This window comes from Malania oleifera, chromosome 3 (assembly GCF_029873635.1).
Source record: "Malania oleifera isolate guangnan ecotype guangnan chromosome 3, ASM2987363v1, whole genome shotgun sequence".
Taxonomy (NCBI): domain Eukaryota; kingdom Viridiplantae; phylum Streptophyta; class Magnoliopsida; order Santalales; family Ximeniaceae; genus Malania; species Malania oleifera.
In genome coordinates, this window is record NC_080419.1 from 86,512,698 (window position 1) to 86,584,786 (window position 72,089).

General features: G+C 35.0%; 1 protein-coding gene across 1 annotated transcript; it reads right to left on the reverse strand.

Annotated features, from left to right (window-relative positions):
* Positions 1–39,623: 39,623 nt before the first annotated feature.
* LOC131150456 (hydroxyproline O-arabinosyltransferase 1) lies at positions 39,624–44,378 on the reverse strand. Its single transcript, XM_058101180.1, has 8 exons — positions 43,443–44,378; positions 42,787–42,854; positions 42,496–42,697; positions 42,300–42,397; positions 42,141–42,210; positions 41,325–41,396; positions 40,823–40,936; positions 39,624–40,076 (listed from the first exon to the last, which is right to left on the reverse strand). Exons 1-8 carry the CDS (start codon positions 43,863–43,865, stop codon positions 40,017–40,019), a joined length of 1,107 nt encoding a protein of 368 aa, XP_057957163.1. The 5' UTR covers positions 43,866–44,378; the 3' UTR covers positions 39,624–40,016.
* Between the last annotated feature and the right edge of the window lie 27,711 nt (positions 44,379–72,089).

Here is a 72,089-nt window from a genome sequence, read left to right on the forward strand (position 1 = left end):
CCTTCCACTTCTAGGGTACCTTACTTTGATGGTAGTAATTATGCATATTGGAAGACAAGAATGAAAATATGGTTAATCGCACTTGACTTTGATGTATGAAATGTATTGAAAATGGTCCACATGTTCCAATGAGAGATGTAGGCACTACTAGAGTTAGAAAAGACCCTAGTGAATATGATGACAATGACAAGAAACTAATTTCTTTAAATGCAAAGACTATGAATTGTTTGTATTTTGCTTATGATAGAAATGAGTTCAATCGAATTTCTTCATGGTCAAATTCTAGAGAAATATGGAGGTTACTTGAGGTGACTCATAAGGGCACCTCACAATTGAAGGAGTCTAAAATAGCTATCCTTACGAGGGAATATGACCTATTTGAAATGACGGCTCACGAGTCAATCAAGGAGATATTTACAAGATTTATGGACCTCACAAATTGTCTCAATGCTCTTGGGAATCAAATCTTAAATGTTGAGATTATTCAGAAGATCCTTGTGGCATTGCCTAAGGAGTGGGAACCAAAGTTGCGACTATTTAAGAAGCTAAAGAACTCAAATTAATTAGCTTGGAGGAAATCATGGGTTCTATAATGACCCATAAGTTGACACATAAAGCTTGAAAGCCACATAAAGCTTGAGAGGCAAGGGAGGTAGAAGAAAAGAAGAACAAAAAACCTAGCCTTCAAATCCATATTGAAGGAACTTGGTGAAAGTGCAAGTGAAGATGAAGAGGAAGATGAAGATGATGAAATTGAAAACTTGGCTAGAAGATTCAAAAAGTATACAAGAAATAAAGGAAAGAAAATCTTCAAGGATACTAAGAAAACATCCAACAAAAAAGAAAGAAGAGGAGGATGATGACGTCACATGCTATGGATGCAAGAAGAAGGGGCATTGCCAAAATGAATGCCCAAAGCTCCAAAAGAAGAAAGGAAAGAAGAAAGCTTACAAGTCCACTTGGGATGAATCGCCTAATGAGGAAGAAGAATCCGAAGGAATGGCAAGTTTATGTCTTATTGCCCATGAGGATGAGGTAAATTCTCAATTTCCCAAAGATGAATTACATGATACATATGATGAATTATATGAAAAATTCTTACATGTTTGTAGTTTAAGTAAGGATTTGAAAAGGAAAGTATGTAGCTTAGAATCTAGAAATGCATGCTTAATTAAGGAGAATGATGATTTATCCGACAAATTGAAATTTTATGATTCATTGAAAGAGGAACATGTTGCTCTGGAAAATAGGATGGAACTAAATGCCACTTTTTAAAATTTTCAAAAGGAAAGGAAAGTTTATAAAAGATCATAAATGATCAAAGAGTTGCAAGTGATAAAAGTGGCATAGGATTTACACATGGTAGTACACAAGTAGGTAAACCTTTTCCATGCACACTTTGTTAAGGTTACTACCACACAAACACAATCACAAGCATCCACTTCGAAAATACCACCACATAACACTAAAGTATCACATGATGGTGCATCTACTTCCCTTGCTCTTTACCAAAGAAGAAAAAAACTACAAAATCATTATGGTATAAAGAAATAAGTATGCTCAAATTTATGGTAACTTTGGTAGGAGAACATATAAAAAAACCAATAGGCCAAGGATTAATTGTCAAAATGTGCGTCATCATTATTTTGTTGGCCTGGAAATTATATTTACCAATTTAGATTAAGAAATGGCGAATATAATGGACCTCCAAAGGTTTGGGTCAAGAAGAGGTATGCTAACAAGAAAGGACCCAAATTCACTTGGGTACCTGAAGATTGATCTTTTTTTGGTAGGGACCACAAAGGTAATATGACACATGGATAGTGGTTGCTCAAGACACATGTCAGGGAATCAATAATTGTTTACAAGCTTGAAGGAAAGGGATGGAGTACGTGTCACATTTGGAGATAATGTTCGTAGTGACTTTAGAAGAAGAGGGATGGCTTTGGCATGAGAGACTTGGGCATGCCAACATGGAGTTGATCAACATATCCAACAAGAAGCTTGCAAGAGATATCCTCAAGGCATTAACTTTGGAAAGATGAAGATTCAAGAGGATCAAAAAGAGGAAGATGCAAGAAGTTCCAAGGAAGAGGAACAAGGCCCTAGAACATCCCAAGTGGAGGAGGACTTGGAAGAAGCTGAAGAGGTCAAGAAAGTTGAATCAAAGTAACAATGGAAAAAATCTCACCCAACTAATCAAATCAATGGTGATCCAATAGAAGGAGTAAGAACTAGAGCTACTTGTAAGTTTTGTAGTATTTTTCATGAACATGAGCATGATCAACCTTGCATGACTATGGATTAAAATTTTCAAAAATTTCTATCTATTGTGATAACACTAGTGTCATTATTATCATGAAAAACCCGGTGGATCACTTTAGGACAAAACATATAGATGTAAGACACCATTTCATTAGAAATCATGTGGAGAGGGGGGATATTTACTTGGACTATGTCAATATTGAAGAACAACTAGCGGACATTTTCATGAAGGCACTAATTGAAGATAGATTTTGTAAACTTAGGCTTAGCCTAAAAATTTTTGATTGAGATCATGAGCTTGCATGCTTATCTTTTGATTGATTATTCATGTGATATAAAGACTTTTAAATAGGGGGATAAAATTGTTTTATGCACTCTCGAGGTTTCAAAAACTCATTTTGTAAGGGGAAGAATGCTTTTACAAACTCTACCTTTTTGTCATTGACAAAATTTTGGGTGGGGGGGGGGGGGGGAGTGATTTTGAAGCATAAAAAGCTTTAAGTGAGGGGGAGACTCTTGAAAAACACAATCTTGTATATTCCATAATTTTGGTAATGTATCATTATTTTGTCATCACCAAAACGTGGGAGATTGTTAGCCTTAAGGTTTCAACCGTAGTCTTGATGATAACAAAAGAAATGAGAAGTTCCAACTATTTGGGCAAGTGTTTTAGGATGCATAGATAGGGGTTTTCAAGAGAAAGATGAAATTACCAAAGATGTATAGAGTTCAAGGTCTAAATTCAAACATTGAAGTGCATGGACCAAGGAAGAGAAAGTTTTTGCTTCTCTTAGGACAAAGTGAGTTTAAGGAGTGTCTTAGTCCCTAAAAAAGTTTTAAAGTCATGCTCTCACAATTTTGATATTTTACATTAGACTTTGCTTGATTTTTTCTTCAAAAAGAACCTCTAGGGGCATTTTTGTCACTTGATTTTAATTCCTAACAAAATGCTCCAGATTTTAATTTTTCATATAAATGACTTGGGTGCAAAATTTCACGTCAATCTGAAGTCACTTGATTGGTTTTTCAAACAAAGAAAGCTAAACAACAAAAGTTGCATTTGTGTCACTTATAATTCATTTTCTCTTAGTATGAGACTTTTAAAAATACAAAAATATTTTTACCATAAACTAGACTCCTAGAGCTTTAAGTTGACATATTACATGTATGTTTTGGACTAGTATATTGGGCGCATTAATTTATTAGAGATAGGCTATTTATACTATCAAAATTTTCTTTTTGAACTGTGACATGTTCTAGTATTTTGTCTTTTTCTCCCTATAAATATATCCAATTGACTTAATTATTATTTTTAAATAAAATGAGACTCAAAAAGGAATTTTTGGACATATAAACCACCATGTTTGGAGACATGTATTAGTTGTTGGAAAATTTTTAAGTTGACTAAACCAATTTGGCATCAGTCCTTTTCATTGTCTAAGTTATGTGTAGTAAATGAATTGTATTTCATGTTGCTCATATCCAAATGATTTGAAACTTGATTTGTTTTAAACTAGGTTCATTTTGAGACATTAAATATATTTCATATAGTTTTTTAAGCAATTGTAACAGTCGTTTTAGACTTTCCAAGTTAAGTTATGTGAACTATCAAAATTTCTCCTAGCATATGCATGTTGTTGGAGTGACTTGAAGTTGTCATTATGGAGCTCCAATGGCTAGTAGAAGTTTTTGGCTATAAAAGAAGGTCTCAAAGGTGCTCCAAACAGATAAGAAGCATCACATACTTTGAGCTCTCATTATTTTACAAGTTTTCAAGTTTTATTTGAATTTTAAACTCAATTTTCTCTCCAAGCCTTGTTCTTGATCATTTTCATTTTAGAGCTTAGGAGAGTTCTTATGCTTGTATTTTCATATCTAGTATATCAAGAGACTTTTATTTCTTGTACTCATCTACATGATAAGAAGATTATAGAGTTGAGCTTTCTCACTCAGTTGGAATCAAGTGAGGGTTTCGGGTTGTTGAGCTTTCAAGCTTCGGGTGAACCAAGTCCAGTTCAGTTGTACGGAAAGTGTGGGGCTCACCCTTTGTGAAGGAGCCTCCGATTAAGAGTTTGTACTCTGGTTCATTAGTGAAAGATGTTAAGTAGAAGGATCTTAACGCAAGTAGACATAGGCAAGTTGCCAAAGCACTAAAAAAATCTTGGTGCTCTCCTCTCTATTCTTCTTCTCTCTAATTTATTAACATTGCTTGTATTGCGCTTGATTGCTATCTTCAATACTTTGAATACTTGAGATTGTTCACTTTTGCGACATCAATTAACTCATTTAATATTCATAGTTTGAAACTTTGCATTTTTCTTGCACAGTAGCACCAAATTATAGCAATTTTTGAAAATACATACATTTAGCCAAAAAGCACTATTCACCCCCCTTCTAGTGCAAGACCATCATCACATTTTTATAAGGCAGGGCACATGAACCAAGATGCATGGAGCAGGAGGGCCAAGTTGGCAACCTTAAAAATGCTAACACACTTGATGCTGAGCACAGTTACCATGATGATGCGGGAGCACATTAAAGAGAACTTAACTAAAGATTCAGTTGCACAAAACCTCATGAAGCTAATAGAAGAGGGCAAAGCGCATTGGTTCTGGATGAAAGATAGATTATTGATGACCCATGATAGTTGGCTTTTTGTGCCACGAGCTGGGGATCTAAGGAAGATCCAGTTTTATCATGACACTTTTAAGAGAGTGTCATGATACCATGTAGGCTAGACATCTAGGATAACAGTGCACTTTGACATTACTGAAGTGGAGGTATTATTGGCGGCACATGCGTGATGATGTGGTTGATTATACTCAAACTTGTCTCACTTTCTAACAAGACAAGGTGGAGCAAAAGAAGTTTGTAGAGCTTGTAGAGCCTCTACTCATACCATCTAGATTGTGGGAAAGTGTCTTACTGGACTTCATCACCAACTTGCCCAAAGTGGGAGATCCAGTTTCTGTACTTATGGTTATAGATAGGTTTTCAAAGTACGGTATGTTTATACCTGCACCGAAGTATTGTTCGGTAGTGGAGATGACACAATTGTTCTTCAAGAATATCATGAAGTATTGGATTGTTCCCCAAGATATCAATAGTAACCGAGACTCAAGATTCATAGGTAATTTCTAAACAGAACTTTTTAGAATCCTTTGCTCATAGCTTGACATCTCTTCTATCTATTCTCCATAGACAAATGGATAGATAGAGATATTTAATGGGCTAATAGAAGAGTACTTGCACCATTTCGTCAATGCCAATCAAAAATTGGGTGCAACTACTTGATGTGGCTAAGTTTTGTTTCAATGCCCAAAAGAGCTCAACAACCTATAAGAGTCTTTTTGAGCTTGTTACATGCTAGCAACCATTGTTACATCACATAATAGACGAGCCATATAGAGGAAAGAGTCCTAGAGCATATATCTTCATCAAAAAATGGAGATAGAATGCAGAAATTTCCCAAGTCTATCCGGAGAAAGCTTCCAAGTAGATGAATAAGTTGGCAGATTAGGGGAAAAGAATGCAACACTTCAACATAGGTGACTTGGTGCTTGTTAAACTCAATCATAAACAGATCAAGTCATTACGAGAATGAGATAGGATACTACTTCATAAATATGAAGGACCAGTCCCCATCTTGCCCAAAGTTGGGAAGGAATCTTAAAAAAATTGATCCTTTAGCTTGGGTGCAAGTGCGTCCTATGTTTCACGTCAACTACCTCAAGCCTTTCAACGCTAACACGAAAGACCCAAATAGAAGTCAGCCAACTAGGGCAAAAGTGAAGACAATGCAACTCAACATTTGAGAATTTGAAGATATCCTTGCAGCTAGATAATTTAAATCCTCAAGGAAGAAGCAACAGAAGTTCTTAGTGAAGTGGAAAGGCCTTAGCGATGAATAAATAAGCTAGATTTCTATGAAAGATATGCAATAGTTCATGGACAAAGCTGAATAGTAACTAGCGACAAAGTCTACGAGGACGTCAACTGCATAAGTGGGGGAGTGTTGCGAGCTAAGCTTGTTCAGGGGATTATGCTTGTATATGATTGCTTGTCTCGCGCATTTGGGATGGGTTTCCATCATATAAATACTAATGAAAAGTTTTTTTTTTTTTAGAGATAGTTTTTTCATAGTCTTAAAAAGGGAGCATGACTCCTTAGTCTTATTGATGTTTCCTAGTGCTAGAGCGAGAATAACATAAAAAGCTCTTTAAGGGAGGGTGAGTGTTGATCAACTTGTAAAACTCACTAGCTATTGTAAACATGTTTAACCTACTTGCCTCCCTTGCTAGACACACATTGTTAATAGACGTGTCGATTAATGAGTTACCATTGCTTCAATGTTTATTACTTGCGTGCCATTTCTTTCATAAGTTGCTTAAGCTTTTGCTTATATTTCTTCCCATGACAATGAAAGTGTTGTAGTGGCGAATTGTGGCAAACATTAAGTTGGCTAGTTAAGCAAGAGTCTTTAGCAAGCACCGCACAAACCTTCACAATAGTGTGAAATATTCTGCTTGTGACACGTAGGCACACAAATCCCTTTTTTTGCTTCTTCAAAAACCCTATTTGACTCTTCATAGAGTAATCATGATAATTTGGAAACCTTTCTACATGGTGCTCCCTTAAGGCTAAGTAATGTAGGGAAGAACCAAGTCCTAATAGGGATCTTTGAAACTGTTAAGAGCCCTTTCCCTTGCTCTTTTTCTTGACACTAAGCACAGGGAAGCAACCATAGTGAACACCATGGAGCTTAAAAGTGTAAAGGTGGTGGCCCCTTTGGTTGCTCTCTATGTCCTCATATGCCAAGGAATTCTAAAGGAGAAATTTTGCTTAATCATCTACGACTTTCTAGGCCCAATAAAAGGATTGTCATTTCCAAATTGGGGAGCTATATGTTTATGAGGTGATCTTGAAAACATTATTTAGGATTCCTTTTTTTGATTTTTATATCCATGTCCTTAAACACAATAAGATCTCCTTGGTTGTAGCTTGCTCCCAAATCTTGGAAAATTGTTGTAGGGCTTGTCATGTTGATAAAGGAGAATGGTGGGTTGCCCCTATACTTAAGGTACTTGTGATTTCCTTTTGCTCTCAAATAGCGCATTGACATCCATAAATGGCAGCACCTTGGTGTCAAGCCCAAAAAGAAATTCATATCTAAAGTTATCTCTTTCATCTATGACTACTACAACAACGACAAAACCAAGCCTTAAATCGCACTAGGTGAGTCCCACTAGGCGGCACTGGTTGCATAAATCCTTTTTTCCGCCAATTTATGCAATCATGGACAATTTCCTTCTACAAATTTAGGGTCATTAAATCCTTATTCATTACTCATTTCAAGTTATATTAGGTCTATATATCTCTACTCCTTTTACTACCCCTCACAATAATTAATTCATTATTTCTCATCGGAATCCTTTTCCACCAATTTATGCGATAATGGAAAATTTCCTTTGACAAATTCAGAGTTATTAAATCCTTATTCACTATCTCATTCCAAGTTATATTAGGTCTACCACTACTCCTACTGCCCCTCACAGTAATTAATTCAATCTTTTTCACTAGCACAGTATGTGGCCTATGTTGCAAATGTCCAGACCATTTGAGTTGTTCCTCCCTTATCTATCTTCTATAGGAGTTACACCTAACTTATCACGGTTATGTTCATTTCTTAATTTATCTTTTAACATTATATCACTAATCCATGTAAGCATTCTCATCACGACGAATTTTACTTTTTTGATATATTGTTTCTTAGTCACCTAACATTTTAATGCATATAGCATAGCTGGTCTTACAATCATTCTATAAACTTTTCTTTTAATTTTAAAGGCATTCTACAATCGCAAAAATCACTCGAAAAACTTCTCTATTTTACCCTACATGCTTTAACCCTATGTATTACATCTTCTTCAACTTCTCCTTCAACTTGCATAATAGATCTAAGGTATCGAAATATACTATTGCTATTGATTTATGTGTCATCAAGTTTAAATTTGTCTCCCATATTCCTCCTACTATTACTGAAATTAAATTTCATATACTCTATCTTATTTCTACCTATCCTTAAGCCTCTAAATTCTAAAGCTTCTTCCCATAATTCTAACTTAGACTCTACTCTACTCCTAGTTGCATCAATCAAGACAATATCATCTGCAAACAACATACACCATGGATCCTAATTTTGGATACTCTAAGTGAGTTCACCATCACTAAAGTAAAAAGATAAGGGCTCAAAGCAGATTTTTGAAGTATGTCTATTGTGGTAGGAAATTTTTTATTCTCTCCACCTATAGTCCTAACATTAGCCATTACTCCATCATACATATTCTTAATAAGATCAATATTCCTACTACATATACCCTCTTTCATCTATGACTAGAAGAACAAATAAGTATTTGCCCTTTCTGATGGGGAATGGCCCATAAAGAATAAATGTTGTGAACTGTCTAAGGATAGTTTCAAGCCTAGATGTAGTAAAAAGTAGAAAGATCCTTGAGGGAGTTCAACACATTAGGCTCTATTTATCTTTCTATAATTTAGTTTGTTCAGTTGAAAATCTATTTTAGAACAAGATATATTTACACATAGATATTAAGTGATATTTATATGTTGTCTTTTCTTAGCCATTTAGGTGTTTTTCTATTGAATAGGTGCATATATTAATATTTAGTTAATATGCATTTGTATATCAATATTGATATCTACTTGAAATATTTTCAAAATGATAAAAAGGGACTTTCTCAAAGGACCTATTGAGATGGTGTCATTCATTCCTTCCTATTATTTTGTAGGGCTTAATACAAAAAGTTTGTGATGAGGCTTCATTTGACAAGTTATATTTGAAATCCTTTGTGATGGTTTTTGTAGTGTGCATATGAGAGATGTGTATTACCCAAATTTGTAATGTATGGGATGGGATACTTGTAAATGTGAAAATGTCAAGGTGATTTGAATAAAAAGTATTTTCTTGCAAATTGAAATTGTAATTTTTGTTCAGAGATTGTTTTTTTTTTTTTTATCTTGAATCAAATTTGGTTAAAAAAACAGCCATGTTAAAAATAATAAAAATTTCAATACTTCACCTATTTCTAAAGGAATTTATTTTCAAAGGACCTTGTACCTTTGTCAGGTACACTCTTTTGATTGTGGGACACATTCACCATTCTTATATTGAGTCCCTATACTTTGAATTTGCTTTGTTTGTAGACTTACCAAGGAAAAAACACATTAAGTAATGGAGGTGGGTGAAAGAATGATGTATGATTTATCACTTTCAGTAAGAAAGAGAATTCCCTTTGTCACTAGTAATGGACTGGGTACGACCTTACTACTAATGGAGTCCCTTAAGAGAATCCTTGACCAAGGTGAAATTGGGGATTACAAAGGAGGATTATAGAGGAGGTTCTAGTCTTATTTATGGAGTCATACAACTTGGTAAATATATATATATAAGCTACATATTTTTTCAATGATTTAATATCCTAATAATTTATTAAATGGCATATGAAATTGTAAATGAATAGGTTCTCTTTAATATAGTCAAGTTAGTATAGCCATAGCATACTATTGGGTGTCACTCATGAATAGTGGATATCATAATATTATTATAAAGAGAATTAGAGTGTGTTATAGTTCAAATTAATTATAAATGGTTCTACCTAAGATATTGATAAAGATTAATGTCATTGTTCTCATTATCATGTTAAAATGGATCTAAAGGGCACTCACAATAAGTTTAGAGTGCAATTAAAAGGAAAAAGAGAATTAGTGCATGAGATGCACATAAGAGTACATCATGCCGTAACCTCTGCCCCCAAACCCATTTAGGTATGGCATGATAAACGACATGCAATATAGTACATCGTCTATCAATACATACGTGTTTCTTTCTTTCTTTACTTCAATGTTTCTTTACAAATTTTTTGGGATTTGTCCTTCCTTCAAGAAGTTGACAATGGGTTTTAGCCAACTAGGTTCCTCTTCTATATATGAGATTCACTTCTTTAGAGTTGAAAGTTGGTTGGTTCAAGTGCTCCACAGAATTTTGATTTCTTCACCTCAAGTTGTGCCATTGCATCCTTGATAATGCATCTATTTGTTGGTTATCTCCATGGTTTATCTAACATAACTCAAACTTCAAAAATGCAGTCACGAGGTCGTTCTTTCTTCTTTAGTCTCAATAGTCTTCATTTACCTATGTGACTACCAGAGCTTCATACTTAGAATTATTATTGGTTGACTCTATAGACACCTCAATTTTAATCAGACCTTTCTGAGAAAACCCGGCGTAATAAGAAGTCGACTTTGTATCCTGAGAATGGGAGGTTCGATCGAGTCCCAGTATTTTTTTTTTAATTATTATTGAGTCTTGCATGTTTTGAGTCTCATTTATTTTTAAATTGAGTCCAATTTATTTTTGAGTGTCGGTTATTCAAAGTTGAGTCCTGGTATTTTAAATTGAGTCAGAATTTATTTTAAAATGAGTCTCGACATTTTAAATTGAGTCCCGATATTTTCAAATTTGAGTTACAGTTATTTTTAATTGAGTCCTTTTCAAAACAGGGTTATTTTTAAAGAGTCCTGACTATTTCAAAATGAAGTCCTTTTTCAAAATTAAGTCCTTGAGTCTCGGGCATGTTTAAATTGAATCCTAGTTATTTTCAAATTGAGTTTCGGTTATTTTGGGTGTCAGATATTTTTAAATTAAGTCACGGTATTTTTAAATTAAGTGCCATATAATTTTAAATTGGAGTCTCGTTTTATTTGGAGTCCCAATTATTTTATTTTTCAAGCCTCGGTTATTTATTTTTAGGTTGCGGTTATTTTAAAAATTTGAGTCTATTTTGTTTTTGAGTTTGGGTTCTCCTATTCTCGAGAATTTAATTTCACATTTTTATTGGGCTTTTCCTTTATTTTTGGAGAAATAAAAATGATAAAAATGCTGTCGCTACCACGTTATTAGGATTTCTCTTAGGATTTTTGGGTATTTGTGGCATATAAAAACAAAAAGAGGGGTTTGGAAGGGGGGGCGGGGGGAATGAAGGAGCACACACAGCACGGCTGATTTGGTGGTGGAGACCCAACCCAAAAAATAAAAACCTAAGCTCCCTCTCGTTCTCTCTTTTCCACGCACAGCCGCACACGCATCATCTCTCTAACCATCTCCATGTCTCCCTCCTCTCTCTTGCTCCCTCTCCCTCTCGCTCTCTGCCTCTCTCCAACTCCTCACGGCCACTCAGAAAACTCAGCAACCCGCCCGGCCACCACCGCAGTAGCCTGTCACTCCACCATCTCTCTACCCAACACGCTGTGACAGCAGCGCCTCCGGCAAACGAGAGAGGCAGCAGCCATACAAATTCATAGCCGCAGAGGAGCCTTCATTGCCATACACACTCTCTTCTCACCCTCATCTCTCCATTCTCTTACTCTTTCCTTCGTATGCAGGGCAGTAGCAGAACACAAACAACAGCCCCGACATTCACGTTGCTACCAGACAGCCGTGAACTCTATTCACGGCCAACTCCATCAGATCGTCACCGACAGACTCTCCTCCGTCATCAAACCACCATTCGTCGCCGTCGCTCACAACATCGTTCATGCTCTTCACCACGACCCAGGCCCCATCTCCGATCTCTCATGCAGCCGTCGCCGTCGCCCTCCGAAACACGACGGACAGCCGCAGCCCTCCGTCATGTTAGGGAATAAAAATAGACCTGGAGTAATAATCACGCACAAAGAAAAAATCATACACATCCACAAGGAACACTGGATTTACGTGGTTCGGTCTAAACTGACCTACGTCCACGGGAGCACACCACTGCACTATAATCTGGGAGAAATAATACACGGAGGAGCCACTGCTCAACTCTCTCTCACTATCACACCTCTCTGCTTTTCTGCTCTCTACAATCTCAGTACACTGCACACCTCTCTTCACGCAGCTCACAAAATTCACACATCTCACAACTCATAGCACATATATATATATATATATACATGAGAGGGAGTAAAAATCAAATATGGTGGCTAGCAAATTCAACAAAGCCTGCAGAGCAGGTGGCCATCCATCTCCAGTGTCAAAGATGGTGGCTGGTTGTTGCGGCTGTCTGCGGCTCCATACCTGCAGAATTCAACACGTCATTCCCCTACCTGCTGTAAGTTCCCTGCACATGAACACACACCAGCACACACCAAAACACACACTTTTACACACAGCAGAACACACACCAGCACACACCAAAACACACACTTTTACACACAGCAGAACACACACCAGCACGCACCAAAACACACACTTTTACACATAGCAGAACACACACCATCACACGCTTAAACACACCACTTAACACACACTCAGACACACTTTTACACACACTAAAACGCACTTGTACACACAGCAATACACACTGAAACACGCACTTGCACACACGGCAACTCACATTGAAACACACATTTATACACACACGTGCGGCTGCCGCTCCAAAGGTAGGATTTTTTTTAGTTGGAAGATTTTTTTTTTTAATTATTATGTGATTTTATTGGATTTTGTTCATATTATCATATTGTGATTTTATTTATTTTTTATTTATTTATTCTCATGTAGAGAAACATTATTATGATTTTTTTTTTCATTATCACGTACATATTTATATTATGATTTATTATATGTTATTATGTAGGTAATAAGCGATTTATTATTTTTTATTGTTTTTATAATCATATGTGTTTTATCATGGTTTATTATTTCGTATTGTTATCATATATTTATTATTGTATCTATATTTATGAGATATTATTATTAGTACTATATTGTTTGTATAATATTTTTAGTAATATTATTATTATTTATATATTATTATTAATATTATATTATTTGTAATATTATTATATTGTTTGGATATTATTATTAGTATTATCATACTAATAGTATTATTAGTATACTGATTGCATTAGTATTATTATATTGATTTTACTAGTATTAGTATTATATTACTTGTGTATTATTATTATTATTATTATTAGTATTATTATTATATTGATTGTATTAGTATTAGTATTATATTGTTTGTCTGTTATTATTAGTAATATTATTATATTGCTTGGATATTATTATTAGTATTATCATTATATTGATTTGTATTAGTATTATATTGTTTGTATATTATTATTAGTAATATTATTATGTTGTTGGCTTATTATTATTAGTATTATTATTATATTGATTGTATTAGCATTAGTATTATATGGTCTGTATAGTATTATTAGTAATATTATTATATTGTTGGTATATTATTATTAGTATTATTATTATATTATTGGAGTATTATTGTTATTATCATTATTATTATAGTTTGCATATTATATTATCATTATAGTATTGGTATGTTACTATTATTCTCATTATGATTACTCCAGCATTTGTACATTATTGTCTAGTATGATTATTATTAATATTATTTGTATATTATTATTATTATTATTATTATTATTATTGTTGTTGTTGTTGTTGTTATTATTATTATTGTCATTTATTAGTTATTGTATAGTTTGCATATATATTGTTGTTATTACCTTAATCATTTGTTTGAGTATTTATCATTTTATTATATAGTTTGCATACATATTTTTGTTATTGCCTTATGTGTTTATTTGCATATTTACCATTTTATTTTATTGTTAGCGTATTTATCATTTTATTGTATTGTTTGCCTTAGTATTATATTGTTTTGATATGCTTCCTAATTATCACGTGTTTCCATATTGTCCTTGTATATATTTGCATTAATAGATTTGTAGTTTGAATTGTTTTCGTAATCTTGTTTCCATGTTGATATATTGTATACTCTTCATTAGGGTTAATTATTTCCATATTTGTATTTACATAATATTCGGTGTACGTACCATCCTTACCATTATTATTATTATTATTATTATTATTATTATTATTATTATTGTATTTGTTATCATTATTATTATTATTACTATCATTATTCTATTTTGAATTATATGTATATTCAATTGTATTATTTTTAGTATTTCATATTTGTATTAACTTGTTATTATTTTATTATTATGAAATTTTTTATTTAATATTTTTGATTTTATTTCCTATGATTGTAACAAAAGGGTGGGCTTTTCAAACTTCTTGTACTCCAATTATGAGGGAATATATATATTATGTATATTTTTGTGTGATTAATTTCTTTGCATGTATATTTCACAAATTCACAAAAGAAAGTAATTTTAAAGATTTATTAAATTTAATTGGTGAGATAATTTTTTATTAATTAGGTACCGTTCATAAGAACAGGTGCGTAGGGGTGCTCATACATTCCCCTCGCGTAACCGAACTCTCGATCCCTACTTTGGTAATGCAGATCGATTCTACCCTTAATTGGGTAATAATCAAGTATTCTAACCACACTAAAAAGTTAGTAGCGGCTCCATTCCTATTTTTCCCGAAAATTAAACATGCAATTTTTATTTCGCCACCTCGGGGGCACCCTCGCTCCAAGGGACGTCGCGACAAATTAGTGACCCTGTTGGAGAAATCCACTTGGGTGCAGGGTCCTGATTTCAATGAGTGGATCCACCCGTTCATGGGATCCGCTGTCCTATTTTCAAAGTATGTCAATCTGCACCTGGGGTCAGCTGCCCCAATTTCCAGGTAAATCAATGTGTGCCTAGGGTCGGCTACCCCAGTTTGATATATTAGCACAACATGCATTGTTCAGTCAAGGATGTCAAATGATCATTCAATTCAAAAGCTTATTCAACAAGACAAGTGTGATGGGTGCCCTATTGCTGTATGTATGCATGTTGCTAACTTATGATGCCAAAATGTAGGGATATGTTGTTATATGTATGCATATTGCTAACTTGTGATGCCAGAATGCGGGGATATGTTACTATATGTATGCATGTTGCTAACTTGTGATGCCATAACACTTGATTATAATTTTTATTTTCACCACTAACCTTTTAGTGTGATTAGAACACTTGATTACTACCCAATTAAGGGTAGAATCAGTCTGTGTTACCAAAGTAAGGATCGGGAGTTCGGTTATGTGAGGGGAAGGTATGAGCACCTCCTACGCGCCCATTCTTACGAATTGTACCTAATTAATCAAAAATTATCCCACTAATTAAATTTAATAAATCTTTAAAATTACTCCCTTTCGTGAATTTGAGAAATACACATGCAAAGAAATTAATCACATAAAAATATACATAATATATATATATATATATATATATATATATATTCCCTCAAAACTATGGTACGGGGAGCTTGAAAAACTCATACCCTTTTGTTACAATCATAGGGAATAAAATTGAAAATATTTAATAAAAAATATCATAATAATAAAATAATAGCAAGTTAATACAAATATGAATTACTAAAAATAACACAATTGAATATAGGCATAATTCAAAATAGAATAATAATAATAATAATAATAATAATAATAATAATAACAAATACAATAATAATAATAATAATAAATAATGAATAATAACAACAAGAACAACAACAACAACAACAACAATAATAATAATAATAATAATAATAATAATGAAAGTTGAGGTGTAATCCCAAGAGGGGGGTGAATTGGGTTATTAAAATTTTCTTTTAATTATTTTCAAGAATTCTTAACCACTTGTTGATTTATTAAACACACAACAAAACTTAGTTACTTAAGCAATCCACAATCCAGTACTTAAACAAACATCCAATCAATCAACAACTTTAAAATAAACAATCAAAGATGCCAAACCAAGAAAAAATATGCAGTCTTTTGGCAATTTCAACTTTTTATTGTAGCATTGTATTGAATGAAATTATTTGCACTCTCTTAACAGAGATTTTCGCAAACGATTAAACAATGTATTCCCTTTTTAGGTTTCCACAAACGTTTAATCAGAACGTACTTTCTTTTATTAAGAGTCTTCTTTTTAATCTCAGTTCTTTACTTCAGTTACCTGCACTTTGCATTCACACACAACACAACATATAGATGCTGAAAATTAAAGAGAATAAGGAAAGAGAGTGACACCAAGTTTTTTGCGAGGTTTGGCTTATCCCCAGCCTATGTCCTCGCTTTTGGCCAATACCACCAAAGGATTCCACTATACCGTTCCTTTCTGGGCGGAACAAACCGTTACAAGCGATACCCATGCTTAGACACTCCTTTAGTAGGCTAGAGCAACGCCTCTCCAAGTGATACCCCGCACTTGGTCACTCCTTTCACTAGGCTAGAGCAACGCCTCTCCAAGTGATACCCCACACTCGGTTAACAAACCAACAACCTAGAATCGTCAAGAAATAAGAAATAATATTTGCGTACAATAGTACTCTCACAAAGAGTAGATTAGTACAGTTTCAAATACTATGTACTTCAATATTAAATATCAAAGTGAAATACAATGAAGCTCAAGTAAGAATTCACCAAGTTTTTTCTAGATGAGAATTAGCAACTCAAAACTTAATAGTAGAATGTTCAGCACTTCAGAAATTCAGAAATTCGGTTGTGCAAAGAGTTTAGCATGAGAGAGCAGCAAGATAGCAAGATGGGTTTTCAGCTTTTGAAACAGATTTCTCAATTCTTTCATTCTATTTCTTATTTGATTTGAAAAACTATGTATTTATAGGCTTAGAAAAGTTATTTCGTGTTGCTCAAGATTACTTAGAGTATCTTCCAAGTTTTTAGAAAATTTGGGACACAAGAAACCTTTATTTGAAATTTAAAACATTTAAGATTTCTAACCATTAACAATGTTCAGACGACTGAAGTATCGGGTTCAGTCTTCTGATATTCCTTAACACACTGAAAACTTTGAACTAGACATAGGGTCAGACGACTGAATTGAGTGTTCAGTCTTTTGAGGGTGTATTGCCTCTTTTGTATTCCTTCAGGAAAATCTTCAGTAGACTGAACCAATTCTTCAGTCTTCTGAAGAAATTCTTTAGTAGACTGAACGAAATTTTTAGACTTCTAAAGTACATCTTCAGGCTTCTGAGGGTGCACCTCAGTCGTTTGGGGTGACCAAATTCAGATTTTTCATTTTAGTTTTCAAAAATCCTTCTTGCTCTCTTACTTTGATGAAACATTTTCCAGGATTTTAAATAAGGTTTCTAAGTTCATAATTACCCCTAAAGAGATTTCAACATATTTCCATAAGATATTTAAAACATGAAGTACTTACATCGTATCTCTTAAAGCCTACAACTCTAAGCTTTGGAGTTTTCCATGATATATTTTTGCCTTGACTCCATCTTGTCTTCAAGCTTCAATTGATTATCTTTCTTTGAAGTATAAGCTTTCATTGATCTTTGTGAGCACTTGACCTTTATTTTCTTTCTTGAGTCCCATCACATCATCACTTAACCAAATATGTTAAGTTCCTCTAATTTGTTATCATCAAAACAAGATTTTAAGTCTTATAAGGCCAACAGATAATAATAATAATAATAATAATAATAATAATAATAATAATAATAATAATAATAATGGTAAGGATGATACATACACCGAATATTATGTAAATACAAATATGGAAATAATTAACCCTAATGAAGAGTATACAATATATCAACATGGAAACAAGATTACGGAAACAACTGAAACTACAAATCTATTATACAAATATATACACGGATAATATGGAAACACGTGATAATTAGGAAGCATATCAAAACAATATAATACTAAGGCAAACAATACAATAAAATGATAAATATGGTAACAATAAAATAAAATGGTAAATATGCAAATAAACATTTAAGGCAATAACAACAATATGTATGCAAACTATATAATAAAATGATAAATACGTGAATAGATGATTAAGGTAATAACTACAATATATATGCAAACTATACAATAACTAATAAATGACAATAATAATAATAATAATAACAATAATAAAAAATAAATAATAGAAATAATAATAATAATAATATTCAAATAATATTAATAATAATCATAATAGACAATAATGTACAAATGTTGGAGTAATCACAATGACAATAATAGTAATATACCAATACGATAATGATAATAATATGCAAACTATAATAATAATGATAATAACAATAATACTCCAATAATATAATAATAATACTAATAATAATATACCAACAAACCATATAATAATATTACTAATAATACTATACAAACCATATAATACTAATGCTAATACAATCAATATAATAATAATACTAATAATACTAAGCCAACAACATAATAATATTACTAATAATAATATACAAACAATATAATACTAATACTAGTAAAATCAATATAATAATACTAATACAATCAATATAATGATAATACTAATAATAATATCCAAGCAATATAATAATATTACTAATAATACCATACAAACAATATAATACTAATACTAATACAATCAATATAATGATAATACTATTAGTATGATAATACTAATAATAATATCCAAACAATATAATAATATTATAAATAATAATATACAAACAATATAATATTAATAATAATATATAAATAATAATAATAATATTACTAAAAATAATATACAAACAATATAGTGCTAATAATAATATCTCATAAATATAGACACAACAATAAATATATGTTAATAATAAAAAACAATAAGCCATGATAAAATACATATAATGATAAAAACAATAAGAAATAATAAATCACTATATTACCTACATAATAACATATAATAAATCATAAAATAAATATGTATGTGATAATGAAAAAAAAAAAAGAACCATAATAATGTTTCTATACATGAGGATAAACAAAATAAAAAATAAAATAAAATCACAATACGATAATATGATCAAAATCTAATAAAATCACATGATAAACCAAAAAAAAGAAAAATCTTCCAACAAAAAAAAAAAAAAATCCTACCATTGCCTTGATTCAGACTCAGGGGGCACAACAACTCTACTATACAGTTCAATCGACTGTCACACCACACGCTCCACGAGTCCGTGTGGTTGCACTAATACCACTAGCAATGGTATCGTACTCAATATCACAATCTATCATTAGGGTTTTCATATCCGTCCATCAGGGTTAATTATTGTCACATACCCACAACCATTATGCGGTACTGACATTTCATCAATCACATTTTAATGATCCTATTGCAGCTTTCGCACTTTACAATGTTCACATTTCCCTAGTATTCACAATCAATATTCTCATTTCAATTATTACGTTTTAATTTTCGTATTACATTATTTACATTGCAATATTCTCATTTTCTCATTCTCAACTTAGCATTTATTTTGCCATATTCACATTGCAATATACTTGCAACATTAACATTGTAATGTATTTTCATTTCAGCAATCACAACTCATTTCATCATTTCAATAACATTACACCAATTCAATATTCATTTCATCTCATAATAACATATACATATTTCATTTCACGTTATGTTGACCCTATGGGTCATACCCTGTTTTGATTATGACAAATACTCTAGTATTTAATGGTTTGATGAGTTTGTGTGCAGGACCAATCGAACGTATCATATGGTGCACGCACATGGATTTGTAGAAGACGAAGACTCAAAATGTGTATTCATTGTAATTTATATTTATCATACTGAGTTTGTAATAGTGAATAGGAAATGGTCTGTAATAATTAATGTCTTACCTGCATGGTAAGATCGATAAGCTCAAGATCATAGATGAACCTTAGGGAACACCCTTCGGTCGACCGACACCGGATTTTTTCAGTGCCCTCAAACTAAAAAAGACCTAGAAATGACCTTAGGACACTCACTCATGCATATATATGAATGGTCATTTGAATAGGGTGTTTCCATGCTTAAACAGGACTAAAATGCTCTTAATAGGTGCATTTGGTCGACCGAATTTCCATGTACAAATACACTCGATCGACTGAACCCGGACTAAGTCAATAGTTTGACCACAGTCCGATCGACCGAACTTGTTAGTTCAAAAGTTGCCGGTTGACCGAAGCTGAACCAGGTCAACAGTTTGACCACAGACCGGTCAACTGAACTGTTATAGTTCATTTATGCCCGGTCGACCGAACTCCCTTTTAGCTAACTTGTTGACCACCTGGTCAACCGAGCCCAAAATGAACTCCAACTGTTTGGTCGACCGAGGGTCCTCGGGAGATGTCCCAACTACCTAGTTGACCGAACTTTGCAGTTCAAATACTCTCGGTCGACCAAACCGCGCTAACTGAGAAAATCGCCCCTAAACCTTGATGCTCGGTCGACCAACCATATAGTTCATTTCTTGCCTGATTGACCGAACCTTAAAAATTTCAGTCGACCGAACTTGTTCTAGTCAACTGGACCTCTCGGGTTGCCCTAATATTTTTACCGTGGTTAAATTTTCTATATGGGGTTAAAATAATTAAATTGTATTAAAACTTTCCTAATAATTCCATGTGTCCTTAACGGTTATATTTTAGGGGTTGTCTATTTATACCATATCATTTGGAATAATTAGTATGAGATTAGAAAATATAATGAAAATATAATTAGCTAATATCCTCTTAATCTCAAAAAGCTTATATTTCATAGTCAAGCCTTAAACTCCTACTCTTACTCATTCATATTACAAATACCTCTTTGTAAGAGTATTCTTGTGCTTATCTCACGAAACTTAAACTCTCTCTTGGTTGTTCTATTTGAGATTTATATTTCATAGAGAGTAAGTTTCTAGTTTTTCTAGGGGGTTTCGTAAATAAACCTTCCATAGAAAAACTTCTTAGAGGTTCTGAGTTTTGCATTTTCATTGCAAATACTCAAAAATTCATATTGCGTTTTGGTTGCAAAAATATTTTTCAAATCGTTTTTCAAATATCTCTTGTGTTTATCCTTGAGAAATATTTTGAGATATTTGCTTGTATGCTGAAGATCTTTGTTGCTATACCTTTTCATTGAGATGATCATTTTATCACAAAGATCAAATAAATATTTTTTCAAACCATTATTTGAATATCTCTTGTAGTTTATATTGACAAAAATATTGGTTGAGATATTTGAAGTGTGCTTGTGATATTTGTTTGTGCATTGTGATTGAAATATTAATTTGACACAAAGATCCTATCATTTGCACTCACACACTAATTATATCGCTCACATAATTATTTGAGAGTAGACACTTAAAACTAAATTGAACTTATCAAATCTTATCTTTTGGTAGTGTATTGATTATATTGTGCGTATTGGGTACATATCTACTTTACACGAAAGTACAATCACTGTACCATTTGATTTCATTTCAAATCTATTGTATTTCCAGGCACGAGCCTGAAGAGGGAGACTAGCCCTTTGAAATAGTCCTCGATTGACTTAGACCCGATTAGGAAAGTTAGGTACGTCATCCTATTAAGGCGTGTAGGTTGAGGTCAGCCCCGCTAATTGACCTGGTCATAAAGGTTGAGGTCAGCCCTGTGCTAATTGACCTAATTGTAATCGGTGCCGCTCCACACTTAAGTAATCCTTTAGTGGAATCCTTGGGGACGTAGACACAATTGGTCGAACCCCGATAACATATCGTGTGTTTATTTATATTTCCACACTTTATATTTATCGCACATATATGTTTTGGTGTGAATGATGCGCTTAATTTAAATTTCAGTATACTATATTTATTGGCGCATTTGGAATTGCATAGAAAGACCCTAGGTTGTTTTATACGAGCATTTCGTTTAACCTAGGAGATAAATTTTAAACTTCCAATTCACCCCCCCCTCTTGGGATTGCACCAAAGCTAGCACGTTATTCAATCTTTCTTAATAAATATTTTCATAATTCATGTTTCATCATTTCTCAGAAGAAATATTTTCCAATACTTATCACTTCCATCATTTACCACATTCAAAAACATATATTTCTATACGCATTTCATAATCTCATAATTCTCAGGATAAATCATTTAATATAGTTTTAAACATATTTCAGTAAAAATCATATGCCACACAAATTTCATATGATACTCACATCATAATAAATTTTAGGTAAAATATTATAATATCATTTTCGCATAACAACTCAATCATTATTTCTCAAATCGACTGTAATAATTTATTTCCTTTACCTAACTTACCGAGAGTCTCATTAAAACCCAAATCCTACGCCCTCGGCGCTCGAAACTCAAATCTTACAATTCGCATTTTTTTCCAAATTAATTAACTCATTTCCCAAAATAATACTCATATAACCTTCCCTAGGCTCCATATATTCCAAATTAACATTTAAACTAATATTTAACACCCTTGTCTGGTTTCCTGAACTATGGTTACAGGGTCCCGAAATTACACCTGCGGCGCTCACCCGAGCCTTGAATTCAATAACCCAAATTCAACCTCAGAATGACCAATATTCTAGCATTTCTAAATATACATTAATTAAATAATAATTAGTCTCTTAATAACTTACTTATCCTACTTGTGGAGTTATGCCTATGACGACCCCACGAGAAATTCGCTCCGCTAAACTTGTAAAGAATTATCCCTCGATTCTCGTGATGGTATCTGATCGTCAATTAGACTTAAGATTTATGAAATATTGAGGTAAAAGTGAGAATTTAGCTTACCCCAAGAGATATACCTACGCCGCTCTTACAACAAATCTGCTTTAGTAGAAATGACGGTGGCGAAAAATGGAGTCCAGCGGTATTTCCTGATTTTTGATTGGCTCCTGCTTGGCTGGAAAACGAAGAGAGAGAGAGACAGAACAAAGAGAGAGAGAAAACGCTAGGGCTTTTGTGTGTAGAGATGGAAAAAAAGGAAAAGAAAGGGAATGGGGCTTTTGTGGCTTCTGTTACATTCCTAAAGAATTTTGATCCTTCAGGATAACTTAAATACATATACATATATATATATATATATATATATATATATGTATATATGTTATAGTTTATATTATATTATATTGTATTAATATATTATATTATATTATTTAATTAATAATAATTATTTAATTAATTAATTAATTTAATTTTAATGAATTTAATTTTTTTATTTAATTAGTTTTTTTTTTTAAGATCACTACACCTAAATATTTTTGGGTTCCTTATAAGGACCCCTTCATCCACTTGACATTGCCAAATGGAAATTGAAGTATATTTCGATGGATTTTGTATCAGGGTTACCTACGACGGTGCATGGGCAAAATGCTATTTGGGTTGTAGTTGATCGGCTGACGAAGATTGCACATTTCATTCCAATCAGAGTCGGCTATTCTCTGAATAAGCTGACAGAGCTATATGTGCAGGAGATTGTATGACTCCATGGTATCCTAGTTTCTATTGTTTCAGATCGAGATCCACGCTTTACTTCTCGATTTTGGAAGAGTCTACAGGATGCCTTGGGATCGCAGCTTACCTTCTATACGTCATTTCACCTGCAAATGGATGATCAGTCTGAGAGGACTATTCAGACGCTAGAAAATATGCTGTGGACATGTGTGCTAGATTTTGGGGACAGTTGGATACGGTATCTACCTCTTGTGGAATTTGCATATAATAATAGCTACCGGGCCAATATAGAGATGACACCATATGAGGCATTGTATGGTCATTAGTGTCGATCTCCATTGTACTGGGATCAAGTAGGCAGGCAGCAGATACTTGGACCGAAATTGATTCAACAGACCTCTGCAAAGGTCGGGCTGATTAGAGAGAGAATCAGGACAACTCAGAATCGGCAAAAGAGTTATGCTGATACTCGCCGACGAGAGCTGGAGTTTGAGGTAGGAGATATGGTATTCCTGAAGATTGCTCCGATGAAAGGAGTAATGAGGTTTGAGAAGAAGGGGAAACTGAGTCCTTGGTACATTGGACCATTCGAGATCCTAAAAAGGATAGGTCCGGTTGCTTATCGAGTGGCATTACCCCCAGCACTATCTAGAGTTCAGGATGTGTTTCACGTATCAGTGCTGAGGAAGTACGTGTCCGATCCTTTGCACGTGCTGAGTTATGAGCCTCTAGAGATCAGTGATGCATTAGCATACGAAGAGGTTCCGGTACAGATATTAGATTAGAAGGTGTAGCAGTTACGGACTAAGGAGATACCGTTAGTGAAGGTACTATGGCGTAACCATGCAGTGGAGGAAGTTTCATAAGAATTAGAGTAAGAGATACGCCAGAAGTACCCTCATTTATTTTGAGATAGTTAGAGTTAGATAGGTAAGTGGAATAAGTGGTTCAAATTATTTTAGATATGGTTTTAGGAGAGTTGTGTATGTGTATTGTAAACTCCCGAAGCATCACATTGTAACCACGGTATTCCTCTGCCATATGTGAGGGTATGTAATAAACTTGGGCCGGAGCCGCTATGTGGGTAACTGACGACTTTTCTATAGAATTGAGTTATAAGGTAAGTTTATGCTTAGAAACAGTTAGTAAATTTCGAGGATGAAATTTTTATAAGGAGTGGAGATTGCAGAGACTCGAACCCTTAAAATAAGGAAAAGGGTAAAAAGGTAATTTTAGTAGGCTTTGTCGAAGAAGCCAAGGTTTTCATTGACGAAGGCTCTTCTACAGTTTGTCGCCAAAATTCAGAGCCTGGGCGACGAAGAGATCCCGACTGACAGGAAAAATATTGGACAAGTGTTCATCGACGAAGGAAAGAGGTTCGTCAATGAAGAGCCTTTTGTGGCTCGTTGACGAAGGCACCATTCGTCGACAAGTTTGACCAGGTCAAGGGGTCTATAAATATCATTTTTGGTTGCTTAAGGGTTAAGAAACTCAAAACTCTCTCTCTCTCTTTCTCTCTCTCTCTCTCTCTCTCTCTCTCTTCGATCTTTCGTTGTTCGTCACCCGAATCCACGATCCGATGTTACTACGTGGATTAAGGGGAAAACCTCTACAATTATAGCAGATTGGATCTTCGTTTTGGGGATTCCGGGTTTCATCCCGAAATCGAGGTAAGGGTCTAAGTTTATTTTTGGTTCGGTAGATCTGTAGTAAATAGGATTGTGTTGAAGTATTGTTCTTCGGTTTATAGGTTTTGAGAACTCGATTTGCTGTTTTGGGAGCCGTATAGCTTGTGTTTTAGAATTTGGAAAAAAGGTAAGGGGATTTGTTTACATCAGTATTTTTAGAAAACTAAACCGCTAAAAAGTTAGCTTATGTTTATATGCATGTATTGACTGCTTATTTGAGAAGTTTCACCAGATAAAAATGTTGGTTTTATGATTTTACAGTTTTGGATAAAATGAGGGTTTTGGCGTATGATCTCCAAACTTTTCAAAACTTCATTATTTGTATTAATCTTAACGTGGGAGATGCTTGAACCCCTTATCTTCCATTTAAATGATATTTTTCGAGTTATATGCTATATAGCAAATTTTTAACCAAATAAGTGTGACATATGATATGAAATGGAATATGTGAATCTGTTTAAATACAAATATGAACTATGGGAACTGGAGTTCCATTTTTCTATCTGAAAATGTGGAAAAAAAGGTGTCAGTTATATACCGAGCTTTATATGTGAAAAGGGTTAATCCGAGAGTGTGTGTGATGGTTTATATCACAGTATGAATGAATGGGTTTGTGAAAATACTGGAACTGTACAGGTGATTTATGAATTGGAAACAAGTTAATTTGATTTTATTATAAATTGTATATATGATATTTGAAGCCGCAGTTTGTTACTATTAGAGCCTTAAAAAGCTTTTTTTTATATGAGAGCCCTAAAAGGCTCATTGTTATAAGAGAGCCTTAAAAAGCTTAACGTTATATGAAGCCTTAAAAAGTTTAAGCATGGTTCCGTTGCTTTATACTGGATACAATGCAACCACACATCTGATTTTCAGTGTGGGTATCGAGATAGTTGGTTGGATTTGGAGTGTGCCACTAGTGGATTAATGGACCAAGTGGTACCAGTCAGACTATAGTAAAATGTACAACCCGAGCAAAGGGGTAGTGTTGGCATTTGTTATTATTGTTTCTAAGTTGAACAATGTTCTAAATATGCATACTTATGATTTGAAAATTAAAATGGGCAAAGTCACAGGTTTGAGTACCGGGTGAAGGGATCATACAGTGTATAGGTCTGTACCTAGCCCTAACCTTAGGAACTCTCGCTTGTTATGATGCTAAACCATTTATTGTAGGAATTATGTCTGTATATCTCCTATATTATAGTATTGAGAATATAATATATATATATATATATATATATATATATATATGTATCTGCTTTCTACTGGTTTGAATATGTATGGTCACACACTGATGTAATATCTTACACCTTACTAAGCAGTGTCTTACCCTAATATACAACCTTTGTTTCAAGTCCTACAGGATGTCGGTCCTAGTTGCTAGAGGGACTTGGAGTGTCATTTTGTTTTTAGTTTACGTAAATGTTTTGTATATGTAATAGACTCAGTTCAGAATATCTTTCGGAGATTGTAAGAACATATTATGTTTTAAGTACAATTGTATGTATTTGAGGATACAGTTAGAAACTCTGGTTTTGTATATTAGATTTCATATGAATGTTTATGTTTTCTGTTGTGCATGAGATTAGATATCAGTATGAAACACTTGTGTGTCCCTATTAAGGGCGGGTGGTATATGTATGTTTATTAGAGATAGGTGTATTATACAGTTGTAGTAGCACTCAGAGGCCCTATAACGAGCCGAGGTGTTACAGATAAGGCAACAAGCGACTGCACCATAGAAGTCCAAAAAATAGGTCCTCTCACAAGGGTTAATATGTACTATGTGGTAGAGCTCTTATCATCCAAGTCTCCTCAGTAGTTAGCATCCACATACCCTACCCTTGATGGATCACTCAGTCGTCTGCTAAATAGAATGCCATATCCGATTGTACCCCTCAAGTACTTGAGAATCCACTTGACTGTATTCTAATGTTGTCGAACCAGAATACACACCATGACATACATCAGACACACCATTGCACTGGCATAGGGGACCTTCGACGTGTCATGAACCTCATCGTGTGTCTTTGGGCATTGGGTGGTAGACAACCTGAAATGACTCTTTAATGGTGTGCTCACCGGTTGAGCATTAGCCATGTTAAACCTTTCCAAAAACTTCTCCATATAGCCACCCTGAGATAACCACAATCTTCCTACAGCTTTGTCCCTGTGAATCTCCATGCTAAAAATCCTCTTGGCTACACCCAAGTCTTTCATGTTGAACTCTTTACCCAATAGAGTCTTCAATTGATTCACCTTAGTCATGTATTTTTTAGCAATCAGCATGTTGTCAATATAAAACAACATAAATATGAGAGAACCATGCTCAAGACTCCTCACATAGATGCAACAATCGTACTCACACCTCCTATAGCAACTACGAATCATATAGGCATCAAACCATTTGTATCAATATATCGGAAACTACTTCAACTCCTAAAGTGACTTCTTTAGTTTACAAACCAAGTGCTCTTGTCTTGGTTGGCAAAACCCTTCTGGTTGTGTCATGTAAATCAGCTCCTCCAAATCACCATGAAGAAACACCATAGTTACGTCTTTCTGCTCCATATGCATGTTGTATTGCGCCTCCAATCCCAACACTACCCTGATGGAAGTGTGTCTGACCATAGGAGAGAAGATATCATCATAATAACTCTTTTCCTCTATGAGTATCCCTTTGCTACCAATCGAGTCTTGAACTTCTCTCTTTCTATTTCTGAAACTGCTTCTTTCTTCCTATACATGCATTTGCATCCAATCGCCCTCTTTCCAGCTAGAAGCTCCACCAAGTCCCACGTCTAGTTCTTATGCAACGACTCCATCTTCTCCATCATAGAACCCATCCAAGTACCTTTATTCTATCCGTGCATTGCCTTCTGAAAGGTAGTAGGATCCCCGCTACTAGTGATAAGTGCATAAGACACCAGATCATCAAATCCGTACCTAGGGGTGGCCTGATGATGCATTTGGGTCTATCTACAGCTATACTGTGATGTGACTACTAGTCATTCGAGTGAGAACTCCCTGTGTTTTGAACATCATCATCTCTACCTTGGGTTTCTGACTCCACCTGCACTGCCTGTTGATTCTGAAGCTAGAACTCCTTGCAATTATGCCTTGAGTCCCCAACTCTACCTGAATCCCATGCTCATTGCTGCTATAGCTTTCTGACACCCATTTCTCTTATTTTTCCTAAGTATGTTGCAACATGGCTTTCTCTTCTAAAACCACGTCCCTACTAATCACCAGCTTGTTTTCCACTGGATCCCATGGCTTGAACCCTTTCACACCTTTCTGATATCCAAAAAAGATGCACCATCTAGACTTTGCCCCAAGCTTTGATATCTCCTCACCAGGAATATGCACTTAGGCTGGACATCCAAATACTCTCAATTCGGAGTAGTTTACCTCGTTACCTATCCACACATCCTCAGCATGCAACCTGAGACACCAAGCCTTTTTAGCTAGAGTTTGGTTCATCCTTTTCGCCACACCACTTTGTTGTGGTGTCCGACGTACTGTAACATGTTTCTTTATGCCATGTTGCTCACAAAACTCTCTAAATCTTGAATTTGTGTACTCAATTCCATTGTCTGTCATGAGGAACTTAATCTTTCTCCTGAGCTGGTTTTTCACCTCAACTTTCCACAATTTAAACTTTACAAACGTCTTTGACTTGTGTTGTATGAAGTACACCCAGACATTTAGTGAGTAATCTTCAATGAAACTCACAAAGTATACATGTTCCCCTCATGACACTACTTTCACTAGCCCCCAAACATTCGAATGACTATAGTCCAGTATTCCCTCCGTCTTGTGCATGACTGTTATGAACTGAACCCTATTCTGCTTCCCAAGCACACAGTCCTTGCATAAATCCAACTTATATGATTTGACCCCTTTAAAAAAATTTCTCTTGTGACGTTCCTTCATTCCACATTTACTCATATACCCTAACCGTATGTGCCACAAAACGGTAGTGTTAGAATCAGACTCTACGATTGCAGCTTCACCTACAATCATAGTACCCAGTAATGTATAAATATTCTTCGGTACTCTCTTCCCTTTCATCACGGTCAGAACACCTTTGCTCACCTTCATTACCCAACGTTCAAAATTGTAACCAAAGCCATTACAATCTAAGGTGCCTATCAAAATTAGATTTTTCCTCAACTCTGGTATATGCTGAACATCACATAACATCCTCACCACACCATCATACATCTTGATTCTAACATCCCGAAAACTTTGCAGATAACATTGTTTCCCAACAGAATATAACTAGAACTCACCAATCTATGTGTAGTAAACCAATCTTTGTTGGGCGTCATATGATAAGAACACACTGAGTCTAAGATCCAAGAATTCACGAACTTGTTTGAACCGAATGAAACCGAGAGCATGTCACTATCACTGCTCCTAGAGTCTCCTTCTTCCGCTATATTCATCGTTTTTTATGAACCTTCTTTGTTTACAACATTCTCCTTCTTCCTATCCGGACAATCGGGTTTTATGTGCCCCTTTTTTTCACACTTTTAACACTGCACGTGCTTCCTCTTCTTGGAATTGGACCGAGCTTTTTGATTACTTGATTCACCTCAAAACTTACTTCTCCACGATCCTTGTTCCCTTTCACCATAAGCCCTTCACCTTGAATATTTTCGTCGCTGACTTTCTTCCTTTGATGGAAACTCAACAGGGCACTCGTGATATCCTCCAACTCTAGAGTATCTTTCCCCCATGTAAGAGTCGTAACCAAATTCTCATACGTAGGAGATGTAGGTAGGGAATTTAGTAGCATCAACGCTTTGTCTTCATCCTTAAACTTCACATCAACCCACTTCAGATCGCTAATGATCTAAATGAATAAGTTGATGGGTTGATTCAGGTCCGAGCCCTTTGCCATCTTAAGCCCATAGAGTCTTTGCTTAAGATACAACTTGTTCGATAAAGACTTGGACATGTATCGGCTCCCTAGTTTCATCCAAACTTCCGTTGGCAATTCCTTATCCATGACGTGATACATCACATCATCAGCTTGACATAATATGATAGTAGCCACAACTTTGGCTTCCAACTCCTTCCAACTCGTGTCGTCTATGTTCTCCGGCTGTTTTTTGTATAGTGCCTTCACCATAGCTTGCTGCACCAACACGTCCTTAACCCTCATCTACCAAAGTCCAAAATTTCTTGTTCCATCAAGCTGACCAATATCGAACTTCACCGAAGAAATCTCAGTTATTACAACCAATAGCTCATATACCAATTGTTGATACGAATGCGTAGCGGAAACTAGGACAAACTTGAATCAATCTGAAACAAGTAATGCAAGAAAACTATAGTGAATAAAAGAAACAAGTAATCATAATAACAATAATAGAAAGCAATAAAATCAATGACACAAGAAATTTACGTGGTTCTGCAATGTGCCTACATCCACGGGAACAAATGACTGATTTTCACTATCAGATTGTAAAGCTTACATAAAAGGTTACAAAATATTGTATATATTCAAACCTTACGCGTACATGAGGCTTAGATACTATCTAAAATACTCCTATATCAAATCTTGGAGGAAAATACTCCAAATTCCCTCAATCTATTGATCTCTCGATTCAAAATTTGTGACCTGCGCCGATCAAAACCATTGACGGTTTCAGGCAAGCCGTCGACGGTTTGATATTGAGACTGAAGTTGTTGAAGGTTTATAGAGAAATTGTCAATGGTTAAATACTGAGAGCAAACCGTCGACGATCTTCTTCCTACAGCCTCCTTCTTTGTTCTTTGCATCACCATGCTTTTTCGGGGTATGTTTTCTACTCAATATGAGTCACTTCTCCAACAAACCCCAATATATTACAAAGGTGGTTTTTTTGAAATTGTCTAGATGTGTAACACCTCGACCTGGGTTTGCCAGGGAGCACTGCATCTCTCCTCCTCCACCTGAACCAGACAACAGGAGGCGGACCTTATTAGACTAGTGACTGGCCCCATAGACCAACACGTGTCCTTTTCACTATGTTTTGTTTTCACTCACACATTTTCTGAGAAAACTTCCCACAAGGTCACCCATCCTAAGATTACTCCAAGCCAAACACGCTTAACCATGGAGTTCTTATGGGAAGGCTCCCGAAAAGAAAGGCGGACCTTGTTGATATGGGTAGTAACATCTAATCCTTTTAAGCCTTTCTTCCATGGGATATCAAATTCTCCCCCACTTACAGATTGCAACGTTCTCGTTGCGAATCCACATTTCCAAACTCAGGCGATGTGAATCTCATCACACTTCTGGTTGGATAATTACTGTAATACCATTTTGAAATGCCCCAACCTGGGTCTTCTAGGGAGCACTACGTCTCTCCTCCTCCACCTAGACCAGACAATATGGGGCGGGCCTAAGTGGACTAATGACTGGCCCCATAGACCAACACGTGTCATTTTCAATGTGTTTTGTCTTCATTCACACACTTCTTAAGAAAACTTCCCAAAAGGTCACCCATCCCAAAATTACTCTAAGCCAAGCACGCTTAACCATGGAGTTCTTATAGGAAGGCTATCGAAAAGAAAAGTGCACCTTGTTGATATGGGTAGTAACATCTAATCCTTTTAAACCTTTCTTCCATGGAGTATCACAAGATGCATTATGATCTGGTCGTAACCTGAAAAAACATCTATGAAACTAAGTAGATAATGTGCTACTATTGAGTTTACCAATTGATCTTTTTAGGGCAATGCAAAGTTATTTTTTAGGCATGCTTTGTTTAGATCAATGTAGTTTACATAGGTCCTCCATTTTCCATTAGAATTCTTCGCTAACCACATTAGCTATCCGTTCAGGGTATTTGACCATAGTCATATGCTTGGGATCTTTCTTACCTTTTCATTTATGGCCTTAGCTCAATCTAGAGCAAAGCTCATATTCTTTTGTTGAACTAGTTTGTAAATAGGTTCCACATTGAGTCAATGAAAAACATTGGGATTGATTCCCAAAAAATCATCTATTGTCTATGCAAACACATCATAGTGATCTTTTAGTAACTGAATATGTGAACTTTTTTTGTTTTGGATGTAACTCCTTCCACACCTTTACTTCCTTTTCCAATTCTTCTTCCTATGTGAAAATTGATTCTAGCTTTTCTATAGGAGATCCATTTTTAAAGTTTGCATTGTCTCGAATGTCTAGATCTTCCACTACTAAGGCCTTCTTTGCTTGAGCTTTTCCTTGCAAAACTGTCACGTAACATCATCGTGCAATAACCTAATCTCTCACACCTAACCTACATTTTATTCTGTTTGAAATTTGACAAGGAGGCGGTAAGTAAAGATTATTTCTTGGATTGCATTTAAGATCGGACTTCTCAAAATCACATTATATATTGATGGTTCAACCATTATTAGGAAGTCCACCATTTTAGTCACTTACTGAGGGACATATCCTATGGTTATTGAAAGTCGAATAGTTCCAATAAGTAGGATAGCTCCTCCTTTAAAACCAACTAAAGGTTCTTTTGTCGATTTTAACTATTCTCTTGAAATTTTCATCCTTTCTAAAGCTTAGGTGAACAAAATATTTTTTGAGCTTCCACTGCCCACTAGAACTCTCTGCACATGATAATTCACTAGTATTAAGTTAATTACTAGTGCATCATTGTGTGGGGTTTGAATATCTTGTAGGTCTGCTTTTGTGATGGTAATTTCTTGTTCTCTTCGCTTTTATAAAGGTGGTTCTTCATGAAATTGGAGAACTTGACATGCATACCTATTTCTAGTTGAGCTACTTTTCTTCTATGTTGGCTGCTCTACCAAATACAGTAGAGATCTCTTCTACTAAGGTCTCCTGTGTCATTTGCACCACCCTTCTTTCTTCTCAATCCCAAGTTCCTCCAACATCTTTCATACAACTTTCTAAATTTCCCCTCCGCACCAAAATTTTCAAGAATCATTTGAGGTGTGTGTAGTCCTCAATATCACATCTATAATCTCTATTGTAGTTGCAAAACTTTGAACGACCTTTTTGTTTAGGAGGATCTTTCATTGGCGTTGGCCTTTAAAAAAAACCCTTATCTTGGATTTGCATTAAAACTTAAGCTTGAGACATGTTAAGAGAAGTAAAATTTTAGTTGATGTTTGTCATTGATTTCTCCTTTTGATTTTTCTTTTCACAAGTATCTATTTGTCTCTTTTGGTTACCCTACTATACATTTCAAAATCTGACTTCTTCTTCATTCTACCTCTTTCTTTTTCACGTAGACATCATCTCCTTTACATTTATGTATTTTTGCCCTTCTATTATTATTTCCTTTATATCCATTGGTGTTTGCTTTCCCTAGGACTGAAGGAACCACCTTCGTTTTAGGGTGTTAATGAGGGCTACTAGAGCTACTCCAAAATGCAAGTTTCTCACCTCTAATGTTGTTTTGTGAAATGCCTTATAAAATCCTTTAAAGACTCAACCTCTCCTTAAACCAGACTCATCAGATTAGTAGGAGTTTTGTCATATTTTTGTTGCTACCAAAATGGGTTGTAAATTTTTTGTTGAACTTTCCAAAGTTACTATTTGTATAAGGTTTGAGGCTCTAGTACCAAGATTGAGTAGATTCTTCAATGTTGTCACAAAAGCTCAACACATGATGGGATTTGGGGCTTCTTGGAGGTGTATAAGTGATCTAAAAGTATCAAAGTGATCAATAGGGCATCCCATTCCATAAGACTCAACTTAAGGCATTTTGAAGTTGACTAGTATTGAAGCCTCTAACATTGTAGAAGTATATAGTGGATTTATCTATTCTGTGCTCAGCAACTCCAATTTTTCCTTTTCTTCATGCATCTCCTTTGACATAAGCCTAAATCAATCATTCATTTCTTAAAAATGTTCTAATAGTGGAGGAATATCCTACATCCACACTTGTTCCATCAAACTACCATTTTTGTTGGGATAATGATTGTAGGATACTTTTCTATCACGCCCCGAACCCGGTAATGGGATCCAGGGGTGAATTAGTAATCTAACTTGTCTCTATATCATAAAAAAATACCAATGATACATCATAATGAATAAGGGTCCGACCCCATGGGGTTCCCGTACACCCTATACACATTCACATATATGACAAATAGGCAACGAAAACTGTTCTTTCTATACCATACCAAAGTCTATACAAAAGAGTCTAAGATCCATAATACAAAACATAAACTCGGGTGCCAGCCCAAAACCCAAAACGACAACCCGACATAGTCCTAATACTTACACAAGTGTTTCACGCAGTATACCAACCACTACGCTCCCAACACAAGGACGCTAGTTTTGGTACCTGAAAAACATGTACGTATGATAGGGGTGAGACACTTCTCAGTAAGGCATATCTAGGTTATATCGATGTGTAGCATATAAGTGTTATCATGACATAAAACATACACAATTCAATACAATTCCAGTATTTTTCACAAAACAGTTCCAGTATAGCGCTCATCACCCACACACTCACACATGATCAAGTAACCTAGTGTCATCACACTCTTCGGCTTGAAGCCGGCTCGCATTACACGGCGTCCCCGGCACATGGCGTAGCCCCAGGCTCCAAGATCCCATGGCATCGTGCCGATACAACTGGTGGATCCACGCCCTTCGGTGATTAGCTAGAAAGGCGGTATTGCATGCCCTCGGATATAGAGTCGGACACTCTTGTCAGTCACTGGCAGGTGATATTTTTCACCATCGGATATAGAGCTGGACACTCTTTCACAACCTAGAACAATTCGGAACCCCGTTCATATTTCTCATTTTAGAAAACCACAACATATGCATATTCATATAACAAATCAATCCACACTCATTTGGTAATCTCAACAATCATGATTTTCAAAATACAGTTTAAAACAAGTTAAGGCACGACCATCTCCATAACACAATATATATTATATTCACGGTTTTCCAACGAAACCAGAGATGCAACCCATTGCCCCCTTTTTCCAAAACTGTAATACGCAAAACCCATAATTTTACCCGTTAGATTTCCCCAAATGAGTAGCCAAAACACACACAAGACCGTGAACCACATTTCTACCAAGTCTGATTTCGAAAATAACCGACATAAACAGAATCCCCTTACCTTTCCCCAAAAACCCAAACCCGAACTCTACGGCTCCTAAACAATGAACTGAGTTCCCAAAACCTATAAACCATAGTACAAAATATACTTACAATTCCATTCTCTACAAAACTACCATAACGGAATTGAAAACCGAGTCTTACCTCGATTTTGAGTCAAAACACGAAAACGCTCGAAAAAAAGATCCATTCCACAAATCTCAAAGAGAATCCTTCCTTGATCCTCGTAGTAACGTCGGATTGATGATTCTAGCAACGTACAACAAAGAAATCTAGAGAGAGAGAGTGGAGTTCGAGTTCTTAGAGAGAGAGAGAGAGAATTTTTGATTTCTTAGCTAAAAAGCAACCTAAATGGATATTTATAGCCCTTTGACTAGGCCAGACTCATCGACGAGGCGGCGTCTTCGTTGATGAGTCAACGAAGGGAGTTCATCGACGACGCGATGGCCTCATCGACGAGCCTGATATTTTTGAATTTCCTAAAACCCCTCGGTTTCTCCTCGTCGACGAACACCTGCATTTCGTCACCAAACAACAGAAGGGCCATCGTCGATGAATTCCAACTTCATCGATGAAGCCTACTCAATTACCGTTTTACCCTTCTCTTATTTATTTATTCCATATATCACAGTTCGGGTTCTTACATTTTCCATAGGAACAAAGGGGGGAGGGGTGGGATATAGTTTTTCCGACGATGGTGCTTGCTGATTTTGGAAGATTTCTTTATTAATTCCTTTAATTCTTAGTTGAAAAGCAGTGAATTTATTATATGTGATTGGTTCTAATGGTGGATGTTGTAGAAGACCAGCTATCCTTTGATTTCAAGTGACATGGCTAGGAGGTTGGCTTGCCCCTTTAGAAACAACCTTTTTGAACTTGTACAGTGGGTTGGCTACGTCGTCCCTATTGGTGTTATCAATTTTGTTGATGTTAAATTATGGGTCGGTGCTTCCGAGGTTAATGAAATGGAACGTTGATGAAGATAGGTTTGTCTCTTTGAAGATATGAAAAATGAAAATTAGCACTTGGGGGGTCTCGATGACCTCTGAGGGGTCTCTTCGATGCCTAAGTTAGTGAATGAGTGTTAAAAAAAAGGTATTAGAGATGAAGAGAGAGACTCTTAGGAGTGATTGTGTGTGCTTAGCCTTTATGGAGAGGTTTCCCTTATTCTTATAGCCTGACCTCTCCACATGACATCTTCTTTATTGAGCATGGATCTTCCATTAATGGCATAGATGGTTGCTAGTTGGTTAGTAATTTCCCATGCATGATAATGTGGGTGTGTGTGGGCATAACTATCGTGGTCATTAGTTAGTAGGTGGTTTCCACTTGCTTGTCCTACATTTAATTGTCTTGCCCAGAGCAAGTATTCTCTTCCATGTGACATGATATTCATTACATGCCTACCTCCCACATAACTCACACATGGCCGACCTACTTAAGGCAAGTCAACTTTTCCACGTGTTGTGCATATTGTTGAATTGCCAAGAGTAGATATGCTCTTCCTCGTAACTATGCACGTGGTCGACCTACATAGAGCAAGTTTGCTCTTCCATGTGACTTGCATTTAGCAAACCTACCTAGGGTAGGTCTTCTTCTTTATGTAATTTACATATGGCTAACTTCCTTTGGTAGGTATGTACACCATGTGTTTTGCACATGGCTAACCTGCCTTTGGCAAGTCTACCTTCTTATTCTTATGACTAACTTTATTCCTAACAATGTTTAGCAATGTAACCATGTGCACTTGAAAGTATGGCCATGGCTTATAGGTTAATATAGTAAAGGGCGGCTTTTATTACCAATGATACCTAAACTCTTGTTTTTAAACACGTAGCCTTTATAGTAAACCAACTTAAGGACACCTTTTTTTTTTTCCTTTATTAAAATTCAACTAAGTGTTGGGTTAGAGAGGAGCCATGGATACCCCAAAAACTCCTCCAACTCTTTAAATTTTGTTTAACACTGCTCTGTCTATTTCAACCCAAGACATTTCCAATACATCAAAAGAAGGCTAGTATGTCACAACTCATGAGATGAATTTACTAAAGATTGTCACTCTTTCAATCAACTTCTACACTTCATTGTTGTTCAAGGTACATGTCTAGGACAACCTTTATTTTATCAGGTCACCACAAAATCAAAGATGATCTTAAAATAAAAGGCACATTTAGAGGGCTTCAATTTTATTCATATGCCCTTTGAGACCATTCATGTGCCCTTCAACTCTTGGCCAATATGTCATCCAAATATGCATTTATGTTGTTTCTTGCTAATATATATAATAGCCCTTTTCAATAGTTGGGTCTTGCAATTTTAATCCGCAAAAGCATTACCAAATAGTATATACCCTAGTTCTCTAATGAAAGAGGCCTTCTCTTCATCTTTTGGGTGAGTAGGGCTAACCAACGAGTTAAGCTAAGTTAATTTTTATCATCTTAGCTTGTTCATTAAATTTTAAAGTGGCGCAAGTTCTAGTCAAGCATAAACCAAGTTTGAACACATATGTTCAAGTATGTTTATTAAAGTAACTAAACTCAATACCAAGATTTAGTTAGTTTTAATAAAATAAGCTAATTTGATAAATTCACCAAATGAATATATATAAACATTTTTATAAAAAAATTACATTAGCATATTATGATCTTATGAGGAAAATACTAAAACACAAAGTATTAATTATTTTTAACTTTTTTTAAAAGAATTAAATTATTTGAAATATTATGTTCAAGCTTGCTTTTTAGTCAAAACCGTAAAATTTTATATAAAGCAAGCCAATAATGGCCTATTACCCAAGAACCATAACTATAAGCCTATTCACTCAAATGAGCTTATTCATGAACACCAAAATAAGCCTATTCAAGAACATACATGGGTTGTTCCTGCCTATGTACAAGCTTAACTCATTTATTAAATGAGCGTCAAAACAAGCTTAACTCATTTATTAAATGAGCTTCAAAATAACATTTAAGTTCAACTTATTTATTAAATAATCACAAACAAATTTTACTCAAGATGAATACATGTTGCTGATGAACGACTTAACTCATTTACATCCATAATTAAATGGGATATAAATTATCTTCAACCCCACTCCTATCTTGACCCCTAAATGATTCCTTTAACAACCTTCTAAATGTGCCTAAATCGAGCCTATAAGCATACTAGTAGTGTATGAAATGATGGCACTATATGCAAAATCGTTTTACCACCAAGAAGTTCACCATTACATCATTTTGAGCGTGTAGTTTCCATTGTCACTGGTAGGGTAATCATCTTTTGTAGTAAAATGTCTCGTATATTATGTTGAGAACTCTCTCGGCTTCTGTCTCCACAAGGTTGGTAAAAAGTTCTTGTGAGACCTTCAACAACCGATAAAATAATTAAAACAAAAAATGAACTAAAATGTTGAAAACTAACCGGTGTGTTTTAAGACTTGAATACTAGGTACATGCCAACATCTTCAATGTAACAAATGTTCTGCACATAATAGCTTCTAAGACTTGTGTGGAAAATCATCAATGCCTTAGCTATCTCCAGGTATGATTGATCTAAGGCAACTTGATGTGGAATAGCAAAGATTCTTGAACAACCTCTTAAAAGTGATATGCCTTGAAAATGATTTAATCCATTTTTTACAAAGGGCTAATTCTTCGACTCTCCAACCATGGGGATCTTGTCTAGCTACAACTTCACCATAAAGCTCTTTCTAGGTCAAAATATTGAAGTTAAGAAGAAGAAGACCGAGTGACAACCTTCATCATCACATGGCTTCATACAGTCATTATGGGTATTCTAATGACATGTACATGATGCACCGTGACTTTTTGTGTCATTCCCACAAATGATGTTAGTCTGCTAATGCTGGATTTGATTCAAGGATGCGACCATGTCCATAGAGAAGGTAAGTTGAGCCTCAAAAATAGAGGAGACTTACCAAAGACAAGCTCTTGAAACTTGAGCATAGGAGAGTTTCTAAAGCTTTGACTTCAATTGTCCTCCAGATTGCAAGCCCAACCTTCTGTGTGGACCTATTCATATCCATAAGTTAGATCCAACATCAATGGATTGCAACCTGCTTTTCCCATTTCGTGGGCCTTGGAAACATTTGTTGATTGTAAGGTTTTCGAGCCAACCAAATTTTGCACTAAACACTCAAGTGACAGCTAGTTCACAGAGCATTAGAAAACCATGATCTTTAACAAGCATTTTTCGCACTATCAACTGCTATGGTAAACAATATGCTAAAGGAAAAAAAGAAAAAGAAAAAAGCAGGACTTAATTTATGAAATCAACCATGATCATTATTTAAATTAGTTATAAGATAACAGAGAATCACAAACATCACTAAATAACTGCAATGCATACAAGAATCTGTCAAGTGTTACATCCAAGTGCTGATGGTATATTGTCTCTCTCTTGAAATATCTATCCTCAATACGGTATAACCTAATACCCAGGAAAATTATGTCTATGATCATGCTACAGTACAAAATATGCAACAATGCAAATAGGACAAGCTAACCTTACATTTGCAAATTTAAGCTTTCCCCACCACATTTGGGCGTGTATGTGTGGGGAGATCATTTTGTTCAAGATACATGGCATTTTCTGACATATGGATTGCTTCCATCCTCACCATCGACCATGCCAGCTTCTTGTCTTGATCTCCTCTTCAAGCTCCCCAGTTTGGTAGGTTTGCTGTGGCTTCATTCACCATTTTCACTAGAGTGACCTGCATATTAGAATTTTCTCATAAGGCTGGGGGACTGGGACTGGATAAACATGACACAAGATATTAACCACTAAAATAAAATTACTCATTTAGTGATTCTGGAAATTATTCAATTTCGTGTGACAAAAAGATTTTCACATTTAAATGTGAAACAATGTCATTTCCAAGGGACCACACATTTTGGAAATCTATGGCACTAGTTAAAAAACCAATGACAAAAATTTTGGAAAAGAAAAGAACCTCATGACTAACAATGTGTTGGAGAAACAAAATTAACTGCGAAGGGTAAAACCCAAAGCAAAAAGTTCAGCCATTTAAACAACAATAATGATCCCCTCCCATAGTGCATTTTCTTCTGAAATTATTGCAACTTTTTCTACAACAGTTAACAAATAAAGATTAAAAACACCCCCACCCAAAACTGAAAAAACAAGAGGCAAAATTACACCCTGCTCTCCAATATTTTTACACAATAGTCAATTTGCCCCCTAATGCTTCAATTGCGGTGCATTGTTGCCATATAATTTCACCAACGAAATTACAAAGATTTTCTTGGTTCATGCAGTCTGCAGCTCAAATTCCTAGGTTGCATCAACTTAAGCTATCATAGAGTATCTATGGTCCACATTATAAACAATTTATAATTTCTTGAATTAAAAACTTGAGATGTTTTCCTGTAAATATTAAATCATTATGTGGGATAACATGGCAGCGAAAATCCAAGAGCATAAGGTGAGCAAACTTACCACACTTTGCGGGACACCAGGTGGAGGCAGTGTAAGGTTTCTTGGAGGCACAGCATTATCATAAGATCTTTTGTCAAACCTCCATTCTCCTATTTTTCCATAAGTTAACTTTCCCTGAAAATAGAGAATTAAATAAGTGCTAATGCACCAACTGATAAATTAGGAAAATGAATTTTTATTTATTTATTTTAAAGAGGGGTCCAATTCCCAATAAATCCAAAAAAAAGTCAATAGCAGTATTATGCACTCTCTCTCTCATATTTTTCCATAAGTTAACTTTCCCTGAAAATAGAGAATTAAATAAGTGTTAATGCACCCACTGATAAATTAGGAAAATGAATTTTTATTTATTTATTTTGAAGAGGGTCCATTTCCCAATAAATCCAAAAAAAATTCAGTAGCAGTATTGTGCAGAGACTCTCTCTCTCTCTCTCTCTCTCTTCAGCTCAAAGAAACAAGGAACATAAAAATATAGTAAGAAATTCAGTTTCAAACAGGGTACCTTCATATCATAGTCACAACCGTAAGTATAGTGAATTATGAACTTCTTGCCGACAGTAACATCCCATGGAGGCTGATATTTGTCACAAATAAAAAAGGAAAGCAAGCAATACCAAATTAGATGAATGTAAACTATTATCATAGCAATGCTATTTAATTATAAGTACAGGCAGGCAATCTTAAGATGGGAAGTCTCTACATATTTGACAACTGACACTGTACAACCTAAAGTTACTTAATATGCTTATGCTACACCAACTGATAATTGATATTTCCCCATTCGTCCTTGCAAGAACTTTATAGCATGTTTCAATGGCTGATAACATCAAAAGATCACAGAACATGCCAAGACAATTGCCACCATAGGGTTCAGAAAATTATTAAGGTCCTTGGCGGTGAAATAAAGATTTGTCAATTTTTGGAGAACTATGGTATAGATAAATTTAGATTAGAGAAGAGTGATAGCATGTAAAAGAGGAGGTGGATGAAGCATAAGTTGCCATTTGGAAAGTAATAACGCAATCAATACAGGAATTATTTTTCAAGTGCATAATTAGTGCAACAGTAAATTGGAAGAGAGAGATCTAACATGCTCATCCTGGTCTGTCAATGGGCAGTTTTTGAGACATATCTTCCTAAAATTTTAAGGCATGTTTTCTATTTAGGCAGGTGCTTTAGACCACATATGGTCATAATGCAACACAGACTCATCAACTTCTCAGTCTTCTCATGACTTGTGGGGGTATTCTATTGGGTGGCTTTACTGGTCAGGAGAAACAGATTCAAGCCAGAAGATATGAAAAGATAGAAATCAAACCTGAATCATGAAATCCTTGAACAATATGTTACCAACACCATGCAAAGCAGATGCAACAGCATAAGCATACCTGCATATTCATGGTAAAATGAACAAAAGGCACAAGTAAAGAACCTGCTGGAACATCATGTGTTATTGCTTCAATTAGGGAGAGCTCACATTTCAAGCACCCAACCAAAATTTTTGTCTGTTTCGGGATCCTTCTTCATTGCCAAGGAAACATTCATCCAAGTTGGAGCAATCTTTTTCAGATATTCCTAACATCATTTCTCAAAATATCAAGAACGTCCAATCAAAATAAAATGCCATGATTATTATTGATCCATGTTATCATCCATAAAGGTAAAGCATTAACCTTCCCAACAATGACAGGAGAGTTCCCTATAGGGTCAATATTGGTTATTGGACCATTTTCCTCGGGGAAGAACTTCCGAAGGGTGGACTCATACTTTCTAGGTTCAATATAAAAGAAAGGGAATGCGGCTGCAAGCCCATCCCTTGATAAGTTTGGTATGGGCTTGACAATTATATGATCTGGTTCAGCCATCAAAATGTAACTGCATACAGTGAAACAACTTTGATAAGCTATATTAAAAAATTAAACAAAAGAAATTATAACTCAACCAAAGTAGAAATTGTTTCATACTCTTCTTTAATGTCTGCTTGTTGAAGCCACTGAACAAATGCCCAAGGTCTATTGAGGACTATATAACCCTGTAATTGTGAAATAAGATTAAATGTACAAGAATGTAATTAATTATAATCAACAATAACATTGGAAAAGTAAAGGAAAGATAAAATCCTCCACCCCAGGATCACCCAATGCAGGTCTGCTTGGGGTGGTGCTCCTGCATCCGGGGTTTCTTCCAACTGCCGGAACCGAAAAGTGACAACAACTATGAACAGAGGAATATTTTTACAAAAGATGCAAAAAGATAAGTTGCTATGGAAGCAAAAGTCACTGTTTTCAACAGGAAAAAGCGCATAATCCATGAAAATGGATCATCCAATCTCCCAAAAGATGCAAAAATTAGAAATGGTTGCACTTCATCCTACTAACAACGAAGACCAAAAACCCCAAAAGATATCAAATTGGGAACATTGGCGTACGTGTTTGAGACAATACCAACAAAAATGTAATTACAAAAACTAAAGCAAAAATTAAAATAAAAGAAAAAAGGGGGCAGGGGAAGAGCACCATTATTCCTATTCCTTCAAAATTGAGAACCCATATATGCGCAAGCCCAACTAATTTCAGTGAAATGAGAAAGGAATTGAAAAATTAGACAAACCCATGAACACCTGATCGGTTCCAGCGGGAAGGGGCTGAGCAACGAAAGTGGGGATCTCATCCATGAACTTGTCTGGCTTCCCAGAGTGCAAGATCCTAGTGAACCCACCCATCTCGGAATTGGGTCCATCCTTGAACTTCTTGAACCAGTAGTACATGATCCTACACTGCCATGTATTGTACACAGAATCAGAGGCTGTGACTGCGGTGTGGAACAGCCTCTTGGTGGAACTGGATTTCGCCCTATCAACCGGCATCTTGATGACGGGGTCCACTGAGAAAACACGATGGGAGGATGATGATGATGCAGATGAATCTGTTGGGTTTGGGAATTCTTGCTTCAAAGGAGCATTTGCAGAGATTATAATGTTGTAAGTTATCAGAGCTACCGAGAAGCTTATGATTAGCGAGTAGAAGAAATTCCCACAACCCATTTCTCTCTCTCTCTCGAGCTCTCTCTCTCTCTCCGTGAGGAAGAAGAAGAAGAAGTTGGGGCTTTAGAAAGTCTTCTGCCAGAGTGATAGAAAAGAACAGGTGACCATTTTGATATTCTGGGTGAGTGGTTGAGAATCAACTCAGATCAAGTTCCTTGTGTGCGGTTCATTCGGTTCACCAATCTTGATATGCCACGTGGCATGTAAATTGATTACTTCAGTTGATTTGCTGCCGCGTCATTCCAGCCCTAGGTGTCCTCCGGCCCTCCCTTTGCGGCCGCAGCGTCCTAGTATTCTCAGTATTCTTAATTTCAGCCGCTAGCCAGCGAATTTCTCCGTTAGCCGCAGAAATGTACACTTTCGCCGTTGCTCGGTGTCGTCGATGGAGATTGAAAAATCAGTGCGGTTGGCGCTCACACCACCTGCGAAAAATTGATCCGCTGGCCGGCAAGCATCCTTCCTCCGCTCGTCTGCCATTATTGAACTTCTGCGCTCCAATTCGGGTTTCATTTTTCAAAAAGACTTCCTTCTGACCAATGGATGACGCAGAGCAAGACAGAATGTTATGCATAACTGCATAAAATTTTTATTTACCGAATACATTTTAGTCATTCCTTAGACATTCTCTTTTCCAAATTAAATAATTATAGCTTATCAAGCTAAGGGTTTTTTTTCTTTTGCAAAATCTAAAATAAATTTTTTTTGTGTCATTAATCACTAATATTTTGATGTTGTTAAGCCTTTAGGTTGGGTGACTCAATAAACAGTATTCTTTCTTTTGAATATACGAATTTAGATTATAAATTATAATGTCAATGTTGACTTTTTAAATCTGATATCTGTTTTGATGCTGAAAAAGTATCAATATCTTATGTGTGTATTTAGTATGTGAACAAGTTTAAAATTCAGCACACATAAAATTAAAGAGACTTGGAAACCATGAAGCGCAGAAAGCTCATATCACACACTTGACGCATTCCATGGATAAGAAGAACAAAAAAGAAGACATTTATTTGATCTTGTAAAAATATTTAATCTTATATTTTGGTATATAATAATATGCATGATATGCATGATGTGAATTGTTAAGCTTAGATGACCGCAGATAGACCATAGGGAACTGAACAAAGGCCATAGACCAACCTTAGAGACCAACAAATTTTCAGGAAAAACCTTTCTCTTAAAAGCTATACTAATACAAAAGTTTTCAAAATAACTTAAGGTGAAAAACTGAGCCAAAATGAATTTTATGGTCGACCGACATTGGGTTTTTTGGACTTAATTAAAAGTCTCGGTCAATCGACCATTTTTTGAACTGGACTTCAATGGTCGACCAAATTGAGGAGTTGAACAAAGTCAAAAGTCTAGTCGACCGAACCCTTCCAGTATTAATTAACTCAGTCGACCGAACAGACCATAGGCCAAAAAGTCAAAAGTTTGACTAAGCCTTGATCGACTGGCCAATTTGCGTTATAAACGCTTCGGCCGACCGAATAGGTCAGAAGTCAACATATTGACTTCACTCGGTCGACCATGCTGAATTGAACGAACCGTCCTCGGTCGACTAAATCATTAACCACTAACACCCCAACTACTTGGTCGACCAAACCATGTAGTTTAAACTTGAGATGGTCGACCGAAACTATATAAATAGTCGACCACATCTTTGCCTTGGTCGACCGAACCCATGAAAGGTTCAGCATCGCCCTGATATGGTTGACCAAATCTATAGTTCAAATTTGTCCTAGTCGACCGAACTTATAAAAGTGGTCGACCGAACTTTGTCCTTGGTCTACTGAGCCTCTTAGGTTGGCACGTTATTACCATGGTAATTAGGGTCAATTTTTCACTTAACAAATTCTAAAATCCCTAATATGTCCTCAATGACTATATTTTTCCCAAGGTCTATATATACCCTATAACACTCCAACCTGGGTCTATCAGGGAGCAATACGTCTCTCCTCCTCCACCTCGACTAGACAACAGAGGGCAGACCTTATCAGACTAATGACTGGCCCCACATACCAACACGTGTCCTTTTCAGTGTGTTTTGTTCTCACTCACATACTTCCTGAGAAAACTTCCTAGAAGGTCACCATCCTAAGATTACTCAAAATCAAGCACGCTTAATCATGGAGTTCTTATGGGAAGGTTCTCGAAAAGAAAGGTGCACCGTATTGTTATGAGTAGTAACATCTAATCCTTTTAAGTCTTTCTTCCATAGGGTATCACATTCTTCCTCACTTACAGAACGCAACGTCCTCGTTGTGAACCCATATTTCCAAACCCAAGCGATGTGAATCTCATCACACTTCCGACTAGGTAATTGCTCTGATACCATTTTGTAACGCCCTAACTTGGGTCTACCATAGAGCACTACGTCTCTCCTCCTCCACCTGGACCAGATAATAGGAGGCGGGCCTTATCGAACTAATGACTGGCCCCATAAACCAATACATGTAATTTTCAGTGTGTTTTGTTCTCACTCACACAAGTCCTGAAAAAACTTCTCAGAATGTCACCCATCCCAAGATTACTCCAAGTTAAGCACGCTTAACCATTGAGTTCTTATGGGAAGACTTTCAAAAAAAAGGTGCACCTTATTGTTATGGGTATTAACATCTAATCCTTTTAAATATTTCTTCCACAGGGTATCACATACCCCCTCATTACTTAGATTTCAACAAGAGATTAGATTAGAAAATCCTCTCAAATAATTTTTTATTTTAATTCCATACTCTTTTATTCTTTTTGTATTGGAAATCTTTTCAAGAGAGAAATTATTTTAGGCATTGATTTTTTCATATCTAAATCTCTATATCCTTTTTCCCACGCTCATTTGAAAAAAATTCTTTTGAAGGATAGCAAAACTTTTGTGGACATTCATTCTTCATCCAAGGCATAATACTCTCTCTTGTTTTACTTGTTAAAAATCAATTTTAAGAGTATAGCTAGAAGTTTCCCCATATATTTCACTTGATAAATATTTTTGGGGAGAACTAATTACAGCTTGTGGATCTTAGCATACTTATTGCAAGATTCCAAAGCTTATCTTGTGTTTATTGATAATATTTTTGGATAAGCTAATTTGAAATATCTCTAGTGCTTCATATTTGAAAAATATATTTAAGATATCATATAAGGCATTTGGATCTTTGAAAAACTTGCTTTGTGTTTTTGACAATATATTTGTGAGCAATCTAAAATCCTATTATCTATTATGCCTAATATTTGAAAATTTTTATTGAGATATTTGCTTAGGGTTGTAGACAATCTTTGAGTATTCATATTGTGATTATTCATCTTGAATCAAAGATCTCACTCACTTACACATACATAGTGATACACATACTATTGTGAGTTGATATATTGTATTTACAATATCTCACTTTAGCTTTATATTGATATCATATGTGAGTGCATATTGTGCTTTATTGTTGTACATCATCTTCTTGTATTAGAAGCGTTACTGTAACACCCTGAACCCAGTTTTCTAGGGTCCATAGTGTTATTTGAAATAAAACACTAATACCGCTTCGTGACACCCCGAACCCAGCAAGCGAGGCCCGGGTGCCACGTGTTCTATTACTTGTACCTGACATCCTAATCTCAATCACGCAGCGAAAATAACGACAATTCCTCAAAATATACAAGAGTTTCTACATCTATATACATTTCAGAAACATAACCCAGCAACCAGTATTCACAAATATTTACAATTCTGAAAACATAAATATATTACAACCCCAAAATTTATAACTAAAGTTTATACCCTCACTCTCTTTCAAAAATGTTACACTAGCCCTGAGCCCACTAGACTCAATCACGTGAAGGCCTTGAAAAATATAAAATTCCATATCGGGTGAGACACATCTCAATAAGTCAAAATAGATTAACGCTAGTGTGTGGCTATCATGAGGTTTGTGTGCAAATATATATAATCATCATTTATAAACATATCACAGTTATGAAAACATTCTCTATCCTTACTCACATACATGCAGTGTATTTTAATAAAATGAGAGTTCCTAAGGATTGGGGTGATTACCTGCCCATACAAGTAGCACCCCCTCTGCTCTGATACCTTATGCAACTCATAGCTACAATTGAAGTATATCAGGGCAATTACTTTACTCAGTAAACCCTCAGGTGGATAATTTATTTCGTACTCACACACACATTCAAACAAAAGTTTACTGGCAGAAGTTCTCGAGAATAAGGAAGATGACCCACCCATACAATTAGCTTCCCTCTACCCTAATACGTTATACAACCCAATATGGCTACATCTGATACCTATTAGGGCACTCACCTTTCTTAGCAAGCCCTCGGGCGAAGAGTATACTTCGTCTCAAATAAATATGATACTATAATATACAATTCATTCTTACTTTATTATGTATCTGTTATCTCTGCAATATACATCTTTTTATGTTCTCAATAGTTCATATTACATAGTTCACTTTAGGTGAATCTCGTATATATAGTCCACATTATGTGGATCTCATATATAGTCCACCTTATGTGGATCTCATGTCATATATATCATCTGTAACAGTTCACATGACGTGGATCTCATGTAAAGTCCACATTACATGGGTCTCATGTAAAGTCCACCTTACATGGATCTCATGTCATATACATCATCTGTAATAGTTCACATCACGTGAATCCCATGTCATATAATTCCTCTGTAACAGTTCACTTCACATGAATCTCATTTCATATCAAACAATACACATGCAATACATATTTTTCTCACATTTTAGTATTCCCAGCATCTCATAAATATACATATCATAATTCATCACAACATTTACATTTTACTCATGCCACACCGTTTAAATAATACACATAATCATATCATTTAAAATATCAAATGCCAACCCATGTTCTTCATTTAGTTTACTGAAAATACACATTTAGTATTCCTCACATATATCCGAAAAATTCATTACCTTCCAAATTTCATTTTCACAAATAATATCTACATAGCCCTAGACTCAAAATTGTAGTTCAAAAGATTAACATTTCTTTTAAAACTCCCTTGATAATCATATACATTTATATATCAATATATTTTCCATTTAAGTCGATATTTCATAAAAACTAATGGCTTAATCTATTTCCCTTACCTGGTTTCCTGAATTATGCCGGAAGGAACCCCAAAATGATACCTACGGTGCTCACCTAAATCCTAAATCAAAATCCCTAGTTTAATAAGATAAATCCCAAATAACCTATTATTTCAACACTTCCTCAACCCATAAACCCCAAATAAATGTCTAAAACCCCAAAAATTAAGAATTCTACCACTTACCTCAACTTTGGAGCGATTCCTAAAAAGCTCAGTTTAAAAATCTGCTCTACTAGATGTGTATAGAATCTCCCTTAGAACACCGTAGCGGTCTCCGTTTGTCGATTCTCGCTGAATCTGGGCCGGAATCTTAGAAAGAAGGCAGAGGAAACCGTTTTAGGGAGAGAAAAACTAAGAGAGAATGATTTCTTCGCGGAGAAGCTTCCTCAAATCCTTTTATACACGATATTGCCACGTGGTTTCGTCGACGAGTGGATTCATTTGTCGACGAAACTTAAAGTATGAAATTCACTCACTCAGGATCTCTTCATCGACGAGGGACTGAACTTCATTGACGATTCCTAGAAGAACACTCGTCAACAAAGGCAGAAGATTCGTTGACGAGGTCTGTTGTCTTTCCCTTTTTCCTCTTTATTATTTATTTATCTATTCTATTTATTATCTTTCCTAATTATTTTAATAGTTATAATTTTCTGGGTCTTTACAATTACAATTGTAGACAGATTATTTGATTATCTGTTGTATTCCCGACGGGTAGTTAGAAGAAGGAGACTATCCCTGTAAATAGTCCTAAATTGTTCAAACTCGGTTAGGTGAGCATCATACTGGTTCAAACCTAGTTAAGAGAATTAGGTGCACAATCCTAGTAAGATATTATATTCGGTACCGCTCCACCCGTTAAGCAAGGTATAGTGGAAATCTTCTTACTTGTGAGCTTGAGGTAGGGACATTTGGCCGAACCTCAATATCACATCGTGCGTCGCTTTCTCTTTCCCTTAACTCTTTAATTTCCGCACATGTATGATTAATCATATATTGTGTTGATTGCCTTTCATACATGCATTAATTTGTTGGGAAATATTGAGATTGAAATATTTGTTTTTTACATTTGCTCAGTTTAATATTGTTGGGTAATTGACATTCGTTTAGACAGACCTTAGGTTGTGAAAATACTGAATTATGATTTGGACCAAATCTAAGAGAAATTTTTAATACCCATTATCCCCCTTTTGGGAATATAGTAATTCCAACAGTCAAATACATAAATTCCTTCACAATTTATACAAGTTTCATGGGTATTTAATTTAATCAAAACCATAACCGTAACATTTCGTTTACCTTTATTGAGAATAAAGAAGGTATTTAAGTTTTCAAATTTCGGTACTTATATCGTCAATAGACAAGGCTTTGGGCCCACCATTTGAAATAATATTTATAAAAGGAAAAAAAAAATGTTTGAAAAGACAATTTTAGGCACATGCCACTTCTTTTATTTCTTACTGAAACGAATTAAGTTTCCATTTAAGTTGTGAATTTTTGTTCAAGAAAAAAGAAAAGAAAATGGGAAGAAATTTTTTTTTTTTTTTGGTTATATTTTTCCTTTATATCAAATAGTAATAAGAATAGAAAATTGTTCTAATATAAATAAAAATTAAGAAAAATAAAATATTAGTGTTGTTTAAATATGTGTTGATTAATACATTATATATTTTATTCTATTTCTTATTTTTTTTATAATTTCATATAAAAAATAGATTCTTTCGTGTTTTTCTTTCTATGACAATTTCTAAGAATTTTTTATGAACCACAAAAGATTATTCTAAGGCACTTATGAAATTTCTTGAATTCTTAACACGCGTTGCTCTTTGTTGAGCTAGATAATTACCTTCTAAAAAAGAATAATGTATTTTTTAGTAAAGGTCCCTTGAATATTTTCTAAGATTCCATTAGTTCTCTCATTGGGAGAACAAAAATTCATGGCCCTAATGAGTATCTTGGCCTTCCCAAATGTAAGAGGAGGTGGGAAAAAAAATTATCATTTAGAGAGACAAAAACAAAAGCAGATGTCATGAACATTTTATTTTATTTTGCTCTACAATCAATAAAATGGTTCATTAAATCAGTTGCCTTCGCTAATATCATATAAGTAATACTCATGTTCAAGTACATTCAACCTTACATAAAGAGGTGAAGATCATTAAAAGAGATTTCTAGTTGAGGGAAAATTTCCCATATTAGATAGAAAAATCTTATTTTACCAAAGGCCAGAGGTGGGCTTGGATTTTTTAAGAATGTGAAAACCTTCAAACTAGTTTTGTTACATGAAAGAATTTTGGAGAATATTGAATAGTGTTTGGGAGCATAAATTTTAAGTTTGTTTAGATTTTGATGAAATTTTATGTAATTTTATTTTACATTCTATTCAAATCTACACAAATTTAAATGTAATAGACTTAAAATTCATACTCCCATACCCAAAGTGAAAGAATTTAAAATTATTTTTATAGAAGACTACCAAATGTCACTCATATTGCTCTTGGCTTTTGAGGCGGTTACCCAAATGAAAAATGTGTTAGAAAAAGGTTTGTGGTGGGAAGTTAAAAGAGGTGGGCGGGTCTCCGACCATAATTTTGGGCTCCCCAAGCTAAAAAACTAATCAAATTAGGCCATTGTGTTGGCCTATTAAAAAGATGGATGATATTATTATTATTATTATTATTATTTGATTACATAGAAACTTCAATCATCAACAAGCCCTTCGGACCCCTTAGTGCAGCACCAAACATACGGATCAGCGTCCTCCCCCTAGGTTTTGCTAATCAGATAAAGTTTAAAATGTGGACATGACTTCCGCGCATCAGTTGGATGTTCGGCTAATCTTATCCAAGGTGAATAATATTATTAATCCATTAGAAGGGAATGGACAGGATGATAGGATTCCCAAACCAACTGAGAATTCATTCATAATCAGAAGTGACTCTAGAAAGGTTTTCAGGCCAAAACATGCATGGTGGTTTACATTTTCAAAGACAATATTAGCAGCATGTTAAAATTCTGTTACCCAATTGCAATGTAGGTTTGTGACAAACTTCTTAACAACATGCCGTCATACTCCTTCACTATATCCCCAAATCAATAAAAAGGAATTTCAAAAGCCAAAGCAACTCCAAGAATTAAATCCTTTATTTGGAAATGTTTAGTTGATGACTTCACATTAATGACAAGTATATTAAAAATTAAAGAGGATTGGATATTGGATATTGATCTAGTTGTTGATTCCTTTTGTGGGTTAGAGCTATGAAGAATGGACTAACAGAGCCTTTATTTATTAATTGTCCCTCTTCTACAGCCCCTTGTTTTGTTCCTGGAATGAAAGCAATGTAGGGATAGGATCAAAGTTGGAATGAAAAAGAACAAAATAAAATAGTAATGCAATTGTATTTGGAAAGTGAATACTGTGTTTGGATACTCATATGGAATGATTGTAGGAAAAAAATAAAATAAAAAATCATATGTTTTCCAAAAATGCCCTTTTTATATCAATAATTATATTTTTATATAAAAATTTTTCTTTCCAAATTAAGGAGACAATGCAGGGTTGAATTTGCAAGAGGAACGTCCAATACCATCAGAAACTACCCATTGGGTCAATTCATATCAAGGCTCACGACAATGGCAAGATCTCAAGGTGAGGGTTCACTATTGTCGATATCGAGTTCACGTGGCCAGTTTGATAGCCAACTAGTTTGGTGACCTTTTTAAAAATCAAGTAAGCGTAGATAATCAAATAATTGATTATCTAACTCACCCTTTTTATTCTAGAAAATGGAGTTACCACTTGTTTTAGTTTTGGAAAGGAAAAACAAAGAAAAATCTTTTGAAAGAGATTTAGGTTTAGGAGTATAAGTGTGAACGGGTAAGATAGTCTCTTCAATTCATCTTTTATGAAGTTTAAAAGACTAGTACCCTACAAGATTCATTCTATGAATGGTTACTGTACTTAACTTATGTGTGCGCGTCTCCCTTAAAAAAAAAAAAATCTAATTCTATGTGAATAAAATATTTTGAAATCATGGAAAATGAAGTGCGGCAGGGGCCGATTGACTGTACCTCTAAAGGTCGATTGAGTGCATACAACAATTTTCACCTCTTTTGGTATTTTTACAGAAAACTTTTCATACCCAAACCTTCTTTAGAAAAGGCTTTTGTAAGGTCTATGCAGAGGACTTAACCTCATGGAGACTTTACTACTTATGCCTTTCCAAAACGAATAAACATTTACACACAAACTTGAAAAGAAAGTGAAAAGAAGAAAGAAAGAGTTTTTCTATTTTTTTGGTTGTTATGGTTGAATCTACCAACGTAGACTGGCTACATATCCTCCGGAGAGGAATCAAACCATCCATAGTTCATTAAAAAAATTTCAAATCAAAATTTGGAAAAAAAAAATAGGTGATTTTTTTCAAATCCTTAAAAACACTTGAAGTCTTTGGCTGAACAATCTCCATTTTATTTGAAAACTTTGATTCTTCAATAAACTCTCTACAAAAGCAAAGTTTTTTCCACCCTTAAGCTACTTAATAAGTGATTAGTTATGAAAAATATTATTTTTCTTACTTTAAACTTTGAAAAAGTTGACTTTTTGGTGGGAGAACAACAAACCTACTTTGAAAACTCATGTTAAAACAACTTAAAGGCCTCTAGAAAATACTCAAAAGTTGCATCATGGACATTCATTCCAAAATTTGTTTTTAAACATTTGAAAACACTTGAAAGCACTTGAAAAAGTAATTTTTTGGTATCAGCAATCAAACTCATCCACCACTCTAATGAGTGTTTTGACTCATCAACATCCTTGAAAAACCAAAAAATCTAAAGAAAACGGCCAAAAACTTGGCATCTAAATTGGCTAGTCGACCATGCCTACAAGTTCATTGACAATCAACCACAGCCAAATGAATTTTTTTTTTTAATTAAAGGGGGCGGTCAATCGCGCCTGTAGGCCAATCAACCATCTACATGTATTTTACAAAAAAAGTCAATTTAGTATAATTTTTCATGTAGCTCTTTACAAATTTAGAACATGATCTCATCCTAAATACATCCTAGATGACATTTTCACAACAATATTTATGATTTCATGCAAAGAACAATCACAAAAACACATTTAATGACAACATATATGACTTCACACAAAAGTAATGAAAAAACTTGAAAATAACCAAAGAAGGGTGAAAGAACTAACCTTAAAATGATGTAGAAAATGTATTCAAGTGGGAATCCACTCTTTAGAATGCATGCATCCCAAAAAATCTAAAGACAAAAAATAAGGATGTAATCTCTTCAAAGTTTTCCTTAAAACACAACTTTCTCTTTAACACCCAAGAACGCACAAATTCTCCTTATATATCTTTTCTTTATCCCCACTTGTATGTGCTGGAAAAATCCTCCCACATGGTCTATTTATAGACCATTCAAGAAAGGAGGGAAACAACTTTGAAATTTAAATTTAAAATTTTTGAATTCAAACTAAAATAGTTGCCAACCAAAAACCACCAACGACCTTGTTCATTTCCTGACACATGACAACAATCATGACATTTGACATACTAAGATCCATTAACCAATCATGACATTAAATGGCTAGTCATCCTCCTTGTACTATACTCTTTTACTCTATTTTTTAGCTTAATCCTTATCTATATTTAGTTAGGTAATGAAATTATTTTGGATAAAAAATTACTATCGACGACTGCCTCTTTTTTACTAACATTTTAGATTAAAATATTAGAAGACGATAAAATGTCATTTTTTTAACCTAACTCCTCAAAGAAAAGCATAGATTTAGCTAACCATTTATCCCAATTGCTTGAGTTGAAACTCAGTGGAAGACGAAAAATCCATCCATGAACTTCTTTTTACTTGCTTCATTATTCATAAATTATGAAATTTGCACCATTAATAACAACTTGTTGACCATGTTCAAATTTCTCAAGCTTTAATTTGGAAATGAGTTGTAAATGTTATAGGTTACTGGGAATGAATTAAGTGAAGTCATTGTTGATTAATTTGAAAACACTTTGCTACCCTTTGTGATAGGCAAAAAATAATTTTGGATACCAATGGTGATTTTCTTCTCCTTTAGTTACTCTTGTATCAACACTCTTGAAACATCATAAAAAATTTGCCCCAATGTTAAGTTACTCAACTTATCCAAGGAAATAATCACCCCTAAGTGTTGATTGACCTTAAAACTTTGCTATTTAAATCAAAGTAACAAGTTTATTCTTATGAGAGACCTAGATTTGTGACTGTTTAGACTGAACCTATCATTTCACTCAATAGACCTCTGCATACTCCTTCTAAGGGATCAAGTCCAATCACAATTTAAAAAATCAACTTGGGAGATGAAATGTCTGATGTCTTCTTTTCTTCACTTTTTTTGTAATAAGTGAATATCATTATTCCCAAACATATGAGCCACAAACCACACCAGGAAATATTCAATGAAATAGGGAAACTTGAACTTTATTGGTCATTTAATGGCCATTCTATTACTTTGAAATACAAAGCTTAAGGCACAATACAAGACTAAAGGTTAGAATTTCTTAATTACATTACAATTAAAAGGTTAAGCAAGCTTTCATTGTCTATATCAATTTAGATCACAACTCCTCTTGAGAAAACTTTCTTCACTACATAGGCTCCTTTGTAGTTTAGAGCAAATTTTCCTTTAGGATCATTTCTGTTTGTTGGAATATTCTTAAACCCTAAATATCTTTCCCTGAAATTTTAAGGACAAAACTTTTCATTGTAGGCTTTAGCAATCCTTTGTTTGTTATTTATGGTTCTTATACTTCTGTTTTGATAAGAAAAGAAGGAAGGAGGAAAAACATGAAGGGGGCAACACATCAGGACTCGTCGATGAAGGGCCTATGATCGTCGACGAGGGAATAGCAGAGGTTCGTCAATGAAGGCTCTGAAGCTCGTCGATGAATAATTACCGAGAGCAAGAAATTTCAAACTTCTGGTTTTGTCGATGAGATCCCTGTATTCTTCGACAAAGGTTCTTCTTGGTCTCGTTGATGAAGCTCCTGTGTTCGTCGATAAGGAATGCCTGGGCTGCGATAGTTTGTCTAAATTTTTGAATTTTGAATATTAGGTGGTTGGGAAAATGGGGGGGAAACCTTCGAGAAAACTCTATATATGTCATCTGGGCATATTTTGAGAGTGGGAGTGATCATTATTGAAGTGTATTGTGTACATTGTGATTTCCATAGTGAAATTTGTGTCTTTTTGCTTTCGTGGATGTAGGCTTTGTCAAACCACGTAAATATTTGTGTTGTTATGCTTATTGGTTGTGTTATTTATATCTTGTTGATTATTCCGCTGTGCATCTTCATTATACGATCCATATCACAATAACTTGGTATCAGAGCGAGATTGTTGTTATGGCATCAGGATCGTCTTTTGCAAGATTTGACATTATCAAATTCGATGGAACCAAAAACTTCGGTTTATGGCAGAGGAGAGTGAAAGACATTCTTGTGCAACAAGGAATGGCTAAAACTCTGCTTGATACTCAACTGGAAGGAATGGATGAGGCAACATGACTAGATTTGAAAGCAAAGGCAGGGTCGACAATACGTTTGTGCTTGGCCAATGAAGTTGTCTATTGGGTGATGGAGGAAGATTCTCTAGTGGCTATCTGGTGAAAGTTAGAAAGTCAGTACATGTCCAAATCCCTCAATAACAATTTTTTTCTTAAGCAGCATTTATATTGGTTTAAGATGGTAGAAGGATCTAGTCTAGATCAACACATCAATGCGTTTAATCAAATCATAAGTGATCTTATGAGAGTTGATGTGAAGTTTGATGACGATGATAAGGCTTTAATGTTGTTAAATTCTTTGACATCAACTCATACCTACGAAAATCTTGTGACCACTCTTACATGGGGAAAAGAAACACTTGATTTGGAAGAGGTAACAAGTGTTTTATTAAAATTTCATCAAAGGTTGAAAATATGTGATGAAGGAGAAAGACTTGTGGTAAAAGGTAGTAAAGAGTGAGGAAAAGGAAAGTTTAAAAATGGGTCTAATCAGAAATCCCGGAATCAATCCAAGAAGAAGAAGGAAATTCGGTGTTATAAATGCAGTAAAAAAGGGCATGTGAAATCGGAGTGTCCGGATTGGAAGAAGGGAAATGCTAATAAGCATAAGGGGATTTCTAAATATGTGAATGTTGTTCAAGAAGAGGATTCAGCGGATGGTGATGTTCTATCAGTTTCAGCGGAGTTGGATAATCTAATGGACTTTGGATACTTGACTCGGCATGTTCTTATCACATGACTCCAAACAAGGAGTGGTTCAACACTTACGAGTTAGTAAATTATGGATCAATTCTTATGGGTAATGATGCTTCTTGCAAGATCGTTGGCATAGGAAATGTAAAGATAAAAATGTTTGATGTTGCTGTAAGAACATTGTGTAATGTAAGACATACCTGAGTTGAGAAAGAGTTTGATATCTGAAATTGGAATAGCTTCCCAAGAGGGAGGTGAATTGGGTTTAAAAATTTTATTCCCTTTAGTCTTAGTTCTTTTGAGTTGTGACAACAATCAAAGCTTAAATACAATCACAATCAACACAACAAGATCAATTACTCAATTATTGTAACAATAACCCTGTATATATATGAAAATTTGCTGAACTTGTAATAAGCCTTGTATCACAATTATTCTTCTTCCTAATGTTCAATTTTTAAATAAACTTTCAGATTAATAGGTCAAGGATGATTAGCCAACGTAGTCCCTTTCTGTTTTCGTAATCAATGCTGATCAATCCAAAACGAATTACCTTTCGGTCTATTTAACAACCAAACATTCAGAATTGAATTTTAAAGCAACCACAAAGATTATATCTTTTGTAAAAATAAAAAATAAAGAGTAGAGTAGAGAAAGAAGAACACGGGTATTTTTACGAGGTTTGGCTTCAACACAACCCACGTCCTTGCCTTTGGCAAAACCACGAAAGGATTCACTATTACCGTTCCTTTACCAAGTCGAACAAGACTAGTTACAAACACTCCTTGAGTAAGGCTAGAGTCCGCCTTCTCCAAACAATATCCCCTTGTTCGGTCCAACGATTCAGCACTCAAACCATCAATTAACCTATTACAAAGATATAAAACAAGAAATACAAGAACTTGCTCCTCAAAGAGCTAATTAGTACAAATTGAAACACTATGTACTCCAGTAAATTCAGAACATGAATTTCAAAATGAAGCTCTTAGAAACTTATCACCGTAGGTATCTTCCAATGGATGAAAGAATTAACAACTTGATGCACAAACTCAATAAGGAATTCAACAAAGCTTTCAAAGAATTTTGTGAGAGATGAGAGCAATAGCACACTTTTAGCATTTCAGTAGGCTTTTTGAGAGAGAATGAGAGCTGTATTGATTTCTTGGTATCTAAAACAATGATCCTTGAGGGTATTTATAGAGATAGAAAACCTCTTTTCTTGTTCCCCACAAATACTTAGAGTTGTTTCCAAATATTAAAATTATTTAAGCTTTCAATTATTTGAATTTCAAAATTTATATCCATCAGAAATTTGAAAAATGTCGCAAGCCAGACGACTGTGAAGTCCTAGCAGTCATCTGTCCATATGTTATAGCTATAAAAAACATAGGCAGAGAGGTGGCAGTCGTCTGTCCCTTGATTGGTAGTCGTCTGTCACCAGAATAATGTAGTTATAATACAACTCAGTAGGGTGGCAGTCGTCTGTCCATATGGTGATAGTCGTCTACCCATAAACAATTCAAATTTTTCAATATACATAGAGGGTGGACAGACGTCTGGCAGAACATTCACTGATTTCTCACTTGACACTGGCAGTCGTCTATCAGAACCTTGACAGTCGTCTGTCAGGCTTTTGTCTTTAGCTAAGCTTTACTAAATTTGCCAGTCGTCTGCACATAAACAGACGGTCGTCTGTCAACTGACATTTTTGCATTTCAAACATATTTTTAAATTCTCTCTTCTTTGCTTAATTAATCTTGGAATATTTACTTGTTTGACTTTGAAATATTTGTTCCAAGTTTTATATTAAGGTCTCTAAGTCTCTTTTCCTAAAGAGCTTCAAAATGAAAACTTTATATTTGAATAAACTTAGAAGTGTTTATGAAGATTTTGACCTAATCTAGTTTGACATTTTCTTGGCTTTGAGTCCTTTCAATGCTGCTCTTCAATCTCTTAGACTTCTTTTGAAGCTTTCATTTATAGATCTTTGATATTCTCATGAACCTCTCTTTGTTCCTTGATCCTTGTAGGTTTTCATGTCAGGGTATATGTATTTTGAGCAATTCAACTTTACCTATAATCATATCACTTAAAAATATATTAAATAACTTTTACTTTGTTATCATCAAAACCAAGAGTTTGTAAGCCTAACTAGGCCAACAATCTCCTCCTTTTTGATGATGACAAAGAACAAGCAAAGATATAAAAATTTAAATTTAATGCTCCCCCTATCAATAAGCATAGGTTTAAAATAAACTCATTAAGACACAATACGGCATAAGTTTAGAAGATAAGTTCCAGAGTTCAGAAGATAAGTTCCAGGATTAAGGATATATATTTCCCTTCATAGATCTTGAAATACAAACACATGTTTTAGAATTCAGAACTAAAATTTCATAAGCCTTTGGATTGCTATGAGCCTTCTTCTTCTTCTTCTTCTTCATTCTCAACTGCTTCTTCTTCTTCTTCACCTTCTTCATTTTTAGCTTCTTCTTCATCAGTATTCTCATTACCCTCGTTATCTGAATCAATGTCATTTTTAGTGACATGATGCTCTATTTTAGCAATGCGATTATCTAACAAGGTATATTTGTCATCAATGGTTGAGATTTTATCCTAAAAAGAAGCAAAATTTTCCCGCATTTCAGAACTAAAGTTGGTATAATTCTGATAAAACGGAACAAACCAAGGTGGCATATCAGCTTCTTTAGGAGCTAGATTCTTTTCTTCTTGTGTAGGTCTTGTCTGTCTATTGCTCTGAAACATCCATCCCTCGGTATACTTTTTGTAACCCATTTGTTTCAGTGTAGTAGATGAGAAAACATGGTAATGGGTTCGTTTCACTATTTTTGAAGATGGAGAGAGGACTTGAAAATGAGCAAAGATCAAAGAAAGAATGCCACCATACAGAAGCTCAATTCTAGGAGATTCAAGCTTCATAACCATCCATTTCAGTATAATGCTAGATAAGTCTAATTTCTTCCCTTTTAGTAAGCACCACATTATGAAACAATCAAAGAACGATACATGATCAAAGGATCCAGACCTTGGAATTATATTGTACGCAATGATCTTATGCAGGATTTGTGCTTGAAGATTGAGCTGTTTATATGGTGGAGGATGTCCAAAATAAACAGGTGCATCGTTCATCACAAGAGGAAAAAATTCTTGTGGTGAGAAACCTTGTTCCATAATCCATTTCTTTTCAACTGGAGTACACTCAAAATTTCCATGCTTGATGTGAAGAATTTTCCTTAAAGAGTGTGGGGTAAGTGTTATCTGCTGGCCATAAATTTCGGTAGCAATTCCAACTTCTTTCTTTACCAAGTTTGAATAAAAAATCTCAATCTGATCTGGATAATACCCCTTAACTTGGTGAAGAATGAACTTATCCCATCCTATAGTTTTGAACATTGCAAGAATTTTAGGAAAATTTTCTTCAAAGAAAGTGACATCAAGTACCTTGCAGAACAATGGATCGATCTCCGAAATGTGATTTTGATATAATGCTTTGGCATGCGAAGAAACCAGCCATTTCTCTATGTCGTCGTTGTTTATTAGCTTTGAAGAAGACGAGGAAGCTTTGTCCTTTTTACCAACTATTTTGTTACGAACCGTTCTGATGAAGCTGAATTTTTAGGAAACCCTAGGTGTGAATGGAATAGGGTTATGATGGATGATTGTTGGGAGCAGTTTAGGAGAGAAAGAACTTTGAAGAAAGGGAAGAGGAGTCGATTTAGAGACGGGTAGATGAATGGACAGACGTCTGGGGGGTTTTAAAATAGTTTTTTTTATGTGAAATAAACATGACCCGCCGCGATACAGTCGTCTGTCACTAAGTTGGCAGTCATCTGTCTACTGTCTTTTACACAAACAATAGCTTTCCAGTCGCCTGCCAGATCTTTGGCAGTCGTCTGCCCTAACCAATTATTCTCCTTCTCTTTTAGTTAACTTCTCTTATATGTAACATCCCTAATTCCCGTTGGATAAATACAAATTGATCCTCAGCTACTGGTTTGGTAAATATATCAGCTAATTGATCATGAGTATTAACAAATTAAAGTACTATTTCTTTCTTGTCTACATTATCTCTTAAGAAATGATAACGTATATCAATATGTTTAGTTCTTGAATGTGATACCGGATTCTTTGAAATATTTATCACGCTTGTATTATCACATTTTATGGGGATTGTTTGGTATTGAATTTTGAAGTCCCTTAATTGTTGTTTCATGTATAAAGTTTGAGCACAACAGCTCCTAGTTGCTATGTATTCTGCTTCCGTTGTAGATAATGCTATGGAATTTTGTTTCTTTGAAAACCAAGAAACTAGTGAGTGTCCTTGGAAGTGACAAGTCCCACTAGTGTTTTTTCTATCTATTTTGCATTCCGCATAATCTGTATATGAATAACTCATCATTTCGAAATCAGTTCCTTTTGGATACCATAATCCTAAATCTAGTGTGTCTAGTAAATATCTAAGGATTCATTTCACTGCTATTTGATGTGATTCCTTAGGAGCTGATTGGAACCTAGCACACATACACACACTAAACATGATATCTGGTCTACTTGCTGTTAAGTAAAGTAAGCTTCCTATCATGCCTCGGTAATGCTTGGTATCAACTTATTTCCCTTTTTCATCCTTGTCTAGACTAGTTGAGGTACTCATGGGAGTTCCTATAGGTTTACTTTATTCCATATTAAACTTCTTTAACATGTCTTTAATATACTTAGTTTGATTTATGAAAGTTCCATTTTTAGCTTGTTTGATTTGTAATCCTAGAAAGTTATTTAACTCTCCCATCATGCTTATTTCAAACTCTCTTTGCATAGTTGTAGCAAATTCATTACACAAGTCTTCATAAGTTACTCCAAATATAATATCATCAACATAAATTTGTACTATAAGCATATCATTATCTTTGGTTTTTATAAATAAGGTGCTATCTATTTTTCCTCTTGAAAAATTGTTTTGGAGTAGGAATTTGTTTAGTTTATCGTACGAAGTTCTAGGAGTTTGTTTCAATTCATATAAGGCTTTAGTTAGCTTGAATACATGATTTGGATTTTTAGAGTCTTCAAAACCTGGAGGTTGTTTAACGTAAACTTCTTCATTAATATAACCATTTAAGAATGCACTTTTTACATCCATTTGGTATAATTTGAAGTCATTATAGGCTGCATAGGCAAGAAGCATCCTTATTGCTTCCATCCTTACGACAGGAGCAAAGGTTTCTTCATAATCAATGCCTTCTTCTTGATTGTAACCTTGTATTACAAGCCGAGCTTTATTTCTTACAACTACCCCAGTTTCATCTTTTTTATTTCTAAACACCCATTTAGTTCCTATGATTGACTTATCTTTGGGTTTAGGTATAAGTTCCCATACTTGACTTCTTTCAAATTGATTTAGTTCCTCTTGCATAGCTATAATCTAAGAATCATTTTTTAAGGCTTCTTCAATATTCTTGGGTTCATCTTGAGAAAAGAAAGTATAATGATTACAAATGTTTTTTAATGAGGCTCTAGTGGTTATTCCTTTTGATGGTTCTCCAAGAATTTGGCCTTTTGGGTGACTTTTAGCATATATCCATTCTTTAGGTAGATCTAGATTTTCAATTTTGTTTTCTTTTGAAGCTTCCTTATTATTTTCTTCTTTTATTTCAATATCTTCTTCTTTTTGTGAAATATCTTCTTTTTCATCAATCTTAATTTTGTTGACATGATCATTTAATTCATCAAACGTTATGTGTATTGATTCAATAATTGTAAGAGTTCTTTTATTGTAAACCCAATAAACTTTATTATTTGTTGAGTAACCTAAGAAAGTTCCTGCATCAGATTTTGCATCGAATTTTCCTAGATCATCTTTAGTATTAAGGATAAAGCATTTGCATCCGAATACATAAAAGTAATAAATATTTGGTTTTCTTCCTTCCCATAATTCATATGGTGTTTTGTCTATACTAGATTTTATGGATACTCTATTTATGATATAACAAGCTGTATTTACAGCTTCTGCCCAAAAATATTTAGGTAAACCATTTTCGTTTAACATAGTTCTTGCCATTTCTTGTAAGGTTATATTTTTTCTTTCAACAACTCCATTTTGTTGTGGAGTCCTAGGTGCTGAAAAATTATAGCTTATTCCATATTCATTACAGAATTTTTCAATATTTTTGTTTTTAAACCCCCTACCTTGATCACTTCTAAAGTTTGTTATATTATAACCCTTTTTATTCGTAATTTCTTACATAATGTGATTAGTATGTTATAGGCTTCATCTTTGTTTGCTAAGAATAATACCCAAGTGAATCTTGAATAATCATCCACTATTACAAAAGCATATTCTTTACCTCCTAGGCTTAAGGTTCTAGTAGGACCAATTAAGTCTAGGTGCAGCAATTCTTGGGGTCTTTTAGTAGATATGTATTTTTTCTTTTTGAAACTTGTTTTAACTTGCTTTCCCTTTTGGTATGCATCACAAATCTTGTCTTTTATGAATTTAGTATTTAGTAGTCCTTCTACAAGATTTTTCTTTGATAATTTGGATAATAGGTCCATGCTAGCATGTTCTAGTTTCCTACGTCATAGCCAACTTATTTCATTCATTACTGCCAAACAAGTTACGTTCTGATTTACTAAGTTCTCAAGACTTATACAATGAACATTATTTATCCTATGAGCTATAAATAAGGTTTCATTGTTCTTAGGATTTTGGATAACGCATTTTTCTTTCTCAAAGGTTATTTCAAACCCTTTGTCACTTAATTGGCTAATGCTTAAAAGGTTGTGTTTCAATCCTTCTACTAATAGCACATTGTCAATAGTGAGAGAAGGTTCTTTACCTATTTTTCCAATGCCGATAATTTTACCTTTGGCATTGTTGCCAAAGGTGACATATCCTCCATCCTTTTGTCTTAGAGGGTTAAACTTGGTCTTATCGCCGGTCATGTGCCTTGAACACCTGCTGTCCAAGTACCACTTATCCGTTGACGGTGTTGTCCTAAAACATACCTACAATGGAGGATTCTTTGTGTTAGTATTTGGAATCAAAATTCTTTTAACTTTCTTTGTTTTGTTGTTAGTTCCATTATTGACTTTCCATTCTCCTTACACTTTAACATACTTTCTTTTTAGTGGGCAATTGAACATTACGTGACCTTTTGTCTTGCACATATAGCAAGTAGTGTGTTCATGTTTGTTGTTTGAAGAGGTGCTAGCATAGTGCTTGGCTTCCTTGACGAAGTATCCCATGTATAATTTTTTATTTTTTATATTGGTTTTACCATTATAACCAACCCCTTCTTTATTTCCATGTAGCCTTTGTTGACCAATCATCTTTTCAAAATTTTCTTTACCTTTGGTAAAGTTATATATAATTTTCTCCTTGTCCTCTACTGATTTCTTAAGTTGATTTACTTCTAAATCCTTTTTATTTAAATCATCTTCATGAGTTTTGCCTAACTTTTAAGTTACTTTATTTATTTTCTTTTTTAACCTTTTAATACAAGAGTCTTTTTCTTTTTCAGTGGTTTTGAACTATTCAAGTTGCTTCAATAGTTCTTTATTTTGATCTTTCAAAGTTATATTTCTCTTGGAAATTTTTATGAATCTCTTATGCAAAGAAAACAACTCAACTTGCAATTCCTTATAGGAAGGCATGCTGTCGCATGACTCATCACACGACTCATTGTAAGATTCTGTAGAGGAATAGTAGAAGTTTACCTCTTCTTTATTGGCCATGAAGCATATATTTTCCATCTCTTGTCTGCTTGATTAGTTTTCTGTCTCGCTGGAGCTTGAATCATCCCACGTAGGTTTCGTAGCTTCCTTCTTTTTCTTTTTGTCTTTCTTAAGCAAAGGACAATCCAATTTGATATGCCCTGGTTTCTTGCAGTGATAACATATTAGAGGTTCATTCTTACTTTTATTTTCTTTCTTACTTGTCTCTCCTTTTTCAGGTTTCATTTTATTGAACTTTCTAGGAAATCTTTTATTCCTTTTATAAAACTTACCTAGTCTCTTAGTGATGAATTCTAATTCATCTTGATCTAAGTCACTTATTTCACTTTCCTCTTCACTAGAGCTGTGGCTAGAAGATTTTAGTGCAATGGATCTTTTATGCTTTGGTTCAGGATTCCATTCTTTAAATTCATTTCATAGGTGAGAAGTGAACCTATGAGTTCATCTAAAGAAGTGGTCTTAAGGTTTCTACCTTCAGTGATAGTTGTAGCCTTTGGTTCCCATATTGAGGGAAGGCCTCTTTGAATTTTTCTGATCATTTTGTAGGTAATGTAAGTTTTCCTTAAGGCACTTAAGGAATTTATTATATGGGTAAATTTGGTGTACATACTTGATATTGTTTCATTTGAATTCATCTTAAATGCTTCATATTCGTTTGTTAACATATCTATCCTATTGTCCCTAACATCTATAGTTCCTTCATATGTCACTTCTAATTTGTCCCATATTTCTTTAGCTGTCTTGCATGCCCTGACTCTATTAAATTCGTTAGCATCTAAAGCACAGTATAAAGCATTTATAGTGTTTGAATTGATTTGAAGCATTTTATAATCTGAATCGGTCATATCCTTTTTCTCTTTTGGAATCTGTTTTCCATCGACTATTTTAGTGGGAATAAGGTCTCCATCCATAACTACATCCCACGCTTTCCAATCCATGTGTTGGAGATAGATTTGCATTCTCTTTTTTCAAAATGTATAATTATGTCCACAGAAAATTGGTGGACGAGTTGAGGATTGGCCTTCACCAAAGGGTGCTACTCCTATATTTATCATTTGATCTTTTTATAGTTTCTTGTTAGGAATTATTATAACTAGGCTCTGATACCAATTGAAATTGGAATAGCTTCCCAAGAGGGGGGTGAATTGGGTTTAAAAATTTTATTCCCTTTAGTCTTAGTTCTTTTGAGTTGTGACAACAATCAAAGCTTAAATACAATCACAATCAACACAACAAGATCAATTACTCAATTATTGTAACAATAATCCTGTATAAATGTGAAAATTTGTTGAACTTGTAATAAGCCCTATATCACAATTATTCTTCTTCCTAATGTTCAGTTTTTAAATAAACTTTCAGATTAATAGGTCAAGGACGATCAGCCAACGTAGTCCCTTTCGATTGCTGCAATCAATGTTGATCAATCCAAAACGAATTACCTTCTGGTCTATTTAATAACCAAACATTCAGAATTGAATTTTAAAGCGACCACACAAATTATATCTTTTGTAAGAAGAAAAAATAAAGAGTAGAGTAGAGAAAGAAGAACACAGGGATTTTTACAAGGTTCAGCTTCAACACAGCCTACGTCCTCACCTTTGGCAAAACCACCAAAGGATTCACTATTACCGTTCCTTTACTAGGCGGAACAAGACCAGTTACAAACACTCCTTGGGTAAGGCTAAAGCCCGCCTTATCCAAACAATATCCCCTTGTTCGGTCCAATGATTCAGCACTCAAACCGTCAATTAACCTATTACAAAGATATAAAACAAGACATACAAGAACTTGCTCCTCAATGAGCTGATTAGTACAAATTGAAACACTATGTACTTCAGTAAATTCAGAACATGAATTTCAAAATGAAGCTCTTAGAAACTTATCACCGTAGGTATCTTTCAATGGATGAAAAAATCAACAACTTGATGCACAAACTCAGTAAGGAACTCAGCAAAGCTTTTAGAGAATTTTGTGAGAGATAAGAGCAATAGCACACTTTCAGAATTTCAGTGGGCTTTTTAAGAGAGAATGAGAGCTGTATTGATTTCTTGGTATCTAAAACAACGATCCTTGAGGGTATTTATAGAGATAGAAAACCTCCTTGCTTGTTCCCCAAGAATACTTAGATTTGTTTCCAAATATTAAAATTATTTAAGCTTCCAATTATTTGAATTTCAAAAATTATATCCATTGGAAATTTGAAAAATGCCACGAGCCAGACGACTGTAAAGTCCGGGCAGTCATCTGTCCATATGTTATAGCTATAAAAAACATAGGCAAAGAGGTAGCAGTCGTCTGTCCCTTGATTGGCAGTCGTCTATCACCAAAATAATGTAGTTATAATACAATTCAGTAGGGTGGTAGTCGTCTGTCCATATGGTGACAGTTGTTTGTCCATGAACAATTCAACTTTTTCAATATACACAGAGGGTGGACAGTCGTTTGGAAGAACACTCACAGACTTCTCACTTGACACTGGCAGTCATCTGTCAGAACCTTGACAGTCGTCTATCAGGCTTCTATCTTCAGTTAAGCTTTACTAAATTTACCAGTCGTCTATCCATAAACAGACAGTCGTCTGTCAACTGACTTTTTTGCATTTCAAACATATTTTAAATTCTCTCTTCTTTGCTCAATTAATCTTGAAATATTTACTTGTTTGACTTTGAAATATTTGTTCCAAGTTTTATATTAAGGTCTCTAAGTCTCTTTGCCTAAAGAGCCTCAAAATGAAAACTTCATATTTGAATAAACTTAGAAGTATTTACAAAGATTTTGGCCTAAGCTGTTTTGACATTTTCTTGGCTTTGAGTCCTTTCAATGCTGCTCTTCAATCTCTTAGACTTCTTTTGAAGCTTTCATTTATAGATCTTTGATATTCTCATGAACCTCTCTTTGTTCCTTGATCGTTGTAGGCTTTCATGTCAGGGTATATGTATTTTGAGCAATTCAACTTTACCTGTAATCATATCACTTGAAAATATATTAAATAACTTTTATTTTGTTATCATCAAAACCAAGAGTTTGTAAGCCTAACTAAGCCAACAATATCCCTTGGCACTTTGGATTGTAATGACTTTAATTACAAGTTCAAAGGTGGAGTCTTGATGATATGGAAAGGTAATCTGACTGTAATGAAAGGGTAGAAACTGGATGGAAATATTTACATGTTGTAGGGAACTACCATTGTAGGTGGAGTTGCAGTCGTGGATGTTGAATTAGATGAGACTGTCTTGTGGCATATGCGTCTTACGCATATGGGAGAACATGGCATGAAAGAACTACACAAGAGAAAATTGTTGAAAGGTTTGAAAACGTGTCAGTTGGAATTTTGTAGGTTTTTTGTTCTTGGAAAACAGAATAAGACAAAATTCAGATTAGCTACTCACAAGATGAAAGGAATTCTTGACAATGTACATTCAGATGTTTAGGGCCCAGTTAGAGTTGCATCAAAGGGTGGACATGTGTACTATGTAAGTTTCATTTATGATTAGTCACGGAAGGTTTGGGTTTACTTCGTGTGTCACAAATCTAGTACGTTCGCCAAATTTAAGATTTGGAAGGCTGAAGTGGAAAACTTGACAGGGAGGAGAATCAAATACTTAAGGTTGGATAATGAGACCGAGTATGCTGATTCTCGGTTTATGGGGTTTCGTGTGGAGCAGGGCATCAAGAAACATTTTATAATTTGCTAGACACATCAACAAAATGGTGTGGCAGAATGGATGAATCGGACTCTTGTTGATTGGGCTCGGTATCTCAGATTGAATGTAGGGCTACCGAAGAAATTCTAGGCCGAGGCAGTTAGTATAACTTGTTTTCTGGTTAATCGATCACCAAGGGCATCACAAGCTGGTAAAGTGGCAAAAGATGTTTAGATAGGAAATGCAGTATACTACTCCGAATTGAAGGTATTCGGGTGTTCAGCCTATGTCCACGTGCCTAGCGAGGAGAGGTCTAAGCTTGACCCGAAGTCTCGTCATTGCATCTTCTTGGGATATCCAGAGGGTGTGAAGCGGTCAAAGCTGTGGGACCCAGTGGCCAACAAGGCGGTGATCAGTAGAGATATTGTCTTTGATGAGAAGGTTATGGTGAAGCGTACTCAAGAGTTTGATGAATGGAAATAGGAGCCAAAAATTCGGGGCAGTGATGAACATGTTATGCAGGTGGAGTTGGAGGCTCAGGGCAACGAGAATGATCATGGTCCTATGGTTACAGGGAGCTCTAGCTCGAGAAACTAGCAAGTCGACGATATTCCTATACAGAGATCCGGGCGCACTATCAGGCCTCCATCAAGGTATGGTTTTGGTGAGTTAGTATCTTATGCTTTCCTTTTTTTTGCAACGATCCAACTTCTTTTCAAGAGGCAATGCATGGCCAGGAGAAAGATAGGTGGATAGGAGCAATGATCGAGGAAATGGAATCACTGCACAAGAACAAAACTTGGGAGTTGGTGGAACTTCTAGATAAGAAAAGACCGATAGGTTGCTAATGGGTGTATAGGAAGAAGGAGACAATTCTAGAAAAGGAAGGAGAGAAATTCAAGGCAAGGTTGGTAGCAAAAGGATACTCACAAAAGAAGGGGATAGATTATGATAAGATCTTTTCTCCAGTAGTTCGACATACTTCTATCAGAATTGTGTTGGAGTTGGTAGCTTATTATGATCTTTATTTGGAACAAATGGATGTGAAGACGGCATTTCTTCATGGTGACTTGGAGTAACAAATTTACTGGTATAGCCGAAGGGATTCATTGAACCAGGAAAAGAAAATTTTGTTTGCAGGTTGAATAAATCTCTTTCTAGGCTGAAACAGCCTCCAAGGCAATGGTATAAATGGTTTGATTTGTACACGATGAAGATGAGCTACAAATGGTGTGAGTATGTTTGCTGAGTTTATGTGAATAAACATGAGGATGGTTCTCTTGTTTTCTTGTTATTGTACGTCGATGACATGTTGATAGCTGCAAAGGATTTAACAGAAGTGAATCATTTAAAGGACCTGTTGCATAAGGAATTTGACATGAAGGATCTTGGTTCAACCAAGAAAGTACTTGGGATGGAGATTCATCGTGACAGTACTGCAGGGAGATTATGGTTATCTCAGGGCGGTTATGTTCAAAACGTGTTGCAGAGGTTTAACATGGCTGATGCAAGACCGGTGTGTACACCTCTAGCGAATCATTTCAAATTGTCTATTGTAGATTGCCCAAGTTCGGATGAGGAAATCTGGGATATGTCAAAGGTCTCTAATGCTAGTGCTATGGGGAGTTTAAAGTATGCCATGGTATGTACGAGGCCAGATTTGGTGCATGTGGTAAGCGTGGTGAGCAAGTTCCTCTCTAATCTAGAAAGGCAGCATTGGGAAGCTGTAAAATGGATTTTCAAATACTTGCGGGGTACATCGGGATATGACATCATGTTCGGCAAGCAACAGGGTTGTCCTTCAGTTATAAGGTTTGTTAATGCAGATTATGGTAGAGATATGGATGACAAAAGGTCTACAATGGGATATGTGTTTACCCTTGTAGGAGGACCGATATGTTGGAGATCCATGGTACAATCTTTGGTTGCATTGTCCACGACTGAGGCGGAATATATGGCGGTTGCCAAAGCTGCAAAGGAAGCATTATGGCTTACTAGTTTATCTAGAGAGTTGGGGTTACAAAAAGATGGTGTGGTGCTACATTGTGATAGTCAAAGTGTCATTTACTTGGTGAAAAATCAGGTATACCATGCTAGAACCAAGCACATTGATGTGAGGTTCCATAGAGTTTGGGAATTGATTGCTTCAGTTGAACTTATGTTAGAGAAAGTTTACACATTTGATAATGCAGCAGATATTCTGACCAAATTAGTTACTTCAGAGAAGTTCAAGCATTTCTTGGACTTATTACATGTCTCCAAGAGAAGGGAGACATACCTAACCAAGCGTTTTTAAGTTCAAAGTGAAGCAGTTCATGTTTTTAAGATTCTCCTAAGGGACGTATAATCGCCAAGTTGGAGATTGTTATTTGCGGCTCTTATACTTATGTTTTGATAAGCAAAGAAGGAAGGAGGAAAAACATGAAGGGGGCAATACAGCAGGACTTGTCGATGAAGGGCCTATGATCATTGACGAGGGAATAGCAGAGGTTCGTCAATGAAAGCTCTGAATCTAATTGACGAATAATTACCGAGAGCAAGAAATTTTATACTTCTAGCTTCGTTGATGAGAGCCCTATATTCATCGACGAAGGTTCTTCTTGGTCTCATCGATGAAGCTCCTATGTTCATTGACGAGGGGTGTCTGGGCTGTGACAGTTTGTCTATTTGAATTTTGAACGTTGAGTGGTTGGGCAAACGGGGGGAAACCTTCGAGGAAACTCTATATATGTCATCTAGGCATATTTTGAGAGTGAGAGTGTCATTATTGAAGTGTATTGTGTACATTGTGATTTCCATAGTGAAATTTGTGCCTTTTTGCTTCCGTGGATGTAGGCTTTTCCGAACCACATAAATCTTTGTGTTGCTGTGCTTATTGGTTGTGTTATTTATTTCTTGTTGATCATTCTACCGCGCATCTTCATTATACGATCCAAATCACAACATTGTTGATATAATTACCCATGGTATGTTTCCTTCAACCTTTTCATGTCAATAAAATTTATTTGTCTCAACATGTTTTGTACCAATTTAGATTATATCAGTTTCATAATAACTTTGAGAGATGGTATTTCCACATTTATTGTTACTACAACATCCATCACATATACCATTGAATATGGAGATACCCTTGTTGAAGTCCTAACAAATGTTCGATAAACATGCAATGCAAATGACAACATCTCATGCCAATCCTTTGAAGTAACTATCATCTTCTCCAAAATCTTCTTAACATTATTATTTGCAGTTTCAATGGCTCCATTCATCTTGGGACAATATGTGGAAGAGTTATGATTCTGGGTCTTAATCTGCCCCTCATCATCTTTTTATTGTTAAAATTTATATTATTATCTGAGATGATTTGTTTTGGGAGACCATATCTACAAATTGTATTTTTCTTTATGAAGCTCACTACCACCTTCTTGTGA

Bases quoted from the DNA above. Each gene is read 5' to 3' on its own strand.
- LOC131150456 (XM_058101180.1), bottom strand. From the start codon at position 43,865: ATGGGTTGTGGGAATTTCTTCTACTCGCTAATCATAAGCTTCTCGGTA. The intron at 42,211-42,299 runs GTGAGCTCTCCC...ATGAATATGCAG, and splicing joins TTTGGTTGGGTGCTTGAAAT to GTATGCTTATGCTGTTGCAT. The intron at 41,397-42,140 runs GTTTGATTTCTA...GACAAATATCAG, and splicing joins TCAAGGATTTCATGATTCAG to CCTCCATGGGATGTTACTGT.